Raw genomic sequence first — 71,306 nt, 5'->3', positions numbered from 1 at the left:
CTCAAGAAGCAAACACTTGTGTGAACTGTGCATTGATTCCTACATACTTGCATATTGTACTTGTTATATTACTCTATGTTGACAATTATCCATGAGATATACATGTTACAAGTTGAAAGCAACCGCTGAAACTTAATCTTCCTTTGTGTTGCTTCAATACCTTTACTTTGATTTATTGCTTTATGAGTTAACTCTTATGCAAGACTTATTAATACTTGTCTTGAAGTACTATTCATGAAAAGTCTTTGCTTTATGATTCAGTTGTTTACTCATGTCATTACCATTGTTTTGATCGCTGCATTCACTACATATGTTTACAAATAGTATGATCAAGGTTATGATGGCATATCACTTCGTAAATTATCTTTGTTATCGTTTTACCTCGCTCGGGACGAGCAGTAACTAAGCTTGGGGATGCTTGATACGTCTCCGACGTATCGATAATTTGTTATGTTCTATGCCATATTATTGATGATACCTACATGTTTTATGCACACTTTATGTCATATTCGTGCATTTTCTGGAACTAACCTATTAACAAGATGCCGAAGTGCCAGTTCTCGTTTTCTGCTGTTTTTGGTTTCGTAAATCCTAGTAACGAAATATTCTCGGAATCGGACGAAATCAAGACCCGTGTTCCTATTTTCACCGGAAGCATCCGGAACACCCGGAAGGACCGAGAGGGGGCACCGGGCCCCCGCACCATAGGCCGGCGCGGCCCGGGCCCCGGCCGCGCCGCCATATGGTGTGGCCACCCCTTCGACCCTCCCGCGCCGCCTCTTCGCCTATATAAAGCCTCCGTCGCGAAACCCCCGAGACAAAAAACCACGATACGGAAAACCTTCCGGAGCCGCCGCCATCGCGAAGCCAAGATCCGGGGGACAGGAGTCTCCGTTCCGGCACCCGCCGGAGCGGGGAAGTGCCCCCGGAAGGCTTCTCCATCGACACCGCTGCCATCTCCACCGCCATCTTCATCACCGCCGCTGCTCCCATGAGGAGGGAGTAGTTCTCCATCGAGGCTCGGGGCTGTACCGGTAGCTATGTGGTTCATCTCTCTCCTATGTGCTTCAATACAATAATCTCATGAGCTGCCTTACATGATTGAGATTCATATGATGATGCTTGTAATCTAGATGTCATTATGCTAGTCAAGTGAGTTTTACTTATGTGATCTCCGGAGACTCCTTGTCCCACGTGTGTAAAGGTGAAAGTGTGTGCACCGTGTGGGTCTCTTAGGCTATATTTCACAGAATACTTATTCACTGTTGAATGGCATAGTGAGGTGCTTATTTATATCTCTTTATGATTGCAATGTGTTTGTATCACAATTTATCTATGTGCTACTCTAGCAAAGTTATTAAAGTAGTTCTATTCCTCCCGCACGTGTGTAAAGGTGACAGTGTGTGCACCGTGTTAGTACTTGGTTTATGCTATGATCATGATCTCTTGTAGATTGCGAAGTTAACTATTGCTATGATAATATTGATGTGATCTATTCCTCCTACATATGCATGAAGGTGACAAGTGTACATGCTATGCTAGTACTTGGTTTAGTCTTTTGATCTATCTTACACTAAAGGTTACTAAAATATGAGCATTATTGTGGAGCTTGTTAACTCCGGCATTGAGGGTTCGTGTAATCCTACGCAATGTGTTCATCATCCAACAAGAGTGTAGAGTATGCATTTATCTATTCCGTTATGTGATCAATGTTGAGAGTGTCCACTAGTGAAAGTCTAATCCCTAGGCCTTGTTCCTAAATATCGCTATCGCTGCTTGTTTACTCGTTTTACTGCGTTACTACTCGCTGCGTTACTACCGCTTGTTTACCGTCCCGGGCAAAGCACTTTTCCGGTGCCGTTGCTACTACTTATTCATACCACTCGTATTTCACTATCTCTTCGCTCGAACTAGTGCACCTATTAGGTGTGTTGGGGACACAAGAGACTTCTTGCTTTGTGGTTGCAGGATTGCATGAGAGGGATATCTTTGACCTCTTCCTCCCTGAGATCGATAAACCTTGGGTGATCCACTTAAGGGAAACTTGCTGCTGTTCTACAAACCTCTGCTCTTGGAGGCCCAACACTGTCTACAAGAATAGAAGCTCCCGTAGACATCATAAGGCTGACAATTTCATTTGGAGTCTGGTCTCCGTTTATGGGGCATCACAGGACAACTTCAAGGCTGACTTTTTACGTGAGATTGTGAATCTTGCAAAGGACGATCCTTACCCTATTCTCATAGGGGGTGATTTCAATTTGTTGAGATTCCGCCATGAGAAAAGTAAAGGTCCTTTCGCCGGTCATTGGCCTTTCTTGTTTAATGTTGTCATTGATAGCTTAGATTTGAGAGAGGTTAAGATGACTGGCCGTCAGTTTACATGGGCTAACAGTTTACCTGACCCAACATACGAGAAGATAGACCGCGTGCTGATGGATACCAGTTGGGAGGATAAATACCCGATGGTGTCAGTGCGAGCGCTAGAACGTATTGAATAACTGTCGGACCATGCTCCTATACTCTTAACTACCGGGTTACCAAGACCGCTGTCGAAGAAACCATTTAAGTTTGAACTTGGATGGTTACAGCGGGAAGGGTTTCATGACATGGTTAAAAATGTATGGGAAAAACCAGTATATGCCATCCGGTTCTAAGGTGGAATAAAAAGATGCGAGCTCTTCGCAAACACCTTTCTAGATGGGCGAGTCATACTGCTGGTGTTCTTAAAAAGGAGAAGCTTCGCTTATCGAATATCATTGATGAGTTAGAAGCGCTTGCTGAAGTGAGAACGTTAACGAGTATTGAATTGGATTTGAAAATGCAATCCAATACTCAGATAGCGAGCCTTTGTTCGAGAAGAAGAGTTGAAATGGTACCAGCGTTCAAAAGCCCAATTCATCCAGGAAGGAGATTCTAATACGAGATATTTTCATGGGATTGCCAATGACCGTCACAGGAAAAAACGTATTCAATCCCTAGTACAAGATGAGGGTATAATTGAAGGCCATGAACAACTCAAATCCTACACCACTAATTATTACAAGAATCTATTTGGTCCTCCAGATGAGAGTTCCTTTACTCTCGATGAGTCTCAAATAGCAGACATACCCCAAGTATCTCAGGAGGAGAACGCTATCTTAACGGTCCCTTACCTGGAGGAGGAAGTTCATAAAGCGGTTTTCCAAATGGAACATAATAAATCCCCGGGTCCTGATGGTTTCCCTGCTGAATTTTATCAGATTTTCTGGGATACCATTAAAGAGGATCTTCTAGAAATGTTCAGTGTCTTACACGATGGACAACTAGAATTATTCCGTCTAAATTTTGGTGAGGTTATCTTGTTACCCAAAGTTAAAGAGGCAAAAAGGATCCAACAATATAGACCCATTTGCCTCTTAAATTTAAGTTTCAAGATATTCACGAAAGTGGCCACCATTAGACTGAATTCAGTGGCTGATAATGTGGTAAGGCCACCGCAAACCGCTTTCATGCAAGGATGCAATATCCTAGATGGGGTTCTGATTCTACATGAGTCGGTTCATGAATTGCATACCAAAAAAGATGAATGGGGTAATCTTAAAAATCGATTTTGAGAAAGCTTATGATAAAGTCAATTGGTCTTTTCTCCATCAGACACTCCGGATGAAAGGTTTTTCACCGGAGTGGAGAGTGTTGATAAATAATTTTGTGTATGGAGGAAGTGTTGCGATTCGTGTCAATGATGATACGGGACGCTTCTTCCAGACACGAAAAGGTTTACGCCAACGCGATCCTCTATCACCACTTTTATTCAATATTGTGGCGGATATGCTTGCTATTCTGATCGAACGAGCTAAAACTGACGGCCAAATTGAAGGAGTGATTCCGCATCTTGTTGATGGGGGTTTATCAATCCTTTAATATGTCGATGATACAATTTTATTTATGGAACATAATCTTCATAAAGCTCGAAATCTTAAGCTAATTTTGGCTGCTTTTGAGCATCTATCGGGACTCAAAATAAACTTCCATAAAAGTGAATTGTTATGTTTTGGCGATGCTGATGACTCATTCGCCGAATATTCAGAACTGTTTGGCTGTGGGCACGGCCAGTTTCCTATCAACTATCTGGGTATCCCGATTCATCATCGGAGATTAATGATGGCCGAGTGGAAACTAGTCGAAGAAAGACTTTAGAAGAGACTTATTAGTTGGAAAGGTAAATTGCTATCCCTTGGAGAAAGATTGGTTCTCATTAATTCAGTACTCACCAATATGGTGTTGTATATGATTTCCTTCTTCATTCAACCAAAAGGTGTCTTACACAAGCTCGATTATTATAGATCGAGATTCTTTTGCCAAGGGGATAGTGAAAAAAGAAGTATCGACTGGTCAAGTGGTCTGTTGTATGCCGATCTAAAGATATGGGTGGGCTAGGAGTTCATGACCTTGAGGTCAAGAACTCAGCCTTATTGGGTAAGTGGCTATTTAAGCTACTAACCGAGAATGGCGCATGGCAGACCATGGTTAGAAGAAAATACATAGGCGAAAAAACGTTATCCCAGATCCTTTAGAAACCGGGAGATTTGCATTTTTGGGCTGGCCTAATGGCAATGAAGAAATTCTTCTTCAGATATGGTACTTTCATTATTAAAGATGGATCGCATATACGGTTCTGGGAGGATACATGGCTAGGGAATAGGCCTCTCTCTGAACAATATCCAGCGTTATTCAGCATTGTTCGTCGCAAAAGTGATACCATTGCTTCCGTAATGGCAACCTCACCTCCGAATGTGACGTTTAGACGAGATTTAATCGGTCCGAGACTTACTGCATGGAACGCCTTACTGTTGCGTTTGGCATCCGTTCAGTTGTCGGAAGGGCAAGATGAATTTCGCTGGAACTTATAGCCCAATGGAAAATTCTCTGTAAGTTCTTTGTACAATGCCATTCTCCAACCGGACATACCAGTTGATAAGAACAAGAAGATTTGGAAGATGAAGATACCGCTAAAAATTAAGATTTTTTGCTGGTATTTGCGTCGAAGAGTAATCCTAACCAAAGATAATCTTGTGAAACGGAATTAGCATGGGAATACGCAGTGTGTTTTTTGTCAACAAAATGAGACGATTAAGCACTTGTTCTTCCAATGCCGCTTTGCCAGATCCATATGGTCATGCATCCAAATAGCTTCTGATCTGTATCCCCCAACTAGTGTGGCCAACATCTTTGGTAATTGGCTTCATGGTATCGACCATAGATTTATAACGTTTATTAGGGTGGGGGCGTTTGCCATGATATGGTCGCTATGGCTGTGTAGAAATGACAAAAAATTTAATGATAAGGATTGCTCTCTCCTGCAGGTTATATACATATGCACAGCTACTCTCCGTTCATGGTCTGCACTACAGAAGGTGGAGAACCGTGACCTATTTACGAAGGTCTGTACACGGTTGGAGGACACGGCGAGGGATACTTTTTCCCTACATGGGTGGCAGCATAATCTACGGATTGGGCCTCCCCCTTCTTCCTAGGCGTTTTACATTCACTTTGCTTGTTATGTAATTCGTCTCCTTTTATTTTCAAGTCTATTGAGACTCGTTGAACGGCTGTGTGCATCTTAGCTATGCAGAGGTCGGGTGTAATTGCTTTCATGAGTAATAAAGCGCCCATTATCTAAAAAAAATGATTTGTTATATGTTGGCGTCAAACTCGCCCTATCTATTATATAAATGCACCGTGTATAGCTAAATTAGACTTCACCTAAATTGTAAGTTAAACTCAAGATTAGTTTGAGGACAGGTAATGACTGTTGGACCGGCCTGATGTGTCTATTGACCTCGACTGTCTTATCATTGGCGGTACTCCCTCTCTCAGAGCTTATTAGGCGTGCGCGTATCTCTAGGTTGCAAATTTAATCAAGTTAGCATTAATTATATGTTATAAAAATTATATCATTAGAAAGTTTAGATGTTCTATTTTCTAATGGTATAATTTTTGCATTATATAATTTAAATTATAAAGGTTAAATTGACGACATAGGGATACGGTGAAGACTAGTAAACTGAGGCGGAGGGATTGATCGTTGAACGTGCGTTACCAAATATCAGTTTCATGTTGTGATTGATTGTCCTTGTATGATTAATATAGCACATGTAGTCAAACTATGTCAAGTTTGAAAGTTTTCACCAAAAAATGTTAACATGTAAAATATAAAATCAATATTATTAGATAGATAATGAAATATATTTTTATATGGTATCAACAAAATATCATATTTGTTGATAGATTCTTTAAAAAGTTTGGTTAAACTATACTCGATTTGACATTATAAAAACAATATAAGCTTTAAGTTTTGAAATGTAGGTAGTATGGTTTAGCTAGGTTGCTATGTGTAGTATTGGTGGTCGTTGTTGGCCACTTGGCCTTGCACTTGCACGACGACCGACCAATCGATCACTCTCCGGTGCGAGTTTGATATCTCTTTAGCAGGGCGAGGATCTCGTCATTGGAGGCTTGCAGCCTCTTCGTCTCTTCCCGGATGTCCTTGATATCTTTCCGGATGTCATCGATCTTCTCGGTCATGTTACCAGCATCATGCATGGGCGGACGCAGCGGGGGGGCCGAGGGGGCCGTGGCCCACCCAGAAATTCGGCCGGCCCAAATACTACCCCATGAAAAAAGTCCAATTCGTGAAGACAGCGTCTGCGTCGAGGTCACGACTCGAGTACGAGGCTCTAGTCACGGCACTTCCTCCGTTCCCCGCGATTCCCCACGCGCATTCGCGGCCACGCCCCGATCGCCGCCCCTTCCCGCCGGCCCCGCCCGCCCTCGACTCTGCTCGCCGCCCTCCCAGTCTCTGCCCAGTTCGGCTGTCCGCCCGACGCTCGCCCGCCCAGCCCCGCCGCCGCAGTGCTGCACTGATCGCCGGCCGGCGCACTGAACGCCGAGCGCCACCCCTGAGGCCCTGATCTTCTCACCGAGGCCGCGACCAGAACTCCAGAAGACCCCTGCTATTGAGCATTTTCAGCTATTTCTCTGTACTGAACACATGGGATATCTGTCTAGACATGTCTCTATACACTATTGGCTAGATATCTGTCTGTACATGTCTCTCTCTGTATGTCTGGTCTCTGAATGTTAAGTCTTGTAATGATGTAGAACACATAAAATTACTAAATTGCTAATGTTTAAATGTTTCAATTGTGTAGAAATAAAGAGAAATAGCCAAATTGTGCTACTTTTTCAGAAACAACCATCAAACAAGATTGCATCTCCGGTCCAATCTGATATTGTACATGATGTTTCAATTGTGTAGAAATGAAGAGAAATATCCAAATTGCGCTACTTTTTCTATTTATGCTTTATTCTATCATGTTTCATGTTTTGAACTATTTGTATTGCAATCGTGCACATTTAACATATGTATGGAACTTCAATGTTTACAATGAATTTTTCTTGTATATTATTCATTACTTCATTATGCAAAGGTTTTTCACATTTTGGTAGGATGCAAAAAAAAATATTTTAAGGTGTGCCCCCCCTCCAAATCTTTCCTGCGTCCGCCACTGCCAGCTTGGGAGAAGAGTATAAGGAATCCCAACGTTCCCTGCACGCACGCACAAAGTTAAGTTAATTACGGAGTCTACTACCCATCATGCATGCATAGATCAAGAGCAAACATTAATTTATCGTTTGATGCAGAGCTAGCTGTAGAAGTGAACGAACGGTAAAACCAATTCCCGGAGAGGTGTAGAAGGTGGAGGAGGACATGGTGCGACGGCCAGGCATCGTCGTCGTCGCCGTGACTGAGGGCGGCCGCCCGAGTCCTCGTCGAGCAGCTGCGGCGGCGGCACGCAACGGCGACATATTCGATATTTTCGGATCTACTATCAACCTAGCGTGTGAAAATTGGAGGTTGGCTTGTACTAGTTTCGATGCAGCAATCAAGTACTGTTAGGAACCTAACCTACCGATGCATGTACCTGGGCTTGCCTCCTGGGCCACAACATGGGCCAACCCTCAACCTGAGAGCAAACAACGCTCAGACCATCCAATTGGATCAGAACGGAACGGCGGCTGCTTCTTCTCTCCCACCTCGGCTGTAATTCCCCATTACCCTTCTTGCTTATTCATCTTGCAATCAAATTGCCTACCAGATCCATGTATAATTGCTAGATTGGGCTAGTTGAGTTTTTGGCTGTTAACATCTGGTAGCCAGTCACCACCTTCACCAAATTTTCCTCCAATTTTTTTTCCACCACATACATCGCCATGGATTCCGAGCTTAAGGCTGCTTCGACAAGTGGGAAGCTATCCTCGATGCACTTTGCCTTTATCTGCTCCACACCGCCACCAGTGTCACTGGGCCCGTTACGGCAAACTCCTCCACGAACGAGCTCGCCATTACATTGGTAGGTACGGCGCCCGCGTCCTCATCATCGTCTGCATCACCGTCCATTTCCATGAAATGGGAGAACGTGTCACCGGTGGCTCCGACCTCCTTCTAGGAGCTGCCACACGCAACTCCCCTTCTTCTTCTACCTCGGTTGTCACTTCTCTCACAAGAATAAGGTAGACGATAGTTTGGCGTCAGCTGTCTCACACAGTCTCACATAGCCTGACGTTTTCTCTATTCTCCTTATCTCAAAGTAAACATGACTACATGGACTTAGAGCATCTCTAGCAGACCTTCTAAATCGCAAACCCCAAACATGCGTATTCATGCCACCCCAAACGCATTTTTGGGGTCGAAAAACGGTCACGCAATCCAGACGCGCCAAATGTGGCCCGCATAACATCATATTCCTGAATATGCTGATATGGGGGTCGCGTTTGGCGCGTCTGGGCTACGAGGCCGTTTTTCAGCCCGCAACCAAAAACCGTAAAAAAAGGTTTATGCAAATCTTCCGCTAATTCTCAATGCAACAACATAATCATGCCAAATAGATTGTTCGAAGTACTCAATCATACATGAAACATGGCACCAAAAGAAGATCGAACGTCACATCATCAAGGAGGAAAGTGATCACGCGTCATCGTCGGTTGTCGGCGCATCAACATGGCCGCCACCACTCGCCGTAGCATCTGCACCTCCGGCATTAATCGTGGCAACCATAGCATCGCGTGCAGCTTCCCTCTTTCGTGCAAAGATCTGCATCTTCGTAAGCTTCCACCACTCAAGGCTTGCCTCATCCATGCAAGCCGAGTTCTTCATCATAGTGGTATTATCCGCCGCGATGAGCTCCGCCATGGCCCGGTGCTCCTCGGCACGTCCTCTCCTCTCGTCGATGTCAGCCTTGCGATTTGCATCCTCCCGGAGGGTGATCCATTTTGCCTCCTTCTCCATCATCTCTTTCTTTGCCTCCAAAGTTCTCATCACCAACAACTCTTTGGATTTGACCATAACATCGATCTTGAGAGATAATGATACGGCCTCTCCTTGTTTCCTGATCTTGTCATTGGTTGTCTTTGCTCCATCTGGCCTCTTCTTGTTCTTCTTGATCTCAAGCACATCATCCTCCTCCACATCCTCCAACTCGACAAGCTTATGCCTCGGCGGTGGCGCCTCTTGCTCCCTCAACTTTCATTTCGGATGGTGCTCAAGAAGGGTATAGCAATGAGGGCACTTGAACCCCGGCATTTCCCAATACCTTATTTGCGCGATAGCGTCCCAATCGACGGCGTTGGTGCCGCTCGGTGGCGCGTTCCTCACACCCTCAATGCAACCGGTCCACCGGTTGCACGTCGTCTTGATGGTATCCCATCGGCCTTGGAGTGAGTGGTAGAAGTGGGTCAGAGTAGAAAAGAGAGGCGGCATCAATTGGAAGAACTTGTCCTCGAAGCGTTGCCAATACCTCTTGCCAGTTTGATCGGTGCCGGTCACGGCATCCATCGAAACCACCTCCCAAGCCCGTATCAAGATCACATCTTCGAATCCAGTGTAGTTGCCGGACCGGATCGCTCCCCTTCGCCTTGGCCACCGCCCCATCGAACACCCCCTCTTCCACCTCTTCCAACTCATCTTCGTCCTCGCTGTTGGCATCTTCTTCTTCCTCAAACTCCTCGCCCTCGAATTCCTCCTCCAAACCGTCGTTGTAGTCACCGTAATCCACAAGCGACAGCGAGTCAATATCGACGAAAGCCTCGTTGAGCATGTGAATCCCCGCACTATCGACACTAACTCCACGCACGCACTAACCTATAGCACTACACCGGCCACTACCTCCAACACATGACTTGTTCAATACATGCACACACGCACACCAAGCTAGCTAACTAACTATGACCATGTCTTCCTCCTAGAATCACTCCAACATAACCACACAATCATTCAGGCCATCAACTCGACACGTTTGCGCATCAATTAGATTTCACACGACCTCGCTGCATCGCATAGCACCATTGCATCACACCTCGCCGACCGCATCGCACGGCAGCTTGGCATCTTGCCATTTTCGCCCTCAGCTGAAGCTCCACCGGCCAACAGCTCACTAGCTAGATGAATTACATGCAAAGGAAAATAGAAATGCATATACAAATCAAGGTTAGAGCTAACACTCCTGCGTCAATCCATGTTCGACGGAGTGCGTGACCAAGCCATGTCCGCGACCAGCGACTTCCTCTCCACCGATAACCGCGTCACCGCGACCTAGACGTCGAGCTCTGACACGGCCGACCTCGCACCTGCAGGGATGGCTGAGCCTGCATCGGGGAGCCACTAGCGATCGCTACTGCTGCATAGATCCACACCATCGCTGGGTTGCCCGCGTCCTGTTCGACGGCTTACACGGCCCAAACCATCACCATGTGGTCCTCGACCCTCCAGCCGTGGGCAGCCAGGTCATCTTCTGCACCTGCGTCCAAAACCAACGGCGTGGTCTTACCGAGTCCGTCCCTGACAATGACGCTGGTGAGCATGGCACTTTGTTCAACGACGGCATCCTCAACATCATATATGTGCTCGCTGCAGCTACAACAGGCGGCGTAACCCTAGGTGACGCGGTGGCAGTGCACGCTTTCTGTGCGGTGGATTGCACAGCCCAAGTCGTCACCGCGCCATCGACCACGCCCACAACCACGATTTCACCCCTTCCGTGGGCATCTGTGATCTCCACCAAACTCTACCCCGGAAATTATGATGTCGAGCATGGCCCTTTGCTGAAAGTGGCACCGGCGCACAATTTTGAGTTAGATCATCTCTAGCAGATCCTCCATCCGACCCCCATCCGCATAATAACAGCGGATTTCCAGTTGGGAGGCGAAAAAAGGGACCGTTCAGATTCCGCATCGGACCCCTATTTCTAAAAAAAATTCCAGGCCGGCCCGATTCGCGTCGCGCAAACTCCAAATACCCAGTTCACTGCAGGGACGGCGGGCGGAGCGGCTACTTGGCGCGGGCGGCCGCGGGGTGTTGGCGGGCGAGCCGCTGGCGGGCGCGGGCAGCCGCGGGGCGTGGCGGCCGAGCAGCCGGCGGGCACGAGCGAGCGGGCCCGAAGCGGGGCGCAGGCGGCCGTGGCCGGGGGCGTGTGGGGCCGTGGCCGGGCGGGGTCCTGGTGTGGCCGGCGGCCGTGCGCGGGGCCTGGGCGGCATTGTCCGGGAGCAGGGGAGGTGGCCGGAGCGGGCGCGAGCGGGCGTAGCCGGGGGCGGGCGGGGGCGGTGCGTGGCCGGGCAGGGACTGGGGCGGCCGCGGCGCGGGCGTGGCCGGGCGGGAGGAAGAAGAAAGCAAAAAAAACTGGTTGTGAGAATATAAAGGAATATGCTATTTTGGGATTCTTTTTACGGTGTCGGGATACTGAGAGTTGTTTTTTGAGCCTCCAAAATAGACATAGGCTTGAGGGTTCAACTACCAACACTCCTAACAAATTACCAGACAAGCAGAGAGCACACAGAGCATTCCCTATTTATTCATATACCCTATCTCACTGGAAGTAAAAGAAAAGGTGTTTGTTTAGTTGTCCGGGATGAGCAATATGGAACCGGAGGTCTTCCTGGCCTCGAGGTCGGCGTGGGCGTGGGCCGCTTCAGACAGCGGGTAGGTGTGGTTTACACGGATGCGCAGCACCCCACTGAGCACGTTGGCAAACACCTCGCCGGCCACCTGGAGCAGCTCGTCGCGGGTGCCAACATAGTCCAGCATGTTAGGCCTCGTCAAAAACAGTGACTTGGGAACCAGGTCGGTCATCGAGATGGGGTCAAGCAATCCCGAAGACTGCCCGAACGACACCAGATGACCATGGGGAGCCAAGGATTCCAGAGAGGCCTGCATATATAGACAAACAGATTGGGTTTCAGCCATTCATCATAGCAGGATCACACAGAAACAAACATACTAAAGCAACGTTACCTTGTATGTATCCTTTCCAACAGAATCATAGACCACATTTACACCTTTTCCATCTGTGATCTCCTTGATTCTTGTCACGACATCTTGCTTGGTGTAGATGATCACATGGTGACATCCATCTTCAGTTGCTTGTGAAGCTTTCTCTTCATTTGAAACAGTTCCAATGACAGTGGTACCAAGGGCATTCGCCCATTGGCAAAGAAGTGAACCAACCCCACCAGCTGCAGCGTGGACCAGAACAGTATGGCCAGCCTCAACCTGCGTGGTAACCAAAATGTAATCAAGCTCCCTGTCAGGTAAATCATCAAGTAGTGTTAAGACCTGAGCATATCTAGTATATTATATATACATATGTTAAGATGGGGATGAAATTGCATGTACAGATATACTCCCTCCGTTCCTTGATATATCAAGGTGCATAATTTTTGGCACGGAAATTAAAAAACGCATGTGGAGAGAAAATTACACAAGGTTTTGGCATGATTGATCATGGACAATTGACATGATAAAATAGAGGTGTTTTCAAAAGATATGGAAACACAAGAAAATTCTAAAAATATATACACACAAGTTGTCGAACGCAATATACCTTATATTTTGGAGATTTTTCTCAAAAAACTATACACCTTATCAGTGGCGGAGCTGCACCTGGTGCTACCAGAGCTGTAGCACCGGCCGATCAGCTACACTACAACAAGTTATTCCTCCGTTTCAAGGTTGCAAACATGAAATGCTAGGTAATTAGCACCGCTAAGCCTGTATTAGCACTACACTTGGATTGTTTATGGCTCCGCCCCTCCACCTTATATCTAGGAACGGAAAAAGTACTATATATAAGCTGCACATGGCATATGTGCCAAAACTACCAAGCACCGACGGAAGCATGGAAGTTGAGCATACAGAGAGGCTATGGAGTGCCAGGCACCAGGCAGCAGCCAATCATGAATGGGCGACTTACTCACATAATCAAGGAAAAACCTGTGAACCAACCTCTGTTTTAAATAGCCGGCTATAGTCAGGCTATAGCCCGGCTATAGCCTTTCCCGCATGATGCGGCTAACTGCTATAGCCCGGCTAAAGGTGCTAAAGTCCTTAAATAGCCGGCTATAGCCAGGCTATAGCCCGGCTATAGCTGTTTTGGGAGGCCGCGGCTATAGCCTGTAGCCCGCTATTTAAAACCATGGAACCAACAGGAAACTTGACCTTAAAGGCCAATGCAAGAATACTGAATTTTACCTTAAATACTCGGCGAAGTAAAACTTGAACAGTCATCCCCTTGAGCAAGGTAGCAGCCGCTGTCTTATGATCTATCGAAGGTGGAACAGGAACAGCGACATTGGCTGGAAGAATCTGCTCTTCGGCATAAGAACCTATAGGATAGCCAGCGTACGCCACGACATCCCCGACTTTCCTGCCCGTGAGTCCGGGCCCCACCGCGGTCACCACGCCGACAGCTTCCATACCTTGAGGTGGATAGAACACGGATCAGAAAGCCCATCGATACAAAGCAATAATACTCTCATGGTCTGTATTATATGCCACAGGATTACAGAAGAGAGTGATCAGGCCAATCTCGAGGAACAAACTGAACTGAACTGAACTATATTTGGCCTTAATTTGGATCATAATATCGAGTAGTGCTTTCGAAACAACCGATCGCTGATCAAAGTCGTGGTGTATTTACTGAAGTGTGCAAGTAATCGAGGCAAGGTCGATTTGACTGGCAGCTGGCTCCACTAGGGAGGAGATTCTAGTCGAAATCTCTCTTAATCGGCGCGGCTTTGGTTTCAATGAAATGATTAGATTGGGCAAGGAAGACAACGATTAAATTGGTAAGTTCAGATTTCAGACTGGGTCAAAGGGAAATCTCTCTAAGTGAGTTCAGTTTATGAGCAAAAAATAGCATATCAAACTGGATGAACAAATAATCTGATTAATCAAGCAGGCACACAACAGACCGGGTGTGAAGGGGAGGGGAGCAGAGTAGAACCCCGTGCGGTAGTAGACGTCGATGAAGTTGACGCCGATGGCGGTGTTCTTGATCCTGATCTCGCCTTCCTTGGGCATCCCAACCTCCACCTCCTCCCACCGCATCGCCTCAGGGCCGCCCAGCTCGTGGATCCTGATGGCTTTCACCATCTCCGGCCTATGACCGGTGTAGCAGCAGCAGTAGCAGAGGCCGAGACGACGAAGAGGGCGCGAGTTGGAGGAGAGGTGGTTGAGGTGAGCGGAACGGCATTATAAGAAGTAATATATAGGGACATGCCCATGTGGCAGGTACCAATCATGGATGATCAATCCGTCCTGATCATTCTATAGTTTGATTTGATAAATGCGACAGTATAGGCATTCGTCCTGGTTGTCACAAATATTTTTCATCCTATGGCATCCTTGATATGAGAAAATTAAACACTTGTTCTTTCAATATCGCTTTATCAGGTCTATATGGTCATACATCCAAGTAGCTTCTGATTTGTATCTTCCGATTAGTGTAGTTAATATCTTTGGTAATTAGCTTCATGGTATTGATCACAGTTTTAGAACGCTTATTAGGGTGGGGGCGTTTGCCATTATATGGTCGCTATGGCTGTGTAGAAATGACAAAGTTTTTAATGATAAGAATTGTTATCTCTTGCAGGTTATCTACAGATGTACTGCTACGCTCCGTTCGTGGTTTGCGCTGCAGAAGATGGAGAATCACGACCTCTTTACGGAGATCTGTACACGGTTGGAAGACACGGCGAGGGATACTTTTTCCCTACATGAATGGCAGCATAATTTACGGATTTGACCTCCATCTTCTTCTTAGGCGTTTTACATTTGCTCATGTCTTGATATGTAATCCGTATTTTTAGTTCCTGCTTCAGACTTTCGAGACTATTTAACCGACTGTGTGCATCTTAGCTATGCAGAGGTCAGATGTAATTACTTCTATAAGTAATAAAGCGCTTATTATCTAAAAAAAATGGCATCGTTGATATTTCTATGTTTAGCTGGGAGATGTTGGTTAACACGTGAGTTTGAGATAAATGGATGTAGTTGAAAGGGAAATTTTACGGTACCTCCTACTACACATTTTAGTGTGTATAGTATATATAGAAAGGGGCTTGCTGACAATCCTCCGCGAGAACCACCGATACACGCCGATCTGTCGCAGCAGCCTCCACCCCTCTTCTCCCCAACCACACCTCCGGTGAGAGTGCCTCACCGCCACGAAATCACGAAGCATGGTACCACCGCCGCCGCCGCAAGATTGAAACAAAGCTACTAGGGAGATTCACCACTGACATCTCTTTGTCCCTCTCTCCCTCTCTCTCTCTATGAGTGTGTGGTGAGGTCATCCGATGAGGCTCACCCTCTGCCGTAGTCGGTTCGTGTTGTTGTCGATCATCATCGCCATAGCCTCACGAGGCCGGCACGGGAGATGCAAAGGATGAACTTCAGAGCTGCAAAAGCGAACCGCCTTTGCTGCAAAGCAATGTGGCTGGAGCTGCACGAGGCAGTCTCTGCGGGAGCTGCAAAGGGCCTACATCGGAGCTTCAATCCCGTACTTGCGTTGCATCAATCCATGTTATTTCGTGCTGCAAAGAGGATCTTCGTCGCCTCCCTTGTGTGATAAACTGACACACAGTATTATAGAAGGCCAACGCAGATGCTTCCAGCCTCCCTTGTAGATGCTTCCAGCCGCCGTCGCTGGTTCTTCCAGCCACTCTAGCGCACTAAGGAGACTAGTAAGCGTGCACGTGTAACACACGTCTTCAAACAATTGCACTTGTTTTTTGAATCTCATTTCTATGATAGCGAGCTTATTTTTATTATCATTTCTGCACGTAGCCTGTGGCACCCCCGGATCAGGGTTAGACAAATACCAGATCTTCCTCTGACATAAGCCTAACCTAGAGCTCGAGAGACTACAGTGAGAGAATCGGTAACACAACAGTGACTCTACGACTCAAGAAGTAGTACAAACTCATAACTGAGTGAAGAACCAAAGCATTACAAGAAGAGGTCACTGACTTGACATTACATTAATCAACGGAAGCGAAGTTACGCTATTAGACATAGCAAGATAGCAAAAGTCCTAAGAGGCCAGGAGCATAACGGCGACGTCCCAGCCCATAGATTCCAGGCTGCCACCTGGGAACCCCAGGCTATTCGTCGATATCGACTAGAAACCACCATTTGTTGGAGCGACTTCGTTTGAAACAAAAGCATGCAAAGCTGAGTACAGGGACTCAGCAAGACTTAGTACAACCTTTTAGCAAAGCGGATATGCGGGCTTTCTCTGGAGCTTCTTTTTCGTAAAGCCAGTTTTTCTTTGATAAACATGAGGGAGAAGAAGCTCGACTACTCAGAACCTTCAAAAAGGGATAAGAGAGCGACATCCCTAGCTCTATTGATCATCATATTGTATCCACCAATCTTCATCATCTCGAACCACTATCCTCGGATCACCCCCTCAACACCCGGAGAAGGTATCCGTAAACACACATTGGTTGCCAAGTTTTACGATTAGGTTCATGTTCTCTATGATCTCCACGTCCGTTCCCAAGTCGTCCGTAACCGTGGACACGGCTTTTCGAAAAGATTCATAACCCTGCAGGGGTGCACAACTTTACCCACACGTACCAGCCGACTCTTAATGCCAGATCATAAGCTCTCTTCCTTGGAAAGCCGGCAGAGGGTGGCTGACCACGACCTTTACCTTGCTGTCGCCGAGACCATGAGTCACGCGCTAAGGATTGTTCCGCCGTATCAGGTCAAGTCCCGAAGTCGGTCCTTAACGATATGAGGTGAGGTGGGTTTCCCCAGAGGCCGCAACCCCCAGCCACCACGGCCACGCTTACCTACCTGTTATGTACCTTTTCCCCCAAAGTAGAATGCAATGCATATGTCCAGATAACGCGCAAACTATGTGACTCATGGAATCTACTAGGCAAGTTAGTGAGTCGAGAGGGTACCATAATAGGGCCTCGTGTGGTTGTACGCTCGGTCTTGGTTCAAGAGGCGAGAACTCGGTTCCTAGGGTCGGCAGAAACGAAACAACCCACCACATCCCAATGTGGCCTCTCGTCTGAGCCTTTAATCATATTTAACAACATCTCTACACTTACCACGTCAACCTGTCGTGCTAGATTCATTTTATTGTATGGCTCCAGTCCGAAGACCGGAGTAGTAGCGTAACAAACTAAGCATGGCTAAGCATAAAGATATAAAGGCTCTAGCGATGCACACATGCCAAACCTAGTTATGCTAGGAGCAGTGGATCGGGGTATTTGAGGCTACAAGGGTGGAACATGCAATAGATAGGGTAACTCTACCTATCGATAAAAGACAGTTGAATCGTATGAGATATGTAGGAACCACAGATAAAAGCATTTCGAAATCATAGATGAACCAGGTTAGGGCTTGCCTTTGTCCCTGACAAACCGAAGTGGAGCTTCAATAAACTTGTACTTGACTTGTTTGTCGGTGGACAATATTGATCTTTGGTGCTGTCAATCTTCATCAGCTCGGACTCGTGCTCTATCGATCGCGAAGAAGCAAACACCGTAAAAGGGTAAAACAACAATCAACACATGGCATCGATGCAATGCGCATACAATAATGATGATATGACATGTTAATTAGGTATTGAACTAAGACCTAGGACATGATCATCAATTTAACTGAGGTTCGTCGGAATTAGGGTTAGCAGTTCCGGAACCTCAGAGGGGTACAATTAGTTCTTCTAAAACAACTAGGGTTCAAAGTTGTTTAACAATGCATGATTTTGTAACCAAGTTGTAGATCTCCTTTTTCTGAAGATTTTGATATATTATACACCTTTTTCTGAATTAAAATGAAATAGTTATGAATTAAACAAGTTTTATCCATTTTCTTCAATTTTAGTTGTACGGACTTAATTTTAACTTTATCTCGTGACATAGAATGTTCAAGTTTATACTACCTCCGTTTCAAGGAATAAGGCGTCCTCGTTTTACGAGTTTTTTGTTTGACCAAAAATTATTTCAAATAGATAAAAATTATTTGTATAAAATATGCATCATTAAAAAGTGCTTTCCAATACGAATCCAACGATACTATATACATATAATATAATTAAGATTTTGTTGCTCAATTTTTATGGTCAAAATTCATCTTGAAATACGCGTGCGCCTTATTCTTTGAAACGGAGGTAGTAACTCTAAAGCTGAAGCGACAACCTACTCTGAAGGAGTAAACAACTCAGCGAGAACTAGCTCAGCACCGACATAACCGTTTTCTTTGAGCTGATGGGGAAAGAAGCAGTGCTGTAGTGGAGGTGGGCGGGACTATATACTAGCAGGCCAGTAGGGCAGCCAAACCTTTGTTTGTTCAGTTGGCACGTGCACCGGCACTTGTGAGGTGGCCGCCAGTCGTCCAAGCGGGTTTGTGTGGCATACGAGGGTTGGGAATAGAGAAGTGGACAATATGAAATCAGGTGACGTCCGCCAAATTGACTGCTTACTCACGTGGTAGTACTGTATTTCATTTCCCCTTTTGTGAGCGGTGGCGCTGTTGGCCTATAAAGCCTCCATACTACTAATACACTTCCATTATAACTTTATAAGCACCAATTTTAGCTTCACGCGGTTAACAGACACCCAAATTAGTTGTACTAGAGGCTGGAGCGCCCCATGGGGAGCTTCTAGCCGGTCCTCTGCGTCCTAATCATGACACAAACCCATAACCAAGAATGCACTGTTAGGTGTTAACGATCAACAGAATAACCGATTGGATTTATAAAGTTGGTGTAATGCAAAACACTGAGCATGCGAACTCAACCATAGATCCTATATTTGATTAACTCCAACAACATATATTGGAGTAAAGAAAAAAATTAGCATAAAATTATTATTTTTTGCGGGTGCATAAAATTATTTGATGTAAGTGTACATTTCTTCTAGATAAGTCGAAACCTGAAAAACATGTGTATCCAGTAGAACCTCAGGTATAAAGAATATTTCATAAGACAAATTAACATGCCCATTCTCCAGAGGAAAGCCACATATGCAGCCAAAAGCTACACAGGTCTTCACGCAATCTTGTCTAAAGTTCCAAATGTCAGCAGCGAGCTCATGAAATGTGAAAATCTGTGCACAACCTTCTGGCCTTTCTCGCTCCGATAAATGCGGAAATTTAATTCGGCTCCCGGGTGTGTATGCTCCCTCTACTAAAAAATTATATTTCGAAATATCGAAAAATTTGGATAAAAAATTCTACATGTACATCTTCATAATATACGTGTGTTCGTTAAGTTTCACGAAAAACCAATATTTTGTGTGGTCTATATAAAAAAGAGAAAGTTTATCTTGTGAAAAGCATTATTTTTAGCAATGAATTTTGTCTTTTTTACACACGTCACGTGATAAGTCAATCTTTTATGAAACGACTTTGTGAGCACGTAGCACGTGAATTTGTACGTGCGAACTAGTTTCAATTTTTAAAAAATTTAAAATGTATGTAAGATGCATTTCGAAATATAGAGAGCATATGGACCCATGTTCCAAAACACCGCTACCCGATAAATGATCCTTCTTAGAGCCCGATGCAACCCATGGTCTCAGATTGTATAAAAGCAAAATGGCACTGAGCTGGCTGTCAAGTTTTCAGTAGCAATCCATTATTGAATAATGGGATAGAAAATGGGTTCTACTGTTAGCTCTAAAATAATATTTCGGTTGTAAAACAGGAAGTATACTTTGCTTACTTTGGTACTCTAGAAGGTATATAACTTGCAAGGCAAATCTTACCTTACAATGCCTTACCAGTACAACTAAACATGGAAAAATCTAAGACATGCATTTTCTATACATGCATAGTATAAAAGTAAAAGCTATAATTTGCTCGATTCTTGCACTCTAATGGATTCTATCAAAAGTTAGAGCAGAAGTTGGCATATACACTTCTGAATCCGCTGAATGCATTGAAACAATATACTTGGTCAGACAAATATCACTTAGTACTCGACCTTGTCTTGGATTAGACAAATCAGGTCAAACCTGCATACATATAAAATAAAAAACATCGTCAAAAGGAGTAACTGTGCCGAGTCCTGCCACAAAGATACACATTACGAATTATGTTTCAGTATTGTTGTACCAAAATCTCAAGTTTGGTGATAGATTAGTAAGTTATGGTCATCTTAAAAATTAATTCAGGTTGCAAAAGATAACCATTCATATTGTTTTAACAATCTCCAGTTGCAAGTCAGAAGCAAAAATGCAGAGATAAAAACTCCATATCCCGCACACTAAAAACACAGACAGCATCCATTTTATGTATGAGATGGTTGACCAACAGCTTACCAGTTCAGCCTAAAGCTCCAGATTCTTGGCACACAGCCAAATACACATTTGTATTTCATGAAATTTCTTTGGTTCTGCAGAAGGGTACAAAGACTTTGAATAGAGAATAGCATAGTAGACAATAAGATGCGGACCGATACAGGTCGATTCTTTTTTGCAGACATGAGTATTATTGACAGCTTGAGTAATGCAAGACAGAACTAGCAAGCTTCTTTCAATCCCAATTGTAAGCAATAATTTCTAATTAGTAGGCAAGTCAAAACAAACAAGATAAAATAGAAATCCTCAGGAGGACTTCGCCCATTTACCTTAGTGATTGGCTAACATATAATATTACGCTCATTTACCTGCAGAAATATCAATAGATTTGAAGGGACATATGTGCACATAATCGTTTCGTCGTTTGACTCATATACCATTGAAAAAGAAAACAGTAAAAAAATTTGTGAGGCGGAGGATGCAAAACTGCTAGAAAGTAGCAATCATGACACATGAATCATAGTGATTGAACTTGTAGTTTAATGCTACTTACAAAAATGGAACTTGCAGATCAGATATCCGAAAAACACATGGATGTTCAGTTAACTATCCTACAATGTCGTCAATAGCAGTTGTATCGCCTGGTAGAGACAGTAGGATTTGTGGTTTAGATAATAGAACTATAATTTCACGAGTTTATAAGATCTCACTCTTAACTAACCTTTATGTGTGCTCGATTGATGTGATTTGCAGGTACTTTGTTATAATTGATGATTTATGGGATACGTTGGCATGGGATATTATTAAATGTGCTTTTCCAGAAAATAATCATGGCAGTAGAGTTCTGACAACTACAAGGATTTATTCTGTTGCTGCTGCTTGTTGCTCTAAAAGCAAAGGATGTGTTTACAAGATGAAATGTCTGAATGACCATGATTCAAGAAGAATGTTTTTTAGCAGAATATTTGGTTCAGAAGATTTCTGCCCTACTGAATTAGCAGATCTTTCAATAGATATTCTGAAAAAATGTGGTGGTCTGCCACTTGCTATTATCAGTATATCAAGCCTTCTAGCTGATCAACCAAAGCAAACATTTGAGTATGTAAGGAAGTCTCTCGGATGCATGTTTGATGGAAATCCTACTCTTGATCAGATGAGGCAAATTTTGGAGCTTAGTTTCAGAAATCTTCCTAACCATCTTAAGACATGTTTGCTCTATCTTGGTATGTATCCAGAGGACCACGAGATATACAAGGTTGATTTGTTGAGGCAATGGATAGCGGAGGGTTTTATATGTGCAATCCCTAGGCTAGATGCAGAGGATGTTGCAATAAGCTACTTCAATGAGCTTATTAATAGGAGCATGATCCAGCCTGTGAAATATTTTGACCGTAATGGAGAGGTGTTGAGCTGCAGAGTACATGATATAATGCTAGATGTCATCAGATCCAAAATTGAGGAAGATAATTTTATTTCTGTTCTAAATGACCCGGAAGTTGTGTTAGGTATGCACAGAAATGTCCGGAGAGCTTCACTCCAATGCAATGGTGATGAGTGCATAGTGACACCGGCAATGGTCAATGGGTCATTATCAAAAATCCGGTCAGTGTATGTTTTTGGAAGTTTTTCTTGCCAATCTCTGATGTTGCTGAAATATGTCCGAGTTCTACATCTAGATATCGGCAAAAAGGATGTGCTAGATCTCACTGGTATATCTAGGTTGTTTCTATTGAGATACTTAAAGGTGGTTGGGGGTATGGCGTTTGAGCTACCTAGCCAAATTGGTAAGGTACAGCAATTGCAGACAGTTGATTTATGTGAGTCCGTCTGCAAGCTCCCATCTGATATAGCTAGTTTGCCTCTGCTGTTGCATCTCATTGTTCGCAAAGAAACAGTTTTTCCTGGTGGCATTGGCAGATTGAGACTACTGAGAACTGTAAGGGTTTTTGATCTTGGAAATAACTCTGTGGAGAATATCGAAGGACTAGGCGAGATGACTAGCCTAAGAGAGTTTGCATGCACGTGGTCGGGAAATGACTTGGTGGAAGGGGCGAGACGTATGGATGTCTTGCACTCTTCTCTAGAAAGGATCAGCAGGAACCTCACGATCCTTCAGATGCAATCTTATTATTTGAATAGTGTGCTTTTGGATGGCTGGAGCACATTTTCCCCTCCACCTATCCATCTTCGAGATATGTGGATGCGGAGCTGCGTGTTTTCGACGATCCCCAAGTGGTTTGGCCATCTCTGTGACCTGCAAAGCTTAATGTTCAATGTCAAGGGGGGAGGGTTGAAGGATGATGGTGTTGCTATACTTGCAGGGTTGCCATCACTTCTATTTCTCAAATTGTCCGTAAAAGAACCTGTAGAAGAAAGGATGCACATTCCTGGCAGCAGCATGGCATTCCGAGCCCTCAAAGAGTTCCAGTTCTTTTGTCCTGACCCGTTGCTGACCTTCGAAGCAGGTGCTATGCCAGTGTTCAAGAACCTCGAGCTATGCTTAGAACAGAGAGGTTGGGAGAGTGGTGGGTCCGTGGAGGGCCCAGTAGATGGCATTGAGCACTTGCCAGCTGGCCTCAGTGAAGTAAGATTAATTATCTACGGTGATAGAGGCAAGGCTCTAAAGTCCTTGTTGAAGATCGCTTTTGAGGAGCATCATCTAGGCGTTGCCTTGTCTGGCTGCTGATTCTCCTGTCCATTTTGCCACTTCATACGGCACATGCACTCTAATCTGTTAGTTTGAACCATTTAACTTGTTCAACTATTTTTTTTGTTGATTCAGTAAACCTTTTCAACTTTGTATTCAATTGAACCGTGGTGGTTGTCCACTTATCTGCTATCTATTGTAACCATGCACGGTCTTGTAAACACTTAATCAAGCGAGATGTTGTGTTTGTATGCAGATTTTGTTTCCCGCTGTTACACCTGCTTGTGAGTAGTGCAAACTATATATGTACTCCTAGTTCAAAGATGAGACTAACGACGGGGGTCACAATGTAACAAAAATATATCATGCTATCAGCGTGTGCAGCAATGTTTCCCTTGGTACTTTGATAATTGGATTTAAATGCATATATGTGCAGTCTGTCCGGTGCACGTCTTGTCTGCTGTCGTGGGTGTTCTGCCGGAGTATTGAAATTCCTCTGCCAGTGAGTAGGTCGCCGTCAAGCGGCTTGCGACGTCGATTGTGGATACTATTGATTATGTTAACATCATGTCTACGCTCATCATCGTTGTTCATTGTTTTTTTCTTGAGGCTGAATCAGTGGGTTTCCCCACTGAGTTTATTTTTTTATTAATTTTCATAAAAGAGTATATACAAAAGAAAAAGGAGTTGCTAGAGATTAGCAAACAACCTCTGGCTCCAAGCCTAAAATAAAAGAAAGCAAAAAGGGTGGATGTTACCGAAATCTCTCAACCCAATTTATGAATCCACCATAGGACTTCCTGGTGGCTTCATGCAAAAGAAGAGACAACTCATCCTTCAGCTTCTTCCTGTATTTGTATAGGCTTGGAGGAATACCCTTGAAATGTAGTCATTGCGCGTAGTCCAAATCGACCAAGCCATGAGTATGATAATCTCCATGAAGAAAGGTTCCTTAATCAGACTCTTCAGACTCTGTATGAAGCTCTGAATATCATGATGCTGAGGTGGAACCCAGGTAGGGCATAAGTACTGCCAATAAATATGTGCAAAGGGGCAGAGAAAGAAGAGATGATTCCTTGTTTCCAGATCCCCATCAGCACACATTATGCAAGAATAGTCATCCATGAAGTAATTCTTTCGCTGCAGCATTGCTTTAGTGTTTAGTTTATTGTGCAAGAGAAGCCAGAAAAACACTTTATGTTTCTGTTGACAGCAGCTTTGCTACAACCATTTGAAAGCTGGCAGTGTACCTCCTGAGTTCATATGTGATTTATGGCAGATGGAATAGGTCTGCAGCATCTGGTGAAGTGAGGGCTTGCTTAAGAGAGATTGTTTCACTTCTGCAGTAAGAATATAAATGTGTTACTCGTTGTTCATTGTCAGATCGTGCTGGCCTGCTTGCCTTTGTTACTCGTAGCTAGTGCCCATTCCAGCGTCCACGCGAGAAAACAGAACGAGACAGAGGCGGGCATGGCTATGCTATGCAACCAAAAAGAAGTTGCTTGGACCAAACTTGACATGGATCAGGTACCTTCCCGCATTCAAACCACACCATGCAAACACATTATATAAAAGCTCGAATTTTTTTGGTTCAAGTCATCAAAAGATACAAAACAAAGAACTCATCACTGAACCTCTCTTGAGCCTCCACGCCGGCGTCGGCGCCTCGAGTAAGAACTCCAGCTAGCCGCCATCAAATCAACTCACTTCTCCTTTGGGTCGCCGCCGCCGACTCCAGCGGCGGTCTCCACCGGCGGAAGCGTCTGCAAGATCAAAATAATGAAAAAATGGTGAGCAGGCAGGCAGGCATTACGTCGAACAGGGTGCGTGCGCGCGCGCGCGCGCAAGGTGGGGGTCAAGAGAGGCGAATCTGGGCTGACCATGTCGGGCTTGTAGATGTTGTGGACGATGGAGGCCCCGGCGAGGAGGGAGACGACCACCACCACCGAGGACCACGCCAGCGACGGGGTCCCCGTCGGCACCCGCCCGCCGCCGAACTTCTTGCCGCCGCCGCCGTTCATGCTCCTCGCAGCGAAGACGCCAACCAACACTCGTACGCCTCCAATTTCTCCTGGGCCGCGTTTGTTCGTTTGATGGAATGGAATCCAACTGTGTGGGCTCGCTTCTGAACATGTATAAGCACTGCAGCATGCTACTAATGGGCTTGGGCCTAACGAATGGGCCCGTAACGAAGGTTATTCCTCTCGATATTTCTTACTTTGTTCAATCGTGCACAAAATATCTTTGGCTGGGCTAAGCAACTACAGTGGCATGGCACGTCACTAGTGGGAGGAGAATCATATCACAGTTCACACATATGCCATGTCATTTTCGGATGATATCACCCTTTTTATCCGACTTGAATTATTGTGCTGGTAGAATATAATCAAGTATCTACATACATGTCGACTGCTGATATGACGTGTTGCAACTCATGGGACGGCGACGGTGAAAGCTCAGCTACCAACAACTAATCAAGCGTATATACAACGGGGACAATTGGCTAGTCCACGTCTTGCAACTTGCTCCATTGATCCAATTATAGTGCACCTTAGTAAGAACATGAAGAAGACGCCCCGTACGTATATGGTTCTATTACCTCCGGGGCCTGCAGGCTGCCGCAACCGTACCGGTGGCACGGCAAGACCATGATATTTTCTTGACTACAAATCTCACTATTTTTATATGGGCAATTCATTTTCAATCAAGTACCACGGACAATTCGCTAGTCCACGTCTTGCAACTTGCTCGATTGATCGATTTGAATAGAAACAAGACGAAGACGTTGAGTGTGTTGTGTTGGGTATGTTGTCGCGTTGCCTATCACCGCTGCAAACACTACCCGGTGGCATGGCACGTGTGTACACACGCGCCAAAACAAGCACCAAATATACCGTGCGTCGTATAATTTCTTTGACACTATACATATCTTACTGTTTTAGTATACATCTGGGGCACTTCATTTCCAATTTGTACACGGTGCCAAAAGAACGATTGTAGTATGCTAATGTGGCGTGTTCATTGATTAGCAGGTTAACTGTAGGTTAGAAGATCTTGGACGATGCAGCTGCTGCTCCGCCTCTGTACCTGCCTGGAGTAGGTGTCAGGGAAATAGATCTTTCTCCAGCACGTTTCGTGCCACCAACACAATTAAGCTGCTGCTGTCATTGGTTGCCAGGTCTAGCTGAATTGATATACGACTTCAGGGTGTACAGTACAGTAGGTAGGTGTTAACAATGGCAAATTAAATAATCATCGTGCTGCATGACCAGGTAGCTAACGCTAAACTGGCCATCTTAGCTACCTGATATATCCACGATGAACATGATGTGGTATATAGTTCCCTAAGAACCTGATTTGGTTGGTAAGATTCAGATGTTAATAATGTAAGAAAGGAAGGGGTCTAAATCTAGCCGAACGGGTACATATGGGCTCACTGATTCTGCTTGTTTGCACAACAGACGATGGCCTGGCTCGTGGGCCGGCCCAACAGTGCAGGATAGCCTTTTTCATTTTCTGTTTTTCTTTACCTTTTATCCTTTTTCCCATAAGCGCATAAACTTGTATTTATTTTCTTGTTCCGTCACTAGTGTAGAACACGTCTTCACACACAGCTGAAATAACCTATCACATAGATCTTACTGTCGCTATGCAGAGGTGCGCGGTGAGCATCTACACGTCTATTTAACCTTGGAGAAATAATACTTTGAAGAAACAATAGTCGAGTTAAGTAACTAACCACCTTGTTTATATCATGTTGGGGCTCGGCCCATAGGGCGGGGCAAAGGGGCGCTCGCCCTAGGCCCTAGGAGGTAGGGGCCCCGACATAAAATTTATTTGCATTCTATATTAGTCATCTGCTAATGAGAATTAATTGTATAAAATAATTCTATAAAACCTGGATGGCTCAAGATGCAATCCTATCATGCCTCTATTCCAGCTCCTTTTACCCTATACAACTCAAATAGTTCTAAGTAATTTTTATGCTACGTTTTTTCTCTGGCCTTGTCCAAATATGCAAAACGGGACCGACACTTATGTGCCTTTCTAAGGTTGTAAGTATTCATTAGTGGAAAATAACGACGCAACCACATAACTATATCATTCCGCAAGCAGCTATCCTTCTATTTCTGACGGTTCTACTTGTCTCCATATCATACATGTTTGATAGAGATAGTATATTTCATCCTCTTATTAGTTCAATGAGAAATATGTACTCTTCTACTCATTGTTTTTCCGTATATATGAGTCACTTACTTCCATAATTTTGTTATGCTAGAAATAAATATCATAATATATAATTCGCTCGATCAATAGGAAAAAGTAGTTATGAATGTCTTCATCGAGATTGCAAAGACTATGGATCTATAGATTATTTACTTTGTTATTACATTATAGAAATATTTTTCTTGCGGAATACTAATAATATTTTAAGTCTTTCGTAGTGGCGGATTTTGACACACATTGTTGAGGGGCCCAAGAACAGTAGCGATGCTTAAACTTTGATTAATATTTATAATTTTAGCATAAACATTAGACATATCGTTAAGAAATTTCCTTGAGTGGGGGGGGGGGGCATTGGCCCCCTTGACCCTAGTCATACATGCGCGACAGTGCCTTGGGACGAAAGCAGGACATGAGAGCAAATTAAGCGTACTACTCACCCGAGGGTGTAGATGAGAGCAAATTAAGCGTACTACTCACCCGAGGGTGTAGATGAGAGCAAATTAAGCGTACTACTCACCCGGGGGTGTAGATCCACATGTAGATGGCGGAGTCAATCCCAAGTGTGTTACGTTGAGCTCCCTCTAGATCATGTGTAGCGCGCCGGGGACCCAGCTATAGTATGTTGTCAAGAGCTTTAGGTTATCGGTGCATGAGCGGCGGCGGTGCATTTGTTGGCGATGTACATCTTGAGAAGTACACTCTATCGTTGGAGAGCTTGGTGTGGTGCACGACAAAGAGCCCGAGGAGCACTAAGACCGTCACGGTGTTCATGAAGACCAACAAGCCGAGAGCCATCCATAGGGCTGAGCAAAGGGGTGCTCTCCCTCGGCCCCTAGGAGTTAGGGGCCTCGCACAAGATTTATTTGTGTTCCCAACTTAGTCATCTACTATTTAGGATCAAGATTATATAATTATTCTAGTAGACATGGATGGCTCAAGCTGCAATGCTATCATGCCTCTAATCTAGCTCCTCTTACCCTAAAAAAACTCCAATATTTCTAAATAATGTTTCTAGATGCCATGATTTATCTTGGGCCTTCTCAAATGTGACTTACGTGCATTTCTAAGGTTGTAAGTATCCACAACTATGTCAATCCGCAAGCAACTCTTCTTTGATTCCCAACTGTTCTACTTTGCCCCATCATACATGTTCGACAGAGATAGTATATTACATCCTCTTATTAGTTCAATTCACAATATGTCTACTCCTCTACTCATTTTTTTGCATATGAATCACTTACTCCCGTAAATATTTCTAAGCTAATAGATATCATAGAATATAATTCGCTCGATCAATAAGTGGTTTTGAATGTCTTCATCGAGATTCCAAAGACTATGAATCTATTTGTATAGATTATTTAATTTACCATTACATTATAGTAATATTTGTCCTTCGGAATACTAATATTATTTTAAGCCTTTTGTAGTGGCGGATCTTGACACACATTAATTGTGAGGGCCCCGAGAATACTAGTCATGGTTAAACTTTGATTAACCTTTAAAACTTTAGAATAAACCTTAGAATATCGTTTGAAAAAGTCTTGAGTATGTCATTGTGAACGAGGGTTCCTTGGTGTTCTGTAGCTCTAGAACCCCCAAAATCAGTGGACCGGGCCTGTATCATGTTGCACCATACTATATACCGCATGTCATCTTCAGATGATTCATCGCTTGATCCAACTTGAGTTATTGACTTATTGTTCTGGTGGAATATATACCACACCCACGCATAATCGACCAGTATATAGGTGATTTGACGTGGCGCAACCCATGGGACTGCCTACCACAGCGACATCTCGTCTCGATAATTATGCAGGCCATTGCTACTCCACGTCGACTTGTAACCTGTCGACAATCGATCGATGCGGTCAGAGTTAGAATACGAACAAGAAGAAGAGGTTAATTAAACTGTCGCGTGTGCCTGCTTATAGCATGGCATGTGTACACACACGTAGATACGCCAGCTAGATATTTTCATTGACCTTATGATCCTACTTCAATAAGCAAATATTAATAGGGTATATCGTCTTGTCGATCGATCGAGTCATCATATATAAGGCCAAGAAAATAAATAATAGACTAATGTGGGCCGATTACACGTCTTAGTTTGCAGGCTGATTAGTTAGAATAGCACATCTTGGATGCACCTGCTGCGCTCCTGCCTGGTGTGGTGGGCAGGTGTCAGGGAGCTAGATCTTTCTCCAAGACGTTTCTTGATCGTCTTGTAACCAAACCAATCAAGCTGCTGTCACTAGGTGCCACGTCGACTGCAAGAATTGTATCAGGTCCTCAGGGTGTGCGTGACTATGTATATCTGTTGTGCGATGAGCATGAGTTGGTAGTTGCGTAAGAAACTGGAATTTGGTTGGTACGTGTACTTGATGAGATTGACAGAGATACAAATATGAAAAAATGAAACATTTGTCATGCCCATTCGTCGTCGAAGCTGCCGTGGAGTGCTTAATCAGTAATTCAGTGTTGTCGTGGGAGTTACCTGAGACACTAATATGTGGCAGGACAATTGATCGGCTCACTCGATCTAAAGGCACTAGAACCATAACAATGGAATAAAAGCCTGAAAACTTCACGTATGAAATTGTGCGCAGCCCACCACGAGGCAGCATGGGCACCGGAGCTAGCTATCTAGTGCCTAGTGGGGAAATAATTCCATAAGGAATACTTATATATGCTTTGTTTCTTTGATAGGGATTTTGATCTTGACCCGCGCTAATTTTTCCATCGTGCCACCTACCTAGTTAGCTGGAGTTAGGCATGTCATACTCCCAAGAATCCTTCATACTCGTATTCATTCGGAATATATGCCATGATTCTGACGTATATGTGACGTGTTATCAATGTTTTTTGAAATAATATAATAAAAAAATTATGTGCATCATTTTAATATAGAGGCCGGTAGTTTTCAACCTCCCTTTTGAGGAAAAGAGATACATTATTGAGTTTGCAAAGACCTTAACATCGACAGCCAAGCAAATCTGGTTTAATCTTCATTTTTTTCAATAAAGAGGTTTAATCTTCATGCTCAATAGGTACTCACATGATATTACAAAAGGAAATACTTCATAATGGGAGTCAGTTAACGTAGCATTCTCAAGGGATCTCTTGTGTGTCCTGTGACCTGGAAATCCTTTGATACAAATGAAATTCACATGATTCTTGGAGGATTAGAGTCAAAAGGGTGAACGCATATGATCCTTTAGGCGACGTCGGTGTTTCTGAACGTTGCTTCCCCCAGAGGGCATCATCTTGACATTCGTACTTCTGGTCATAAGTCGGCGTCTTGTCGAGTGAAAGCAACAAGCTATCAAATGCAACTATGAGAGTTAATTAACCTGTGTATATGCTCTCCATTGGTAGTTCCATCTACACAAAACGAAGAGTTTAAAAGGACTATGACTAAGTCCCTAAACCAATTTCTTCTCTCAAGAAGATGTTGCCTGTCCAGCGTTCCACTCTAGCCGCCACCACCTGCTCCCTCTTTACCATCCCCGACCGGGATTTGACGGGTCCCCACATTCTCTGTTTTCCGCTCCAGATCGGGAGAAGGTGGTGACCTGCGCTTCACGTTGTAGTAAGGTCCATAAAGTTAGAGCATCGTCAACCTGCAACAACATTCTGATGTCTAGGTTGGCGTTGTGCACGATAAGAATAAGGTATACCCACCTCGGTGGCATCGTTCTAGGTAGTGGTGTCGTCTGGTCGCTGCTTCCATACGGAGTGGTGGATCCCATTCAATCTACATGTGTTACATGTTTGTGTTAGAAGATTCAGATCAATTGCAGTGTTCAATGGCGATGAGTTCATCTAGGACGCTGATCCATAGGAGTACATGCACAAAAACTTTCCGATTGCCACCAAAAACGTCATCCCCGCTTCTGTAGAAGTGCGGCGAAAACAACATGCTGACGGCTTCCTCTAGTGGCGATAATGGTCGTCGAGTGGTACGTCCGTCCAAGTGTGTATATGTAAAAAAACAGCGTTTGGATTGATTCGCAGATCCTTTTCGCAAAAAAAGAAGTGTTTAAAAGGGACTGCCTTTGTGTTTTTGGATATAAGCTGATGAATAGATCGATGGTGAAGTTCATTTAGCACACGATGGATGGAATTATTTAGCAGAGGAACCGCGTGCACCGTCGACGTACGTGCGGTTGGTAGTACTGGTACACCTTCTGTTGGGTTTCCTGAACTAACTTGCGCGCGCGGCGCATAATTAAGTCCGTCACACTACATCCACATGCACCGACGCCGACGAGATGGATACTTAATTAGTGGAGTATACTCTGCTATATTTTGGTCACAAGGCATGAAGACCCATAGTCACAGCTATCATGGTCAAACGAGAGAAGAAAATGAAAAATGATAAGATTTATATGTATCTAGACAATATGTATCTATACATAAAATATGTGTAAGTATATTTAAATTAACAATAACTAATATGGAACAGAATAAGTAGTAGGAAAATAGATTGAGTCAGTCTCTCTAACATGGCTCAAACTCGAATTAACAAAAAAAATCCGCATAACAAACTAGAACTAATATATGTAGCTAATACTGAAGATGCCATCCATGAAGATGTAATCGACCTTAATTTATTCTTACTAGCGACGACGTGATTAGAGATAGGGTTGCGATCCCCTCAGCCTCGTACCATGTATAGGCCGTAGCAATTCACATCAAAAGTGCAGTCTGCCGGTCAGTCGGCCTATCAAATCAAAAATGCAAGATAAGACAGCAAAGTTCATTTCAGGGGTCAAACCCACTGTCTTGTAGTATTTGTTCGACCGTTCAGCACCTTCTTCATTCCCTACGCCGCGCGCGTGCAGCTAGCTGGACTTGTTGCACACACAGGCTCAAGACTTCCACAAAAACAAAAACAAAGGGCATTTGGAATTTGACCGAGTTTCGACTGACGATCCGGTCGCCGGTGCACATGGATATGCAGGATGCAGCCTGGCGCCATGTTGACTCTCAAAACGAATGTGGATGTTGGCTGAAGTTGCTGGCTCAGTTTTGCTCCATGGCGCACTAATAATTATTTAGAGCATGTACTACTTAGGCGTTTTGTTAGGGCATGCACAATGAAACGCTGCTTAGAGAAGTTTTAGAAAAATGAATCGTTTTTTGTCTAAGCGCTGGTTCTTATTTGTACTAAAACAAATGCTTCTCTTGTATAAGTAAAAACTAGTGCTTAAAAAAATATTGTTTTCATTTTTGTAAGCACTACTTTACGCGCCTCTTATTGTACATAGCTTTAAAAGTTTAAATATTTTTAAAAGGTATGGAAAAGAGAAAAACCAACCGGGCGCGACATCATCCAATGCGAGCCACAAAGCTAGGCACTAAACTCGATTTGTTTTCCACGCGGCTACATCATATAGAGAACCGTGATGCATCAAAAAATGGGAGTGTGCGACGCGTCATTAGGTGTCAACGCAAGATTAATTTCCGGGATTGGCCGGGAATCGAGCCCAAGGGCTAGGAATATGATCCCGGCGCCCATGCTTAGTGCACATGTTGCCCAGTCCTTAGATTTATAGTAGTAATTAATGATTTTGAAGTAGGCTCAAATCACGATTGGAACAAATAATTTTTGTTTGTTCTAAGAGCTTGTGTTGTCCCTCAAAACAAGAGTTTAAGTGTTGAATTGTTTCATGTAAAAAAATATGTTCGGAAGGAACTCGGGAGAATAATTCTTGCAGTAGCAGTGATCATCCATTTTTGGTCATCTGCCCTTGAAAAGGAAGGAAATTTCTTATTCAATTTGCAGCCAAGCAAAACCTAAATAACACAACAGATGTGTAGAAGTAAACATGCCCAAGTTAAAGAAAAAGTAACATCCAGATCGAGTTTGCAATTTCTTGTCGTGTCCACAAAGGATATCTTTTTTTTTTTGCCATTGAAAGGGGGTTTTAGGTTGTAGAAAGGAGAGATGCATGGGTTCCCATCCCAGCCCTACGGTACGGTATGGTCTCTCTTTCCTGGGCATATTTCCTTGTCCCAAACCCAACAGTGCTGCCTTAACTAAAAAACACCAATAATTCAGCCTCCCTTAACACATGTGAGACCACCAACTAGAAATCATCAAAGGAAAATAAAAGAAACATGAAGCGCCAACTACAGGATACGAAACCATCAAAGCAAAATAGGGATGCATTCACGGGTTGGTCTGAAAAGGGCGCCGACATGTGGTCAACATCATGCTGCGCCAATTCACAAATCCCATCATCATCAATTAGCGCGGGGTGCATATTTTATTATCTCCTGGTAACAAGCTTTGGTAAAGTAGGTAAAAGATGTTGAAATTTTGGTGGCATTCTCGGCTGTACGCTAGAATTCCTAACCTTTCGTGTCACCAATTTACCAAGCTTCTTTAGTTTTTCTCAAGAATAGGTCATCATCCATGGTTACCTTTTTCTAGCACCAATTTGTGTGAAAAGGGCGCCAAGATATGGTCAGCATCGTGCTGGGCCAATTCACAAACCCATAAATCATGGTTAATATTTGAGTAATTCATGTTGAATAATTTTGAGGTTTTGCTTTATCTTAGTCGATTAAACTTTCCAATTGAATTGGCCGGCTTCTTTTTAAAAAAAATGAAAATTGTCTTCATTTTTTTAATTTAATACATACCAGTCAGACATCCCATAAATATACAACTACAGTTTTGTATATCTCCCACCATATTCAAATGATTCTTTTACTTGAAGATTTGTTTTTTATTTGTAAAAGCACTTAGTTTTTTTGCACGTTTAATCTACACTAGGTTGAACTTTTAGAATGTGCGACCACAGTATTTTGTAATGTGCATGTGTACATATTTTTAGAACCAAATGGTTTTATTTGAGGTTTACTAAGTTTGCTAGTTTCTCTTTAAGAATAATAGTGCACGACCTTAATTCTTGGAGTATCGACGCTAAATTACACGGTGAGGGTTTATTTACAGGGAAAAAGAGTGGGAGAGACTCTCACTGCAAAATTTATCGATGAAGTACAAGTAAATTACAAATTGAAATTTAAAAATAAAACTACACATTGAGTTGTCTGAAAAAAAGAGTGATAACACGAACTTGAAGAAATCCGTAGAACTTGCAAGTGGAAGAAAAGAGACAAACATGAGTAGCTGAGAATCTACATGGTGGAATAAAAGTTGAACAATGGAATAACAATCAGTTATGTCATTAACAAAAACAAAACCGTAGAAAAAGTGGAGAAGAAAATATCAAGAGAGTGGGAGATTAAACTAGGAGAGAGAGATAACGCCAAGTGGGATGTGGAAGTCAAGGTAGAAAGATCCAAGCACCAGGGCTAGCTCGTGCTACGATAAAGAGGCACCACCACTCTGAATTCCCAAGCTAAACTAGAGCGACTAGCTCGTCCGTCTTCTTCCTACCGCCACCCACCTCTGACCACGCCGTCGCCGGTGGTGGCCGGAGCCGGGAACCGGAGGCGATGGGGCACGGCCTGAGCTGCAGCCGCGACGGCGACGAGCACGACTTCTTCCGGGCGGCGCAGGCAGGCGATCTTGACGCCCTGGAGGGCCTCCTCGCCGCCGACCCGGCGCTCGCCCGCCGCGCCACCATCTACGATCGCCTCACCGCGCTCCACGTCGCAGCCGCCAACGGCTCCCTCCCTGTCGTGTCCATGTTCCTCGCCCGCGGGGTGCGGCCGGACGTGCTGAGCCGTAGCAAGCAGACGCCGCTCATGCTCGCCGCCATGCACGGCAACATCGACTGCGCGCTCGCCCTCCTCGCCGCCGGCGCCAATGTGAGAACCGAGCGCTCAAAGCAGCAACCTTTTTCATCTGACCGATCCGCCCGCCGTCGTCTGACTTTGGTTAATCTTTGCTGGACCAGATTTTGATGTTCGACTCGGTGCAAGCGAGGACCTGCCTCCACCACGCGGCCTACTACGGCCACGCCGACTGCCTGCGCGCCATCCTCGCCGCCGCGCGCACCGCGCAGGTGGCCGCCTCCTGGGGCTTCGCGCGGTTCGTGAACGTGAGGGATGAGCACGGCGCCACGCCGCTGCACCTCGCGGCGAGGCAGGGCCGGCCCGAGTGCGTGCACCTGCTGCTGGAGAGCGGCGCCATCGTGTCGGCCCCCACGGGGTCCTACGGCTTCCCCGGGAGCACGGCGCTGCACCTGGCGGCGCGCGGCGGGAACATGGGGTGCGTCCGGGAGCTGCTGGCCTGGGGCGCCGACCGCGTGCAGCGGGACTCAGCGGGGCGGATCGCGTACGCGGTGGCGCTGAAGCGGGGCCACGGCGCGTGCGCCGCGCTGCTCAACCCGGCGGCGGCTGAGCCCATGGTGTGGCCGTCCCCGCTCAAGTTCATCGGCGAGCTGGAGGCCGACGCGAGGGCGCTGCTCGAGGCCGCGCTCGCGGAGGCCAACAGGGAGCGCGAGAAGAAGATCTTCCTCAAGGGCGCGCCGCCGTCACCGTCCGAATCCTCCGACGTCGACGACGACGACGAGGACGACGGCGCTGTCTGCAGCATCTGCTTCGAGCAGGCGTGCAGCATCGAGGTGCAGGACTGCGGGCACCAGATGTGCGCGGCGTGCACGCTGGCGCTCTGCTGCCACAGCAAGCCCAACCCGACCACGCTCACGCTGCTGCCGCCGGCGTGCCCCTTCTGCCGCAGCTGCATCTCCCGGCTTGTCGTGGCCGACACCAAGGCCAAGGGACCGGCCGCGGCGGTCGTCGGCGACGAGAAGGCGGTGTCGTCCCCAAGGCTGAGCCGGAGGCGGTCGAGGAGGTCCCGCGAGGGGAGCAGCAGCTTCAAAGGGCTGTCATCCGCCATGGGGTCTCTGTCCAGCAAGATTGGCCGTGGCTCCGGCAGGCTGGCCGGCGACAGCGCCTTCCTCGACAAGCTTGAGCATGATCTCCCGTGACAACAGAACAGGGCAGAGCAGTAGACTGAAGCAGAGCTGCCGCCAAAAAGTTTTGAACATCTATGGTGATCCATCAAATCAAGGTTAAAATAAGTTATATTGCTGGGAGAGTATAATTTACACTAGTTGGGTTAGGAAATTGAATTGTCATTCTTGCAGAATTGCACTACGGATATATTTTTTGGTTTGCCATGTTTCCATTCCATTGTATAATCATTCATTTTGTTATAGAGCCCATTGGCAAACCTTCAAAATGCCAAGTGGGTTGCGCTGTTTTTGTGGCTTGTTCATCATGATGAATGTATCATGTACAGTATGGTTTAGATGTCACATTGGGTATGATGTGTATGTAGAGAGCGAGAGAGCAGAGTTATTCTAACAAGTGTAGAGTACCATTTGTTTTAAGAAAAAAAGTTATCATGTTTGCTAGAGGCATGGCAATGGCATGTGAGATGAGAATTTGTCTTATGTTTATGGCCGATGGGCACACCAGACTTGACTGATGCATGCGACGGTGTCGGCGACTGTCACTGCACCCAACATCAACATGTGTGCATAGTTGCCTAGTAGTTCTCCGTATCTCGTCTGGTGTACCATACTGCAAATGATATATATACCGAAGTAGTAGTTCCCAATGGCATGGATTCAATTGTACCCTGACAAGCTCAGCTACTGCTACTAGTAGTCTGTTTTTCTTGGTGAGCAGACTGAAGCTCATAAGATGGCTGGGTGGTCCTGACATGAGAGATCCAAATTGGGGGCCAAATGCATTCCAAGCTCAACAACCGAATTATTCCCAGCAAGTATTCGACCAAGGAAGAAGAAGAAACTACAAAGAGAAGCAGAAGCCTGAAGCTGAAGAGAACGGTGATAACTGGCTGCACAGGGGCACATCTGAGATGCTTGCTTTCTTTCTATCCCAAATCGCACTGAATCTGAACTTCAAATTTGAGATGCTTGACCATCTACCGAAGCAAGTTTCTAGAACCACAAATATCTGAGCCATACGTATGCTCGTTGCCACTACGTGACAGTGAGCAGAGAAAGTCAAGTGGTGGACACTCAAGTTGTTGCATATGTTTGACATTTATGCATTCAAAGAAACTTTGTACATATTCCCACATCACATATGGTGATGGCATCAGCAGAAGATATCTCTTCATAGACGAGAGCATCTACTAGATATTTACAACCCCTATCATTGAGCTATAAGTATGGTCATAAACATGATAAATGAGTCCATGATAAAAGACTGACTTTTAGCTTTTTTTTTAAGGAAAAGACTGACTTTTAACTTAGTGCGTTCCCCACCTGCATATACATACTGGAGTACTAATTAGCACTATGTACGACCGGCTTGGCTTCTCTACCTAGCTGGGAGAGATGAGTAGCCGCTAGGACCAGACTTTTTCAGACAATATTGAAATGTTACCAGAATTTTACAGTTTTATTTCAGCATCATTTAGAGAGGAAAAAATAGTCTCGTGGTCTAGAAGAAAAGGTCATATGATATCTCACTGTCATCATATGCAGTTTTATTATGAATTAACCACATCATCCAAGACAGCAACTGCTACTAATGGTAGTTGGGGCAATAGAGTTTGATTATTCAAGGGGACCGAACATGGTGGTTAATGGCCGTGCCTAGACCGGAGAAGAGCTTACCGTGTTCCAAGGAGAAATATCAGGCTTTGGCTGCAGAAAAGTGGACACTGGACGACATCAACCAATACTTCCATAGGTGTAGTACAGGTATTGCCTCGTCAGCCTCTTCCCCTGTTTCAAGGACAAGACTGAGTCGCTGTCAGGTCAAACATAGATACCAGTATATCAGTTGTAAAGCACAAATAAGTCTATAGATACCGATATCTGTTGTTTCTCTCATGCAAATGCGCGTTCGTATGTTTCAACAGCGGTCAAGTACATGTGTGAATCAGCTCCAAGCTCACTGTGTTCCCTCAGGAAAAAAAAAAATCAACTATCGCCTATTGGTAACTACACGAGGTGCAAAGTGTGCTGGAAGTCACCAAAATGATACAGCGAAAACGTCGTCACGCTTCCTTGTACGGTCGACTGAGAACCGTGTTGTGGCATGTCGGGTTGCAGGGATATTCACAGTCGATTTCCTTCACCTCTCGCCGGTTGAAGAACCAGTCTCCCACCGATTCAGCAATGGTCTGTTTTGATAAGAAATTGAACTGAGTTAGTATGCCAGTGATCGCAAAATAAAGGATATTGTTCCCTGTCAGGCTGTTATGTAATTCTCCTTGCATGAAATATATGCCCGGCCTGCCATGATACTATGTAGCTCACTTACGGAAGAACCTTTCACGTTATTACAGTAACATTGTGACATTAAACTCCAAATCTCCTCTCGACAAATAATACTAACTTCTTAGACAATAGATCTTCAAAGTTCAGGATTATATTCGAAATGCCAGTTGCCACAGGACAATCTATATTACGAACTGATGAAAACTAAAACACCCCTTTCCACTGGAGAGGCAGGTCTACCTTGTTATTGATTCTAGGGGCAGATGGAGAGTGCCAAGTCAAGGGGTTCATTGACTGACAGTGTATATAGCATGAGTCAATGAACATGCCCCAGTCCTTTTTCTTCTTAAAATCACTTATAGCATCAAGCAATTCTCTCCTGAAGCCTGCAAATTATATACTTATTAAGCTAGTGAAGTGCATATATGACATGGCAGTGACTTGTTAGCGAGAAAACAGGGAGGAGCACATAAATGAGTTTGTTCTATCAATAACCTTGGAGAGTTTCAAGCTGTTTTGCATCACATTTAGTAATATCCAGTCTGCAATTTTCCCACAAACGTTCAGGGTCGGACCCTTCTGGAGACAAGACATGTTCAACCTTGAAAATAGAAGAGCAGGAAGTTTATCATGTTAATAATAACGTTGAAACAGAACATTGAAAAGTCTGCAACAGATAAGGATAGTCATACCTGCCAAACATCATATGCTGGATTGAGAATAAACATTGGGGTGCTGATGCCTTTTGCAACTTCCCGTGGAAAAAAGCACTGGCAGGCACATGATTAAGGAGTACTTAGCACATAGCAGCTTGATAGTATTGATTACTAGTGCCATAACTGCAACATGAAATAAACTTAAGGATAACCTGCCCTGGCTCCATATCTGAACTGCAATGAATAAGGTTTTTCCGCACATCCTGCAGCGAATCATTCGGAAAAAAAAAGATGAATCTTGCAACTATGAGTAAGAGTTAATACAAAAAATGGTCCCTTGGAGGGGTAATAGCACTACTTAAGTAGAGAGAGGGAGAGACCTGGAGACGAGCAACGTCATTATAGAAGCTGCGCATATACCTTCTCCCAGATATGTCTTTTCTGTAATCAACCAAAGGGAAGAACCAGTCAAACAGAGCCAGCAGTACACATGATTCGTTTATCGGGGATTCCTCAGAAGAACTAATATGTTAGAATGTGCATATAACAGTAGGTTCCTGTAGATCATGTGTTAAGAAATGACAAGCATCTTCAGTGAATTGATTGGACTAGTGCTGATTCAGATGATTATCTCTTTTGGCTTGTTTTTAGAAGTGGTTCAAAATATAATCATTTTAGGCTGTCAAAACTAGCACTGAATAAAATCATCTCATCACCAAGCATTGGTAAATTTACATATAGATGAACTTCTTAAAATGCTGGATGTGTGACAATTGATAGTGTTGCCTACTTATACTACACTGCAGCATGTACAAGTATAAAAAATTAGCCTGTGAATAAGCTAGAGCAAATGGTAAGGGAGGGGCATCAACAGAAAATCAAATCAAGCACATACACGTCTAGAAAAAAACCACCATCGGCTAGACACTTAACAGTGGACGCCTTTGGTACAAGTGCACGGAAGTCATCACAGTGAATGTAAGTGGATAGACCACCAGCCGAGCAGCCCGTAAGAAAAGCCTGAAATTGTAGAAAATGATCAGCAATAAAGTATCACAACAAAAAAAAAGGATTAATGACAATACAGAGACAACATAACTAATGAAATCAAAAGGTCAGAAGCTAAAATCATAAAAGCTAGTGACTATCAACTGATCTCAATCTGGCCACAAATCTAAAATTTTACCAAAAAAGTAGTGAGACTGTCATGTCACCACCTATGAGACCAACATCTAGTTCCGAGCTTATTTTCTTTCTTGGACTGAACAAAAAGAGTCCAAGAACAGTACCCACTGCTTTTGTTCAAAGACATTGCAGCAAACATGACGAAATAATATAAGCAAATGACTGGGTGACAGAGTACGGATCAAATTTCAGACTCAAATAGTATCACATGGACTATCAGTTTATTACTGTATCCACAATTCACATCATAGATTGACTTGAGATTATAAACAAAACAGGGCAAAATAACCTTTTATGAACTTACAGAGAAGTGATATGAATACAAAAGATGAAGGAAAATGCACCAAAATGCCATGCTATCTAGAATGCAAATCTAACATTTCCCCCCAAATCGGCTACGATCCAGGTTCTTCCACTATCAACTGATCTCGAATCGGCTACAAATCTAACATTTTCTGCCAAGCAGTAGTGAGACTGTCATGCCACCGACGATTAGACCAATGTCTAGTTCCAAACTTATTTTCTTTCATGGACTGAACATAAAGAGTCCAAGAACATTACGCACTGCTTTTGTTCAGAGACATTGCAGCAAACAAGAACTAATATAAGCAAATGACTGGGTGACAAGAGTATGAATAAAATTTCAGAACCAAATAGTATGGCATGGACTATAAGTCTATTACTGTATCCAAAAAGCATATCATATAGTGACTCGAAATTTTAAACAAAACAAGAAAAAATAACCTTTGCTGAATTTATAGAGAAGTGATATGAATATTACGATGAAGGAAAACACACCTAAATGCCATGCTATCCATTGCTTAAATATTATGATGAAGGAAAACACACCTAAAATATTAAAACTAATAATCAACTTCATCTTTTCTTTGAGGGGTGGGGCCAGTTGTAGGTGTGAACAGTATGCCGATCTGTTAACAGGAGTACAGCAAGAAATCTAGAAAACCCTGCTTCTGTGTAATCAAGATATCAACAATCAAACCTATTTTGTAGGAAGGTTACCTCTTTAGCACGGGATAGACCCTTGGATAACAGTTCACGCATGACTGCTTCCCAGATACGCTGTCCTCTGAAGTAGAAACTGGTCCCGTCCTGCAAAGATCGCAGAGGATTATTCAGGATATCTGCTGAGCAATTGAACTGCATGAGTTAGAAACTAACAAGTAAACTCCAGAAGGTTCTGCTAACCTGAAATTCATCTTCGACGTTTCCAGAAAATGACGCGCCATCACAATACCTTACCTTAACTTTATTCCAATTGTAAAAATCTGCAGGTTAAAATGAAATATTTCTCAGCGGGTATACAAGTGTAGTGCCTACATGATACCACTGCATGAAATATTTCAGAAAGATCGCTTCAAACATAATTACTGAAGAAAAGATTCCGCATATTCAAACAGACTTTTTTTTTGACAACTCAACGGTGGGAGGCAAAAGCCCCCACCTGAAGTCCCTTTCTCACTTTTTATTCCAACATGGAAGCAGCCAGGCCGCTAGGAGGTACAGGAGGAAGTACAAAGGGGTGAGAAGAGAAGTCCAACTCGAGACACAAAACACACACTCAACACATGGCATTCTCCCGCAGCTGTAGCAGCCACGCATCTACTGAGTGTCGCGAGGCGCGACGAGGCAGACGGTGAAGCCAGAGCTCGCAGTGATCCACCAGCATAGCAACCATGCACCGAGTGCGCATCCGGACACCATCAAAGACCATACGATTCCTGCTCTTCCAAATGATCCAGAGCAGCAGGAGCACCACCGAATTTCGGACAAGGGGGGCATGGGCTTGGAACGGGTTGGCAAGTGCAGCGCAGACACCCTCCAGGTCGTGCGCCACGGCTGCGGCAGGGGCTCCTACGGCGGCGAACAACGGCGTCAGACGTGCGCATCGGGAGAAGAGGTGGAGCTGGTCTTCGACTTCCTCGCAGAAGGGGCAGCGTGGGGAGGGAAGGCACCCATGCCGATGTAGGAGCGCGCGCGTCCTGGTGTTCCCGTGCCGAGCAATCCAGAAGAACACTCGGACTTTTAGCGGCGCGAAGTTAACCCAGTTCGTGTCTGTCAAGGGCATGGCCACGCCCGAGGAGTGCATGATGCGGTACGCACCCGCAGCGGTGAACTTGGCTCCTCCAGGGAGAAAGCGCGAGTCTTGCTCCCCAGCCAAGGAAGCATGCCGGAGGGACGCCTCTAGGGCGTCTAGCTGTCCTTGCGCCGTGACCGTGAGCCGATCCTGCAGCGGGAGATCAAGGCGAGCGTGACGGAGGGCATCGGCGACGGTGAGCGCGGGGGCCGTGCAGTGAGTCAACAGAGCAGGAAGGCATGAGAACAGAGGCCCCGCGGCGTGCCAATTGTCGAACCAGAACGAGGTTGCCGCCCCGTCGCCCACCCTGACGTTGGTGAGCCCGCGGTAAGTGGCGAACAGCCGCTTGAACCCACGCCAGCCCGGAGTGTCTGTCGGCAGGGGAGGGCTAGAGATGCCACCCACTCCATACCAGCGACGGACCCACCGCGTCCAAGGTGTGTCGTCGCCACGAACCAGTTTGTGGATGAACTTCAGGAGGAGGCTGACATTGTGACTGTGGAGGTCACGGACTCCCAAGCCACCCTCGGCGCGAGAGCGGCAAACGTCGTGCCAGGCCACTTGACAGTCACCGCCCGAGCACGTAGATTTCCCCTTCCACAGCATCCCATGTCGCGGCCTGTCCATGTGGTCAATAGTCGTCACCGGCATCGGGATAACGCTCATGGCAAAGGTGGGCAGAGCCGAGAGCACGGCGTCGGTGAGTGTCAAGCGCGAGCCAAGGTTGAGGAGGGAGCTCTTCCAGCCGGGCGCCCGCTTCTCAACCTTAACAACCAGATGTTGTAGATCCTGGACCCAAAGCTTGCGCGCTGTGAGAGGTAAACCAAGGTAGGTTTGAGGGAAGGCCGCAGGAGAGCATCCAATCAGGGACGCGAGCATCGTAGCGCGGCCATCGGGGACGTGGATAGGCACAAAGGCAGACTTCTGAAAGTTTATCTGCAAACCGGTAGCACGCGAGAAGGAGTCGAGGAGCTCCTTCGCGCGGATAATTTGGTCATCGTCCGCGCGCAGGAGCAGGAGGGTGTCGTCCGCGTATTGGATCACAGGACAAGACAGGTCGTCCACGAGCGGGTGGAGCAGCCGGCGGGGGGAGGCGTCCCCCGCGATGAGCTGCTGGAGGACGTCAGCCACAATGATGAACAGGTACGGCGACAGAGGGTCGCCCTGGCGCAGCCCACGCTTGCAATCAAACCACCTCCCCGGAACGCCATTCAGTAGGACAGCGGTGCGGCCCGACTCCAAAATCGCACGAATCCAGCCGCACCATAACTCGCCAAAACCTCGCGCCCTAAGAATGCGATCAAGGGCTTCCCAGTCCACAGAATCAAATGCCTTCCGGAAATCCAGCTTTAGGATCCAATCAGGGACGCGAGCATCGTAGCGCGGCCATCGGGGACGTGGATAGGCACAAAGGCAGACTTCTGAAAGTTTATCTGCAAACCGGTAGCACGCGAGAAGGAGTCGAGGAGCTCCTTCGCGCGGATAATTTGGTCATCGTCCGCGCGCAGGAGCGAGGAGGGTGTCGTCCGCGTATTGGATCACGAGGACAAGACAGGTCGTCCACGAGCGGGTGGAGCAGCCGGGCGGGGAGGCGTCCCCGCGATGAGCTGCCGGAGGACGTCGGCCACAATGATGAACAGTGCACGGCGACGAGGGTCGCCCCGGCGCAGCCCACGCTTGCAATCAAACCACCTCCCGGAACGCCATTCGCAGGGACAGCGGTGCGGCCCGACTCCAAAATCGCACGAATCCAGCCGCACCATAACTCGCCAAAACCTCGCGCCCTAAGAATGCGATCAAGGGCTTCCCAGTCCACAGAATCAAATGCCTTCCGGAAATCCAGCTTTAGGACAATCGTGGGGGCACGGCGCTTGTGGCAGCATTGAACCAGTTCCGCAGCGTACGCGAAGTTGTCAGTAATGTTTCTGCCGCGGATAAAGCCGGACTGGTCAATGGACACCAGCGACGGAATTAGGGGCTGGATTCTTCGAGTGAGCAGCTTACAGAGAATTTTCACGGCTGTTCCTTGCAGGGAGATCGGCCTAAACCCATCGGCAGTAACCACATCGTCACGTTTGGGTAGCAGAGCCATGTATGCTTGGTTGAGAGGCTGCAAGTTGGTGGCTCTAGAGTGGAACGATGCAAGCAGATCAGACATGTCCTCTTTGATAACCGGCCAGAAGTGCTTGAAAAAACCAGGGCTGAAGCCGTCCGGACCGGGGGAAGCATCCGTCCGCATCCGCGCGAGGGCTGCATGCGCTTCCTCAATGGAGAAAGGCAGCTCCAGCGCTGCCAATGCGGGCATGGGCGTGTACATGGACTCGACGTTGAAGTCGAAGGATGTCTGGACGCGCGAGCCCATGAGCGAGGAGTAGTACCCAGTGAGGACGGCTTCTTTTTGTTGATGGGTGTAGACAGGCGCACCGCGGTCGTGGAGGACGCGGATGGAGTTTTTGCGGAGGCGAGCGGAGGCACACGCATGGAAAAAACGAGTGTTTTCATCCCCCAGCCGGCAGTACCGGATGGAGTATCGCTGGCGCCAGTAGAGGGACTTGGACTTCAAATGACGCGAGAGCTGTTCCTTGATCAGAGAACGCAACAGCGCTTCTGCTGCCGATAGCCAGCGGCACTCCTCGAGCCGATCCAGGAGTTGGATGGCCGCACGACAAGCAGCGATGACTTCATCGGGTTTCTTCCGCGAACGCGCCCATTTCTTTGATTCTGCCCGAACCCACTTGAGTTTCTTGGCCAGACGAGCAGCAGGGTCAGTGAGCTGGTTGCAGCGGCGGCCCCAAACATGGCCAACCAGGGAGCAAAACCCAGCATCGAGTGCCCAGCCTTTCTCGTAACGAAAGACAGCTGGAGTAGGGATTTTCGACGTCGCTGACACGACGAGCGGGACGTGGTCAGAGGTTGCGCGCACCGCAGAGCCGAGGGTGGTGTTGCATAACACCGCGGACCACTCCAGGTTGATGAAGGCTCGGTCCAGGCGCACGAGGGTGGGGCTGTCGCGCATGTTAGACCAAGTGTACCTGCGGTCCAGGAGCGGAAGCTCCTGCAACAGCAGCTCATCGACCACGGAATTGAAAGCGGAAGCGAGAGTAGCGTCGAAGGCCGTGTTGTTGCGGTCGTCAGGCCACCGCGCGACGTTGAAGTCGCCCGCAATCATCCAGGGGCCACGGCAGACGGCCGCAAGGCCGCGGAGCTCGTCGAAGAAGTCATCGCGCAAGGCGCCGTCGCAAGGGCCGTAGACATTGGTGATGAAGAACTGAAGATCGTCAGCCGTGGACCGAAGTTCTGTGGTGAGGCAGAACTGGCCAGCGTGGCACGAAACAAGGGACCAGCGGGAGGCATCCCAGGCGGTGAGGATGCCGCCCGAGGCGCCAACGGCGTCAAGGAGCTCGTGGGCAGAGAGAGAGCGCGGCAGGAACGAGCCGAGCTTGAAGCGTGAAGGCGCCGTCAGTTTAGTTTCTTGCAGACATAGCACTGAAGGAGACATATCTAGGATAGAGGACTGAACTACCGTGCACTTATCATCATCACCTAAGCCACGTACATTCCAGATCGAAACGGACAGATTGTACAAACGTGGAGCACTCATGGAGGAAACACACTCACACCTAATTTACAACCTGCCTGGCTAAACAGACTAGACGAACAGAACTCGCATACATATGGGGAAGTCGCAGAGCATGAGACACAAGGGCGGGGTGCGGTAGCGCTCCGGGCACAGGGGGAGCAAAAAGGCCGGCGCGGACGCCAAGCGGGTGCCCGAAGCGGCAGCAGCAGCCGCGCGGGCTGCATCAGTCCACGTCGGCGATCACCGGGGAGGCCGCCGCCAGGCGGCCCATCGCATCCTCAGGCAGGTTGCAGCCACGGGCCAGGCTGCGAAGCAGCTCAGCAGGCAGGAATGGTGTGGACAGAGGTGAGGGCCTAACCTGAGGAAGGAGACTGCAGGGAGGAACTCTCTCTTCTTAGGGTTACAGAGATAGAAGCACCTTATATAGGTCAGGACTGGGCTGGGCCAAATGGGCCACAACAGAGAACAAGAAGACAGCCCAACAGATACACCAACAGCTTGTCTAACACTCCCCTCAAGATGGGTGATAAATGTCAATCATCCCCATCTTGGCACAAGCAAGATTACACTCCTTTGAGCCCGAGTCCCTTTGTTAAACAAGTCTGCCACTTGTTGTCCCGATCTCACATAAGCCAATGAGATAATCCTCGCATCAATCTTTTCTTTAATAAAGAATCTGTCTATCTCCACATGTTTAGTTCGCTCATGCTCGGACAGGGTTATTTGCTATGTTTATGGCGGACATATTATCACACCACACTTTCAAGCTTCCTTGCCTTAAAATTTTCAGCTCTCTTAGAAGGTTTCGTACCCACAACATTTCACCCGGGCCCGTGACATAGCTCGTACTCAGCTTCGGCCGTTGATTTCGAGACAACAGATTGTTTCTTACTTCTCCATGACACCAAATTTCCTCCAACAAAAACACAATACCCCGAGGTGGATCTTCGATCATCTAAGCAGCCTAGCCCAATCCGCATCACAATATCCATCTACATTTAGGTGTCCATTACTTTTAAACAACACTCCTTTTCCCGGAGTGCCCTTCAAGTATCTCAAGATTCTTTGAGTCGCTTCTGGTGTCCATCCCTCGGATCATGCATATAGCGACTCACTACACTTACCGCAAATGATATATCCGGTCTCGTGTGGCATAAGTATATTAGTCTCCCAACAAGTCTTTGATATTTCTCCTTGTTTATGGGTTCTCCGGACTCTGCTCGTGATTTTAGTGTTCCGGTCAATAGGTGTTGAAGCCACTCGGCACCCCAGACATGCCCATATCATCTAAGAGATCCAATGTATACTTTCTTTGAGATAGTGATATCCCTTTTGACGATCTTGCAACTTCTATTCCAAGGAAGTATCTAAGTTTTCCCAAATCTTTCACCTCAAAGGCCCGACTCAAGCATCCTTTCGGCTTTGCGATTTCCACAACATCATCTCCCGTGATGATAATATCATCAACATACACGACAAGGATAGTGATTTTCTCGCTCCGAATGTCCGTAAAATAAGGTATGGTCTCCATTGCATTGACCATAACCCATGCCACACACCACTTGTCCGAACCTCGTCAAACCAGGCCCGTGGAGATTGTTTGAGACCATATAGAGATTTCTTCGATCTACATACCTTTCCTTTAGTTTCGAGTCCGACAAATCCCGGTGGCATCTCCATATACACCTCCTCTTGAAGATCACCATGCAGAAATGCATTTTTGACATCAAGTTGATGCAAGGGCCATCCGAAATTTGTCGCACAAGAGATCAAAATTCCGACAGGTGCTCATTTTTGCCACTGGTGCAAATGTCTCATCATAGTCAATGCCATAAGTCCGACTATATCCTCTTGCCACAAGTCTTGCCTTATATCTCTCCACTTTTCCTTCGCATTTTGTTTTACGAGAATAGATCCACTTACGACCCTCATCGTATTCTTTCCTTTAGGGAGATCTCGTTAACTCCCATGTTTTATTTTTCTTCAAGGCCTCTAACTCTTCCATCATAGCATTGCACCATCTCGGGTCCAACTCGGCTGCCTTCCAATCCTTAGGAACGGATACAGCTTGCGGTGAAGCAACAAAAGCCCGAAAAGAGGGTGACAATGCCTCGTAAGAAATATAATTTCCTATGTCATAGTCATCATAACCAAGTCACTTTGGGGGCCCAACTTTTCTTATCCCTTTCCTTATTGCAATTCGCAAGTCTAGGCTATTATTGGACCCAGTCTAAGGTTGATTCTCCTCAGCAGAATCTACACTTGTACTTCCTTGATTTTCCGGTCCAATGGGTTGCTCCCCCGCCTCTGGTCTTGTTGCTCCTCCGGTGCATCTACTTGTTCCCTTTGTACTTGTCTTCTAGAGTACACAAGTGGATTCTCGTGACCATCTTTGTGGTGGTACAGGTCTAGGTGGTGTAGGTGTACCAGGAATTGCAGGAATCTCCGCAACAATAGGAAATTGTTGATGTTGTTGTTGGTCACCATCTTGTCGCTCTTGATCGGCACCTTGCCGTTGCTCCCCTCTTGAGCATCACCAAGATGGTCAAGCCCCCGGAACAAGCCACTAAGATCACTCTCACCGTCATAAAATGGTTCCGACTCGCGAAACGTAACATCCATGCTTACAAATGTCCTCCCGTCGGTGGGACTCCAACACTTGTAACCCTTACGTCCGGAGGAATAGCCAATAAAGATACATTTGATAGCCCGATGATCTAGCTTGCCAACGGATGGCCTCGTGATCCCTTACAAAACATGTACGACCAAAGAGTTTGGGTGGTACAACAAAGTCATTGTTATTTAGAAGGAGTTGGCAAGGAGATCGCATACCTAGAATCTTTGAGGGCATTCTCGTTGATCAAATATGTAGCGATCATAACTCGCCTCACTCCATAAGAATTTTGGAACATTCATGGTAAACATAAGAGATCGAGCCACTTCAAGAATGTGCCTATTCTTCCGCTCAGACAACTCCATTCTGGGAGGAGTGTCGTGACATGAAGTCTCGGTGCAGTATACCTTGCGAAGATAAGAAAGCAACAAAAGGTTTGTTGATATATTCGATACCATTATCGGTTCCGATCACTTGCACTCGAACATTGAATTGGTTTTTCACATAGGCACAAAAACTCGGAAACAAGTGAACACTTCATCTTTGTGACGCATAAGATAGATCCAAGTCATTCCGGAATAGCAATCAATAAAAGTCACAAAGTACTTCATGCCACTTATCGACACAACAGGACACGTCCATACATCAGAGTGCACTAACACAAATGGGGATACACTTCTGATCCCTCTACTAACATAAGAGGTTCTTGTATGCTTAGCATATTCGCAGGCATCACAATATAATTTGGTTTTGTCCACTCCATTCATTACATCAGGAAAAACTCGAAACATTTTATCAAACGCCATGTGACCCATTCGACAATGATGAACTAGTGCCATACTCTCCTTTTGCCAAAGACCTCTATGCCTGGTTGCAGTCCCAATCTTCTTGCTGCTCTCCCTTTCCTGAATTAAACACATATATCTATCAACTATTATACGGTAGTCCTGCTGATCAATCAAGGCACTTAGAGATAGCAGTTTACTCGGAAAAGCAGGAACATGTAGAACCGATGACAATTTTATGTTGGGTGTACATTGCACCGACCCCTCCCCTTTTATAGATTGTCGTCGTGCCATCTGCTCGTTTGGATAGTGCCTCTATGTGTGGAAGGATACCGAGTATAAGAGTCAAACTCACTAATATTTCCAAGTAACATGTTTGGATGCTTCGGAATCAAGAATCCAATCCGAATTAGCATTATGAGTGGCTATAGAAACTCTATCAATATTACCTTCATCTTTGTAGACATAGTGAGCAAAGTTCCCAAAGGTTGCTTCATTTTGTCCTTCTTCCTTTGATTGTCCCCGAGAGGTACTCGGTAGTTGACTCGAAGGCTGTCGCCATATGTGCCTTGGGTGATATAGTGTGCTCGCTGTCCTCCACCCCCGCCATACCGATATCCATATGGCTGTCCACTACCTCTCGCCATAGTGCTGTCCACCACCTCTTCCATGGTGCTCGTCCAAATGGCTGTCCACTACCTCTCGCCATCACCTCTTCCTCTCGTAGCTTCCTCTCGCCATGTGTGTATCCTCCTCTCCCCCTACCGGATGTAGCAAAGGAGGTACACCGATGCTTCAAGTGTCCCTTCGCCCACAAGTATAGCAGTCTCTCATCTCTTGTCTCTCGTTAGTGTAGAAGGTTGGATGAGGGACGAATCGCTTCCCTTCGTCATATTCGGACGCACTTCCTCTCCGGACATAGCCGCAATGGCTTCTTTGAGAGAAGGGGTAGTGGTTTGATGCAAGTAAAGCAGCCCTTCTCCCCTCAAAATCTTGATTAAGACCCTTCAAGAACTTCATGACTCGCCGACGTTCAATCCAGCCTTGCGAGCCAGGCACTCACACATTCCCCATGGGCAAGTTCCGGAGGATCAACATGATCTAAATCTCCCCAAAGATGCCGCAACTCAGCCACATATGCCATCACAGCTTTTGTTTCCTTGTTGCAAGTCATGCACTTTATCTTCAATCTCAAGCAATCAACATAATGTTCCCCTTTCCGAATAAAGATTTGATAGGGTGTCCCATACCTCCGAAGCTTTTGTGAGTGTCTCTACGAAGCGGCAATGTTAGGAACCAAAGAGTTAAGCAACCATGCCACAATCGGAGAATTTATGGCATTCCACTGTTTCCATTCCGGACCGGTCTTGTCCGTCGGTTCTGCAGCCTTCACCACTCACACGTTCATCCAGCCCTTTCGAGTTCAAAATCAACGGCGCCCTCCTTGACCACCGGAGATAGTTGGCCACTTCTTCCAACTTGATTTCATTCGCCGGCAGCTCAAGTTTCCGACCGATGATGGTATGGGGAACGATTGCTCCCCCTCCGACGAGATCCTCCTCCATCTCCTTTGGTAGTGATAAGTTCCGCCAGCTTCTCCGCAGCCTTGGCCAAATCCCCGTTGTCCCCCATGCTTGACACCAAACTAACCTCTCGTAACCACCAAAGGACTTACCCGCGGGATGCCTCTTCGTCTCCTTACTTGTCACCGCCTTCCCCTCCTTGCCGCCGCAGCGACCTCGCTCCCTTCCTCTTCCTCCCAGCCCACCGCGACCAGCCCTACTCCCTTCCTCTTCCTCTTCCTCCTAGCAGCCACGGCGAGACTAGGCTTCCGGATCGGCGGTCCTTCCCGTCGTTGCCCTCACCGCCCCTTGCTCCGATACCATGTGGACAGAGGTGAGGGCCTAACCTGAGGAAGGAGGCTGCAGGGAGGAACTCTCTCTTCTTAGGGTTACAGAGATAGAAGCACCTTATATAGGTCAGGACTGGGCTGGGCCAAATGGGCCACAACAGAGAACAAGAAGACAGCCCAACAGATACACCAACAGTTGTCTAACAAATGGCATGGTCGCCTCGCCGGACTCCCCGGCAAGGGGAGCTCCTTCAAGCCTATGTGCCTTGAGCGCCACAGCCTTGGTCATAGTGTCCTGGAAACCGCCTTTGGCGCCAGCCCGGATCCTTCTGCTGCGCCTGGGACCAGCTTCGCCATCAGCTTCCTCCACAGGCTCTTGGAGCGGGTCGAAGCGAGCAGCCGCGGCACGACGACCACGGCGGGTGGGGCCGCCCGATAGGCACGCGCGGAGACGGAGGCAGGACCATGGGGCAGCGCTCCTTGAGGTAGGCCGGCAAGTGCTTGGCGAGGACGAGCCCTGGGGACGGCGTGATCACGGCCTCAGCGAAGACGTTGGTGGATAGCGCGGAGGGGCGTCCAGCGATTTTCGTTGCAGTGGCGATCAGCCCCATCGATCCCGTCAGCAGGTTGACATGCATGAGCCCTCGCGGCCCAACATCCATCCCACGTGGCCCATAGTTACGTGGGATGCGAAAGAAGCCTAGCTCGCCCGCCGGGCCCACGACCAGGAGGTGGAAGAAGCCAGGAGAAACAGCGACATGCAGCTTGGCGGGGCGAGCGATGCCTCCTGGCGTGATCATCGCGAATGGCGTCGTGCCGGGCAGGTCCACGAGGTCGCATGGGAGCTCGTCGTCAGCAGCGGCCGGGGCGACGTCGGAGCCGCGAGCAGGCACCAGGGCAGCGAAGGATCCTGGCGCGCGGCGGGCGCCCCGTCGGCGGGCAGACCTGGAGAGGGAGCCCGGCGCGAAGGGAGCGCCACCGCTCGGGCCCGTGGCAGACGAACCTCCACCGCCACCAGAGCTAGACCCATGGCCACCAGGACCACCGCCGGGGCCCCCTCCTCCGCCGCCACCGCCGGCACCCTGTCCCCAGGCGCCACCGCTGTACGGCGGCGAGTGTGGCGGGTCGTCGTCAGAGGCTTCACCAATATCCCAACAGCGAACGCGGAACACGTCCACAAAGGTGATCACACCGTCGTGCCTCTTCACATGGAGCTCGTCCGGGATGGCGTGGTAGTCATCGTACTTGCCCAGGACCACCACCGCGGAGAACTCGGCGCCGGTGAGGCAGAATTCCTCGATGCGAGAAGGATTGGAGGATCCGCTGACAGCGCAATGGATGTGCCCACGGTGCCAGTCCTCCACGGGAAAGCCCACCAGCGACAGCGAGACGAACCCGCGATGCTCGAAGCGTGAGCGGTTCTCTGCGTCCTCGTGGTGCTCAAACCACACCGTATGCTCCTGGAACGGAAACGGCCCTTCCAGGGTAGCGCGGAGGCGGCTCTGGGGTGTGCGGAAGGCGATCAGGTGAGCACCATAGGCCGAGGCGGCCATGCGCGCCTCATGGCCACGGTGGACGTAGGTGAGGAGAGCGCCTCGCACCAGCGCGCCATTGTTCGGGCTTTCCGGATCGACGAAGGCGAACCCGTAGTGCGCGAAGTCCTCCATGTTCACCGGTGGCATGTACACATCCATGAAGTCAGGGTGGGCCGGTGGCGCCAGATCCTCCGCGTCGGGAGGCTCAGAGGGATCACCGTGGGAAGGGGGCGGCGTGACAGGAGAGGAGGGCGGGGCTGGTGGGGCGGGAGGGTCCCCCGGAGGCGGCGGTAGCTGGACGGCATTGGGGTGCGGGGTGACAGGAAAGGCAGCGCCATCGGCGACACGACGAGGAGGCGGGGTGTCGAGCGGAGAGGTGGGGGAATCCCCAAGAGCGGGAGACGGCGTGGCGGATGGGGAGCGCGCAGCGGGGGAAGGGGCGTGGAGGGGCACCCCCGGCATGGCGTTGGGGCAGTGGTCGCGCCGGAGGCCAGAGCGATGGCCGGAGCCGCCACAAACAAGGCAGCAAACAGGGTCCCGACACTCGCGAACAGGGTGTTTGGGTGAGAGACAGCGAAAGCAGAGGCGCTTGCGCTTTATAACCGACGTGAGCGACGAACACGAGGGAGCAGAGGTCGTCGACGAGGCCCCCGAGGCCGGCGAACAGCGGCTACCGGCGCAACGAACAGACGAGAAGGACGCAGTAAAACCAGGCTCTCCCAGCCGTGCGCCGCCCACGACCGTGCGATGACGTTCCTCAGATTCAAACAGACTAACATAATGCAGTGCCTGTAATATCCACACTAGACTGAAAGTTACTCAGAGTAGACTGATGACGTTCCTCAGATTGGATATTTACTGGGGTAATCATAAAGCGATCAAAAGTAGGATCAAGCTAAGATAACCAGTGCAGTAAACTGCTGAGTTCAGTTATACAGCGAACTGCTGAACAGTGAAATACTGGAACCAGTGCTGCAAACTCGGGAGCCACTGCTGATGTTGAAAAGCACAATGTACCTGGATTCTGCAACTCGTCGTCGCTCAGAATGCCGACGAACTCAGCCCGCCTTTCCATGTAGTCAGAGGAACCAAGATTAGTTTTCTTGCGCTGACCACACACGGTCAGATTCCTGCACCAGCTCCCACCCTGCAACACCAAAAGCTTCAGTCGTCACCTCCATTGAGGCGCAACACCAAACACATATCGAGCAGAGATACATGCTCATCACCTCCAAGTGGAGGAGCCATCTGTCGGACCCCTCCCCGAACCCCGGCAGCCAGTGGTACCCAGGCGGAGTCCCGTCGAGGCACACCGCGCCCTGGTCCTTGGCGCCGTCGACGAGGGTGAGGCCGACGAGCGTGGGGAGGCGGTGGCCGTAGGACGGGTATGAGGTGGCCGGAGCGGAAGCGTCGGGCGAGAGGGCCAGGAAGAAGAAGGCGGCGGCGAGGAGCGCGGCGACGAACGCTGCTGCCCCGGCGGTGGCGCCGCGGCGGCCGAGGCGGCGCCACCAGAGGCGCAGGCGGTGCGTCGCCGGCGCGGCGGCGGAGGAGGGCATGAGCGGCAGGTTGGTGTTGGCGAACGGAAGCAGCGAGTGGTGGTTGGTGGAGGGGCCCCGGTTGCTGGATCTGGCCGTGGGCGCACGCATCGGCGGCGACGACTTCCCCTTTGTTTAGCAGCGAAGCAATGGCTTCCGCCGTGTTAACTTTGGATTCTCCGGTGGTGCCGGCGGCGGCATTGCCGCCCGTGGCGAAGCACACCCGCACTAATATTCCAACTTTTTTAAAAAAATTAAAATTCCAACTTTTTTTAATAGAACTGTCATTATTTTTTATTTTTAATCTAATCTTGTGTTGAGACTACATATTTACAAACAAATATATAGTGATTTATGTTTCGCATACGAAGCTGAAAGCAAGGTACTTAATTATGAGACCTATTTGAATAAGCGCATCGCCTATGTTGCCATTTTGCCAAACCACACCATAAGCTGGGACCCACGTAGCAGATTTGTGGCAAAGGAAGTACTCCACAATGTATATACTACTACGTAGTATGTTACAAAAGCTCACCACAAGCTAAGCCCCACGTGCCAGGAAAAAGTAGTCAAAAGTGAACCTTGTGACCAATAGTGGTAGTGGAGTCCAAAAGTACTATTTATTTATTTCTTGTGGTAGACTACAAGCTTAGAGCAAGTATAATAAGTCCTAGTCAGCTGGCTATAAGGATTAAAATAATATATTCATGCTTAGTTGGAGGAGAGAGAGGAGGAGAGAAAAGAGGAGTGGGCTCTCATGCAAGAGCCAGCTCTAGCACATACTCCTAAGCACTTTGTGAGAGTGAAATGTGGGTCATCCATTGATAAAGTAGAACATAATTATAGCTCAATATTATACATGTTGGCTCTATGTTAGCTACAAATGACATGGTACTCCCTCCATACCGGATTATAGGGCAATTACACTTTTCGAGAAAAAACTTTGACTAACAATTTGGTTAATAAAATATATTATATATATTACAAAAATTATACATTGGAAATTTTTTTTGAATATGAATCCAATGATATAATTTTTGTAACATATATCTTATATTTGGATGATCAAATTTATAGTCAAACTTTTTTCTCGAAATGCGTAATTGCCCTGTAAACCGGTATGGAGGTAGTACATGGCTTATAGCCAGCAGCTGACTATACTATTAAATTTGCTCTTATGGGTTGTCCACAAGTTTTTTGAGCTTGTGGAGCGAAAATCTCTTTTTAAAGGCAACTTCACCTACATGAGTGACGTGTTACCCCATGTGGTAACCAATTATTTCACAAAATTATGAACAGTCAACTTTTCTACTTTTGGCATAACTCCTGTGAGAACACGAACCTATGTTAACTCTTCGCTAGCAATATTTGAGGTTTCAATTTGATATATGTAAGTGCGATAGTTTTCTCCATTTCTAAGCATAAGGTGTAATTTTGTTTCCAGATATTTCGTCACAATATGAAGCGCGGGCCTCCTCACGTACAGGAATACAGCTAATCTCTCTGGAATATCATGTCGCTCTTTTTCTCCTCCTCCTCCTCCTCAATCGGCAACAACCAACAGTTAAACCTAGTATCAGTGCTGCTTCGAATTCCAAGTATGTCCTTTAGTGTGCCTTGCACGCCCGGCGTGAGGCTTCACGTGTAGTTCTCGCTACATATATTGCATTCTGTATCGTTTCTGATGAGTTGAACAAAATAATTTGATCTTTTCTGCTGCACTTGCTTTGCGTTGTACTGTACGTAGAGTGATCAGGTCTGCTGAAAGCTAGAACATGTCGCATCCATGGCAAGTTTGATCCAATAAAGATCTTCTTGGTTGCACCCGGCCTGAATATATATAGCCCTGCCTCATTATGTTTTCTCATTATGTGAATTCTAGAATAGAATATGTATGAAAAAGTTTCTGAAACAATCAGGCCAGCACGCCAGCACGGTATGGTGAATAATTGCGATGAAAGAACCCATGTTGAGCTATATATCTTCCTGACCAAGAAATTACGTCGCCAAACATATAGGTTGCGGTTAGCCTAGATCAAGGTGCACTCGTGCAAGGCGTGGACACTGGTAGGAAGGAACATGTTGCGCGCGCGGCCGGTCCTTCTATAAGAGACCCGGCCGGCCAGGCTCCTCTCGCTCAACATCGATCCACGATACACGCCCATATATATGCAGCGTTTGTTCTTCAATCTCTCGCGACGACAGACAGATCGAAACTCATCCAAGACCTAGCTAGCCCCATCGATCTAACACGCACGCGCGTACTCATTAATCGGCTCTACTACCAACGACACACACAGATCGACGATTGGCACCATGGAGGTTTGCTCGCTTCTACTCCTACCAGCAATTCAATTGATACGTAGTAGTACAACGATCGATATTTAATTCCAGTTGCGTGCGTGCATATGCAGGGGAAGTGGGTGATCTGGTGTGGTGTTGGGCTGCTGCTCAATCATGTTCAGGAAACAAGGATGCGGCGCATTGCCGCACAAGCCCACGCGGAGGAGATCAAGAGCATCCGGAGGGAGATGAGGAGCGTCCGGGACGAGATGAAGACGCTGCAAGCCTCCAACGACGAGCTCATCGTCCACGTCCTGCTCAACAAGTCTGGAGACGTCGGACCACAGATTGTTGGTTACCCGTCGCCTTGTACGGTCGAGCACCAGCCTAGACGACGGAAATACTTATTTTCGTTAATTAGTAGCCTGTTCATCTAGTTAATGGCAGGGTTGATTATGTAATCTTCGTAAAGACTAAAGATTTACCATAAAGGAGATTGTGTGCATGGATTTTTTTTTTTCGAAAAGAAAGGTGAGACCCGCGGCATCCAGATCAAAATGATGCATATGGTTTGATAATAAAGAAACAGTCTCTGCAACTTGTAAAGTAAAGGAGAAACCATGAACTTCTCTAAGGCGTGCGCTAGGCATCAGCCTTTTGATGTCCTTGGCGGATCACGATGGATGTGTGAGTGTGGCGTCATTGGAGGTCGAGCTACATGTAGCTCTTTATTTTTAAAGACTCAAAATCCGTATTTCAGAGTTTCAAAAGTATTTGAAACAAAATCATGGAGGTAGCCAATAATATATGCTACAATCGTTCAAAATCTCAATGCAAACTGATTTGTATAATAGGCTACACGAAATTAACAAAATCTGACAAAATTAGTAGTATTAAAATATGTCACTACAGGAATGGCTCGCTGCGCCGACGGCCGTGGCGCCGACGGCCAAATGTCGGGGCCGTCGGCGTACGTCCGGTCCATGGCAGCAGCCCACCGAGCCCCTCGGCGTATGAATACCCTCGAAGTAGAGAGAGCTACGCCGACGGCCACCCTCGGCGTACGCTAGGCCGTCGGCGTAGCACAGGCATGTGCTCCGGTCCCGCTCCGGCCGTGACGGCTCGGTCACGGCGTCAGCGAGGCGCCGAGGGCCACCCTCGGCATAGGGCATCACCCACCTATGCCGACGGCCACCCTCGGCATACATATTTTTTTTTGTTTTTTCTTCTCTCTCATTTGCTTTATATTATGTTTGTTTTATTTATGTACTAGTATGAATTATGTAAAAATAGTTACTTTTTTTAAAGGAAAAAATGGTAGATGGCTTATGTAGATCCCACGAGTGACGCTCTTCGTAGACGGGAGGGAGCTTCTCACTTGGGCGCTCGCCAAGGCTGCTGTTTGCCGCGACTACGTTGTCACACTTCACGTCACCACCATGGCGGTTGGGGACGGATGAAAGGGGCAGAGCCGCCGCCGTTTCGCTCGCCCCATGGCGGGAATGGAACTGCTCACTTCGGCGCATCACCGGTGGACTCGAACCGTTCGTCTGTGTTCATCCTCTTTTGTTTTTGTTCTGCATTCAAATAGTGTTCAGATCCAATTTGTTCATGTTTGAACTTTGTCAAAATGCCATGGCTGAATTTCAGAATTTCTTCAACGTTTCGATCTTATATTGAGAATATGCAGCATGTCGATGGTCCTTTGCAAAACAGATTGGTAGTGCTATGTTCTGCGTCCATTCACTTAAATGCATAATGAAGCCGAACAAAGACGCAAAGGTATGCCATCATTTACAAAAAGCCAGTTTAACACCACCATAAATATGCACTGTGTTGAGGTATTGTTTCTGTAATGCTTCAACAATGCTATTTAATTGTGTAAGGTTCAATGTCGAAGGCTTACTTACACAGATCCCTGCAGGCTATTTTCTTTAAAAAAAATGTTCACGTACGGTATATTATTGATCGGTTGATTTCAGAGAGAATGTACCCACATTCTCCTCGTTTTAACAAACATTCCTAATAACATTTTTTCGCTGGTTTTAACAACAGAATATCTTCTCTGTTTCCTGGGAAGTGCTAATTTTGAAGCAGCGATATTGTGTACTAAGAGAGTACATGCTTGTACAATCTATTTATCTGATTAGCATTTAGCAAAATATAAACACATGCTCTACTGACAGTTCGCCGTAAACGGTTGTTCTTTACTTTCAGTTCATGAAATCATTTCTCATTATCTTGCAGAGGAACATGTAGAACAAAGTGTAAGATGTTTTCCCAGAACTCATAGCCATGCTGATGTGGTACAACTTCCTGGTTGGACTTCTCGATTCTCTAACTATAGTCAATTATATAGGTTTGTCTTCCTTCTACTCCAATTAGTTTAATGAACTCGAGAATACTATTTTTAATCATTAGTCCCTGATCATAACTTATTTAAATTCTGAAGAGGTTAACTCTATGTATTCTCTGTAGCATCTTCAGCATCTTCAGGTACTTGCTATTAACAATGTGTACAAGATTATATACAAATCTCAGTCTTCGCGTGTGATCTGGAGGGTGTTGTAAGACCTCTTGATAAATTAGTTCACGGATTTCGTGTTTATCTACCTTTTCTTGTATTCCGCAATCGTGGATGTTTTGTATTGCAATCCAACCTGGGGTATCATAGATAATACTTTGACTTCTTTTTTCTCTCAAATGCCCTTGGCTATATATAAACCGAGCCACACTCTCATGAAAGCATCATGTACAAAGAATAAATAAACTGGCATCTTAATTTGAGTTTCAAATGAAGCTGAGCTATTATCATCCGATGATTTTAATAGAGTTTTCTAATGTTTGTTGTTGCTTTCTTGGAGAAGGAGAACACTAAAGGATATTCTGAAGTAACTATATGTATATTGTTTCAACCCTTAATATATTTCATCTTGACACTTCTCCCGCAATCCTCACAATACTAAATTCCATTTGATGTAAGTTCGACATTGCTCTTTCAGTCCTGAAAAGATGAACCTTTTTTTTTGTAGGAATGAAGACATCAAAGCTTTTCTATAAAAAAATGAAGCACTGGAACAACTATTTACTTTGTAGAATAGAGACATATGATGTTAGTTAGTGGTACCTTTTTTTAGAGGTATGGAGTAGCTTCTTTTTGAAACAATTGGAGGTTACGATTCATGCTTCTATATACTACTTGGCTTGTTTTTTTTCTTCTTCATAAATGTGCAAGGCTTCTTATAGTAATCCAAGATGGTGTTTAGGTGGAAGTCATGGCCAAAATGGTTGCCCGCCAAAAAGCACCTTCTGCTCACAACTATTCATTAACAGACTATTATCTGTGCAATTTAGGATATTGTTACTGATTAATTAACACTTCTAATTAGAACGCTATTCATTACTTTTGGCTTACATCCCATTTAGATGATTTGCTTATTTCTGTTTTCCGTTTTGTTTTCTTGGTAGAGGAGAGATGGGTACAACATGCCCCTTTCAGTTTGCCACAAAAGCATCCTTATCCATTGACTCTGCTCCCTCCTAAAATAATGCTTTTTGTAAGTTTACCGAGCGGAGCAGATATCAATATCTTGGTATTTTCTCTCCATAATAGGAGCTTGCAGGACACTGCGGAGGACTGCCAGGCACGAGGAGGACTGTCGGGTATGTTGAATTGAGCATATTGCATCCATGGTTGTATGTCCTTAGTCCCACTTACACTGGTATTCGTACTTTGCATCCATGCCATGTTTCTAATGATACGAGTATATCTGGGGCCTTCTGCGCATCGTGCAAGCATTTGGATCCTCGCGATACACTATGTGATAGTGATGAATCTTTTGAAAATAGTGTGTTTTTTGGTTGGAAAGAAAATGTGCATCTTCAAGCAATTTTTTGGTATCTACCAATCTGGAATTCAGTTGTGGAAAAATGTCTGATCTAAAAGACATGGATGGAGAATTTGTACAACTACAATATGTTTCTTGTTTGAGCTGCAAAAAATGGATGTATGCCAAATTCAGTTTTGTGGTACAACCATTGTAAAATTGGATTATCACTAGCTAAATCTTTTATTTTTGTCCGATGCCGAATCACAAACTATAGTCATATTGTTTGTGCCTCTGAACTATGCAGAGCGCGGGCGATCTATATATTTCTCGTACTATTTGACAAAAAAATCGTTGTGAAGTTATGTATCGAATGATATGCAACAAGACAAGTATGTTGTTCGGTGATCCAAGTCGTGTACACGTTTCAGTAAGTGAATGATCTTGAAATATCACTTCAATATGAATGGTAGAAATCACCAAGTAGTCAGCATTTGCTTTCTATACAACTTTGAATTAGCTTTTACCCAATAAAAACTGAAGGGAGTAAAATATTAATGTTTACAGTGTATTATGCAAAAAAAACTATACTCATAATTTTTCACATTTAGTAGCATACTTAATATACACCCAAGAGGAGCCGTGGCAACGCACGGGCACTCAACTAGTTAAAATAAGTGTCCAATAGTTAATTGTCCTACTCCTACAGTGAAACTTGTGAGATGTGCTCAAGGGCTACAAACACAGAGGGGGGCGAGCAGGGGCTAGACATCCCACAATGGGTTGCCCCCCTCAACGTTTTGGAGTAGCTTCTGGTAAGTTTGGGCAGCTCTAAGAATCGGCTCCCGATAAGTGACTTTCATCGGACCAGCGTATCACCGTACGATTGAAACCATGGTAGACGTCAGATGCATGCAAGCCTGCTGATTGGAAGATTAATACGTCTGCTGATTGGAGTTTCCAAATGAAAACCAGTTAACCTACGTGGCTTTGACTTTTTCCGCCAACCACTCCTAATTCACGATTATTAGGAAACAAACTGCTGGATATTAGGAAACGAGTTATTTATTTTTGGGAAAGTAATTATGTACTTTATCTCGGTTACCTTATAACAGAAGTTCCGGTCAAAATATTTTTTTTCCGATTCTAGTTTAACATGAATATTTAAACTTTCCTTCCTATGCAACCAAAGTTAACTTCAATCACATGAAAGTACTGTTTCCATGCACTGGTAGGCGGAAGGAGCTCGCCGGCGGACGACCGGACACGCATAGGTAAGCGATCCGGCAGCATGGTGGCCTCCCCTCGCCGGCGGACGACCGGACACACATAGGCATTGATTTGCTGCTTCTATTATTGTTTCATAGTTAACTTTATTTTGTAAATGTTAATCTGGTGTATGCTGAAACTTGTATATTTCAAAGCAAGTTCATGCCTTCTTTCCTTGTACAGTGACATCTTAGTTATTTTCACCATATGTTCAGTGTGTACCATTTTAATGAGTAGTGTTCTCTTCATTTGTCACCACAAAACTTATTGTGTGTACCAGTGGAGTGCAGTGGTGGTTTGCGGCGGTGAGCTGTAGCGCAATGTCTCGCCTAGCTCTGAAAGGCAATCGTGGCTCTGGGTTTGGCGAACTCCGGGTGGAAACCCCGCATTGACCTTGGTTGTTGTTGGCGATGGCAGAAAGAACATTTAATCAAAGTGCGCAAGGAGATTCTATTTTTATAGTAGTGGCTCCGGGTTTGATGAATCTAGCCGAGAGCCAAGGCAAGCCCTTTTAGCAAGTTATGACATTTTATCAAAGAATGTTTATCAAAGAATGGAAGAAGATTATATTATGCACTCCTTCCGTTCCTTTGATTATGGCGGTCATATTGTTTTTGCAATTGTCATGGAAGAATCAGGTGCAGGTTTATGATAATTGTTGTGATTTTGCCCAACCTACCCCTCCCTGATTTACTCATCATGCATTTGAAGAGAAAACGGAGTGCATGCATGGACAGGCCCGCCCAGAATTAATAGGAGCCAACATTGAGGGATTGTTCCATGGAGAAAGTGGGTAGTAATTCCCTAGTTTGGTGCGGCTACGAGTGAAAGGGAGGAAAATGAGGGAGAGTATTTAGCTACTTATGAGGTGTAACCATGGAAACTAGTAATTTAGTTGCATGGAGCTCCTTAATCACCGTGTGCCAAAACTATTAGTAGACCTTGTTCAGGGGAAAGTATAAACTGGAGAAAGAACATTGAAATAAGTGTCCAATATGGTCAATTGTCCTACTCCTGCAGTGGAAGAAACTCTGAATCGGTTGGATCGAAAGAAACCTAGTAACTTTCGACACATACTAGTACGTAGTAGTGCTTGAGGGTATTTAAATACTAGTACTAGCTAGTGGCTCAAGTGAAAGTACAGTAGTACATAGCTTTTCAAAAGCGGTGTCCATGGTGTTGGGAGAGGGAATGGGTTTGGTAAGGATAAAGAAGAGGATTGGAAAAAGAGTAGAACTGAATTGCAGCAGTGCTTTGGCGAGGCGGATCGGGGGAGAAAGAGTAGAGGGGGAGAGTTGTGAATGGAATGGACGGATCACGGAAGGACGGATTCCTCCCACGGGCTGGTATAGGCGGAAGGAGCTCGCCGGCGGCACGGTGGCCTCCCGTCCCGTCTCCGTCGCTAAAGTCCAAAGTCATAAGTCACGGCACGCGCTGCCGCCCGCGGCGGCAACCATGTCCTCTTTTTATAGAGGTAGGAGGGTGTGCGTTTCGGAGGGAGGAACAGATGCAGCGCCGTGATGCATGGAGGGCAGAGATGGTTTGACGCGCACGTACGGATCGGTGACGTGGAGGGTGGAGCGGAGATCTCGCGCGCGCCGGGATTAAAGGAAAGGAGGGGTCGTGGGATTAACTGGATATGGCATGTGAGAATAATGGAGTGTGCGACGCGACGGATGATTGCGGTTTCCCGTTGATCTCGGGCGCGCGGCATGTGATTTGGTTGCTTGATTTCCGTCCCGGGCCGCGTGGGGGGTGATTTGTACGTGATTTTTGGTCGCGAGGGAGGCTTGGCGACCGGACCTGATCGATGCGGCGCGTGATTGATCTGATACTACGCGAGGAGGAGGCGCGCAGAGGCCAGGCTGACCGAGTGCGCGCGTACGTGAGGAGGAGAGCGCGCGGGATCACGACCACGGCCTGATCGATCGATTGGGGCGCGCGCGTGAGAGGCCAGGCTGGCGCATGCATGCCTTGATCCGCCACGACTGATCGGATTTCCGCTGATCGATCGATTGGGGCGTTTTGTTGCGGGCCGGGGTTTTCCTTTCCGTTTGCGCGGAAGGAATGAAGGACGGCGTTGACCAAGTGCGCGCGTGCACGAGCACCGGACGGCCGCGATGTGAGCGTTTGGAAAGCAAGCATCGGAGACCTGCCTTCACACGCGCGCGCGCGCGGCCGGTCCGGCCTTCTATAAGAGACTCGATCGGCCAGGCTAGTAGTACTCTCGCTCAACATCGATCGACGATACACGCCGGCCTATACAGTACGTGTTTGTTTTTCAATCTCACAACGAAATTGATCGGCTCTACTACCAACGACACACAGATCGACGATTGACACCATAATGGAGGTTTGCTCGCTTCTACTCCTTCTTCCTCCGTTCTATGAAAACTGTCTGGAATTTGTCTAGATTTGGATCTATCTAGACACTAAATATCATCTAGATACATGTAAATAATTTTAACAAACTTCGGACAAGTTTTATGGGATGCATGGAGGGAGTAGTATAGTAGCACTCCAACGATATTTAATTTCAGTTGCGTGTGTGTGCGTCCATATGCAGGGGAAGTGGGTGATCTGGTGTGGCGTTGGGCTGCTGCTCAATCATGTTCAGGAAACGAGGATGCGGCGCATTGCCGCACAAGCCCACGCGGAGGAGATCAAGAGCATCCGGAGGGAGATGAGGAACGTCCGGGACGAGATGAAGACGCTGCAAGCCTCCAACGACGAGCTCATCGTCCTGCTCAACAAGTCTGGAGACGTCGGACCAGAGACTGTTGGTTACCCGTCGCCATGTACGGTCGAGCGTCAGCCTAGACGGCGGAAATACTTATTTTCGTTAATTAGTGGTCTGTTTATCTAGTTAATGGCAGGGCGTTGATTATGTAATCTTCGTAAGGACGACTAAAGTTTTACCATATATAAAGGAAGTTGTGTGCATAGATTGATTTTTATTTTGTTGAAAAGGAGGGTGAGACCCGCGGCTTCCAGATCAAAATGATGCATATGGATATAGTAGAGAAACAGTGATACTTCCATCTCTGCAACTTGTAAAGTAAAGGAGAAACCATGAACTTCTCGAAGGCGTGCGCTAGGCATCAGCCTTTTGATGTCCTTGGCGGATCACGATGGATGTGTGAGTGCGGCGTCATTGGAGGTCGAGCTACATGTAGCTCTTTATTTTTAAAGACTCAAAGTTCGTATTTCAGAGTTTCAAAAATATTTGAAACAAAATCGTGGAGGTAGCCAATAATATATGCTACAATCGTTCAAAATCTCAATGCAAACTGATTTGTATAATAGGCTACACGAAATTAACAAAATCTGACAAAATTAGTAGTATTAAAATATGTACTATTTACTATAAAATTTATCAGAATTTGTTATTTTTGGGTAGCCTAGAATATAAAGTAGCTTCTATTGAGATTTTAAACCATTGTACTATATCTAGAATTTTGATTCATATTTTTTAAAATTTTAAAATACGAATTCTAAATATTTGAAAATAAAGGCGTAGCTTGACATCCGTTCCAACTTTTTCCTGAATGTGCTTGTGTTCGTGGTATCTTGATCTTTATGCGTGAGAGGTCGCTTTCTCAGCTGTCGCTTTTAATGCTACTACATGTGCCTGGTCAAATTAGCCTACTAAAGGCATCTCCAGCGGGTCCCACGTGAGCTGATGCAAGTTGACCGTTTGCGGCTGTGTGGTTTGAAAATGGGTCTACATCTCAGCCCAGCGGTCCGATGCAAAATGACCAGGCTATCCGCACGGATGCAAATGTGACTTAAATTTCCGCTGCGAATGCATCTAGGCGAACGCTTCGACGAGTCACATTTTAATACTATTATGGAGTCTACTAACACGCCAATTTAATATAAATATACTGAGATGTAAGTGAAAATGCTTACATGAAATCGGACCTGGGATGCCCAGTTGAAATAATAGTTGATCATAGGAAGAGTGAGTAATTGTTATCACCATATTTTAGACAAATCCAGAGGTGGGCCGGGCTTGGAAGATTACATGTGGAGGAATCCTGAAGCGGCCTGACACGAAGGGATTGGGCTGAATTGCCCGTGTATCTTTATGGTAGATTGTATGTTAGATTAAAAGTTAGAGTTTGTCTTGTGCACGGTTTAGTGCACGCCCACATTAGAAAGTCCCCTGGACTATAAATATGTACCTAGGGTTTATGGAATAAACAACAACTCACGTTCAACCCCAAAAACAAACCAATCTCGGCGCATCGCCAACTCCTTCGTCTCGAGGGTTTCTATCGGGTAAGCGACATGCTGCCTAGATCGCATCTTGCGATCTAGGCAGCACAAGCCCCACGTTGTTCATGCGTTGCTCGTATCGAAGCGCTTTTGATGGCGAGCAACGTAGTTATCATTAGATGTGTTAGGGTTAGCATTGTTCTTCGTTTAAGCATGCTTACGTAGTGCAACCCTTGCATATCTAGCCGCCCTCACGCCTATCTCGGGTGTGGGGCGGCACCCGCTTGATCATTATTTAGTAGATCTGATCCGTTACGATTGCTCCTTGTTCTACAAGGATTAGTTTAATATCTTCAATAGTTTGGCCTTACAATGGGGGGAGGATCCGGTGGCACGTAGGGTGGCGTTCGCAAGTCCTAAACGGGATGTTCCTAGGATCAACTTCATGTTGGTTTTTTGGCCTTGTTTAGGATCGGCTTACGAGCACCGTGCGTGGCCGCAAGGCCCAACTCTGGAGTAGGATGATCCGGTTATGCGGTGAAAACCCTAAATCGTCGTAGGTCTCATTAGCTTCATCTTGATCAAGCGAGGACCACCAAGTATTCGTGCACCCCGTACGGATCATGGGTGGATCGGCTCTTTGAGCCGATTCACGGGATAACCCGAGAGCCGATCGAGGCTCGTATTTAACGTTTACATGTATGCCCCGCGAGAAACTAAGCGAGGCATTCTCATCACCTTCCCGACCGGGTATAGGTCGGGTGGCACGCCCTGCACCTCGCAACGCCGCGTGTGACCGAAGAGCATTGCGGGCCGTCGCTCGGAGGGGTCTCGGCCAGCCGCAGCTCTAGGCTCCCCCGGCTCTACGGTGTTGACAAGGCCGCTGCCCGCCGGTGGGTTTTGGCAGTCAACACATTCGGCACGCTCGGTGGGACGATCGTCTACATCAACCACATCGCCATCTACATCCGAGATGGCGGACGGCACGCCGATCACCTACGAGGACCCGCTCGACGACCTCAAGAAGCAATACAACGAGATCAAGGCTACCCTCGAAGCCGACCTCATCGGCTCTTTTCAGAGAACCCGTTCCGGTGGCATCAGATGGAAGGGGTTCTCACCAGAAGGTGCACTCGATGGGATAGACCTCTCTACCTCGTCGGAGGAACGCACCAGGGGTCTGCGGCAGGAGATCAACTACCTGGTGGCTCACTCGCTACACCGCCACTGTGAGAACTTGGTCAACGTGCTCGGAGCGTGTCGCTCCGCGCGTGATCCAGGAGATCATGAGCCACCGGTACTCGCCGTCGGGACCAGCTCTCGGGACTCATCAAGGAGAGTTGCCATTCCGGTCCCGTCCACCGCTGCCATTTGCGTTGGCGGCACTCGCTGAAGTGCCGACTACACCGGCATTCCTCGTCTACGGAATTGGTGGCGACCCCGGTGACTACCGAGTTCTTAATGGAGGCGCCTAAGGAGATCCCTCATGGATACGCGTGCATGTATGTGCCGGATTGTGGTGACCGGGCACTCACAAACCAGGCCACAACATCGGGGACTCCGGCGAAGACAGGAGGAACGTCGGCGACGGAGCGGACGTGGCTAACTAAATACGCCACACCGACGAAACTCCCGAGCCCGGCCTCCTGCAGCCGGCTCGGAGCTGGAAAAGCAAACATGGCAGGCCAAGTACGCCACCCCGGCGAATCTTCGCAGTGCAACTCCTATGGCCAGACACGGCGGATCGGATCGGTACCATACCGAGAGACCGGTTCGGCATGATGCCGAAAAGAAGGGCGATCGGCTATTCCAAGCCGTACCCCGACGATTACGAGATGATCCCGCTGCCACCTAAATATCGGCTCCCCGACTTCTCCAAATTCGGTGGATCGGATGGCTCCGGCTCCATCGAGCACGTCGGCCGATATTTGGCTCAACTAGGACCGGCTTCGGTGTCGGATCAGCTACGCGTGAGGCTCTTTTCACGAGTCCCTCACGGGATCGGCTTTTGGATGGTACACCTCTTTGCCGGCAAACTCCATCCGATCTTGGAAGCAATTGGAAGAACAATTCCATATGCAATACCATTCGAAGCTTCCGAGTCCGGCATTGCCGATCTAGCACAACTACGTCGAAGCGCGGGGAAACGGTGACAGAGTACATCCGGCGCTTCAGGAATCTTAGGAACCGATGTTATTCGGTTCGTATAACTGAAAAGGAAGCGATCGAGTTGGCGGTAGCGAGGCCTTGCAACACGGCTCAAGGACATGGCCTCCCAAGCAGATTATCCCTCGCTGGCGCACATGGTTCAGAAACTATCAGCATATGAACAGCGCCACCCCGACCTGTACCAAGACAAGTTCAAGCGTGCGGTAGTTATGGTCGATACGGAAGAGGATGAAGTGCCTGCGGGAGGCCAAGAGATAGCAGTGGCTGAGTGGACTCAGGGGGGAACCCCGTGGCCTGCAAATGGGTAAAGCCACCAGGGCCGCCCAGGGGATTTGATTTTGACATAACCAAGACCGAACAAATCTTCGACCTCCTGCTCAAGGAGAAACGAGTTGACGGTTCTCGAAGGTCTCAAGTTCCCCACGGCGAAAGAGCTAAACGGAAAGCCGTACCGCAAGTTCCACAACTCGCTTTCCCACGCCACCAACGACTGCCGGGTGTGGCGTCGGCACATCCAAGCGGCGATAGAGAAGGGGCGGCTAATTTTTAACCGATACGCCATGAAGGTCGACACCCAACCCTTCCCCGCCGTTAACATGGTAGAAATCATCTACCCCGAAGGTTGCCAGCCGGGTCCCTCGTTCAGCATCAACATGGTAGGACTCGGAAACCACTACGGCAAAGATGGAGATGAGGGCAGTCTGCTCTCATAGCAAGGACACAGAGGAGGCCGCTCCACGCGATCGGCTCCATCATGATGGCAAGCGCTATGTCACGAGAGGGAGAGGTGAAGAATATAAGATATCGGCGACCCCTCTCTGATCACCTCCTCAACAAATATGTTAGTCAGTATGACCAACGCCGGCGACCCAATTACGATGATAGAGAAGATCGTTTGGCTAGAGAAGCCAGAAGGCATCGTCGGCAGAATCGCGATGAGGAGGAGCACGAGCGCTATGCCATGGAAGCATCAAGGGAGCAAGACGACAACGCCAGGCATTGGGACTGCCCCTTCTTCGGACTACTGCTCGGGATTCGAGAATGAGCCGATTGCCCACAATCGGCAATTGCCCGAATGTAATCGAGAAAAGAAGGAGGCAGCCAACGTGTCCGTGTTCGAGCGCCTAGGGCCTCTCCCGCCACAAAGCAAACGCGCTGAGTCACCTCGTTGGGCAGATCTCGAAGATTCGAGAAGACGAGGGAGAAGTGGAAGAAGATAGGTACCACCGGCCAAGGTGGTGCCCCGACGGACTCAGCCGTTCCCAAAAGCGCGGGGTTCGGCGATTGCGCGGCCCGGAGGAAGCCGAAAGGTTGTACCGCATACGCTAAGGAAGGCACGGCCTGATCCGGCTGCAAAGGTTCAGCGAACCCTGGATGAAGAGGGTCGTCCACGGAAAATGGAGTGGCGCCCCAAACAGAGGAAAGCCGATGATGAGACATCGGCTGGCACAAACATGGTACTCGTCTTGCCGACGGAGCTTAGCGCTCCACGACTCTACGGAGCACTCAAGGTGGACGACGGCAAGCGCATCAAGTCGAGAGGTTGGGTTGGTTTTATCCAGCTCGACCAAGTAGCAAGATCAAACCAATGAGCAAACCGGAGAGAGGCTGATCCTTGTGATCGGCCCCAAAAAAAATTTACGAAGGGAACTTACAAAACCTTCAACGAGCAAGCAACGTGGAGGCCGATTCCAGCAATCGGCCAAAATTATCCTCACCCGCCATTCTGCCTGGGTTCAACATGTTATCCAACAGAGCCGATACCATCAATTCTCTTGACAGAATCGGCTCGGGGGCACCCAGGTAGATAAGAAGCATCTCATCTTCTGGTGATGGGTATTGGAATATGGGGGCCGATGCACAGATCGGCCGTAATAAAAGTGAAAATTCGAAATTTTTCGAGCACAGCCGATGCAGCAGGCATCGACTTAAGGGCATGAAAGCCGATGCATGGCCATCGACTCAAGGGAAATTTCTTCAAGAACAATATCAGAAGCAGCATGGGCGGACGGATCAGGTCAAGGATGGATGACATTAGATCCATCAAAGGAAAGAAGCCGATCTAGCCAGCAAGAACTAAAGAAGCTCGGGGGGCAGCTCACCTTAAGGCTTTCCGCTCGGAGAAGCCGATTTGTGTTCAAATCGGCTGGTGCTGCATAAGGAACTTCCCCATACACGATCAAGCCTAGGTCTATGCAGCTCTTTTGTGTATCCTCGTCTCGTTTTACCTTGGCTGAGACTCGGGGGGCAACAGGCCTGGTAGGTGCTCCATTAAAAGGCCGATTGAAGTACCATCGGCTGATCCTCGTTGCAACCTTCTTCACAAAGCGATGAACGCTCACTAAGGAGTTGAAGAATGGAAGGATGAATGTCGAAGGACCGATGCGTTGTTATCGGCTCATTACACATTGGCGAAGAGGGCAAATCGGCAAGGTCAGTAGGAGAGGCAAATCGGCTCAATCAAACTCAGAAGAAATCGGCAAACTCGAATTGGGGAACAGTTCTTCATTGATAGGCGAGATTTCTTACATAAAGAGCTAATTGCCCTCAAAAGGAAATACTAGGGGATACATTGCCCAAATCTGCTACTACTGACCCTATGTTAGGGGTCCTATCTACGGGCCGTCATCGCCCTCGTCGTCATCCTCGGAGCTCTCATCGGCACTGCTGCCGATGGGCTCCTCGTCGCTACTCCCGTAGCCCTCCACGGGGGCTTCATCCCCGTCTTCATCATCGCTGCTGTCGTCGTCCCACCACATGCGAAGGCGCTTTGCTGGTGGGTAGCCCTCGAGGGAGTCGTCGTCATCGTCCTCCTCCTCCTCTTCTTCCTCCACCACCCCCTCGGAGGAGGTGAAGTCGTCCCGGGAGAAGCGATCATCGTCGCTCTCCTCCTCCGATTCCCCGCCGGCGAGGAAACGGAGGTCGCTCTCCCCGTCCGTCGAGGACTGGTCGTCCTCGGACCAGATGGAGAAGTCATGGTCTAACTCCTCCCCGGCTTCAATGGCACGG

At 46.9% G+C, this 71,306-nt stretch overlaps 4 protein-coding genes across 4 annotated transcripts; 1 reads left to right on the top strand and 3 right to left on the bottom strand.

The window, feature by feature from the left end:
• Positions 1–11,365: 11,365 nt before the first annotated feature.
• On the bottom strand, positions 11,366–14,528 carry LOC124662167 (quinone oxidoreductase-like). Its single transcript, XM_047200044.1, has 6 exons — positions 14,284–14,528; positions 13,562–13,788; positions 12,326–12,583; positions 11,959–12,241; positions 11,829–11,836; positions 11,366–11,713 (listed from the first exon to the last, which is right to left on the bottom strand). The coding sequence occupies exons 1-6, from the start codon at positions 14,462–14,464 to the stop codon at positions 11,366–11,368; spliced, it is 1,305 nt and encodes a 434-aa protein (XP_047056000.1). The 5' UTR covers positions 14,465–14,528.
• A 10,023-nt stretch (positions 14,529–24,551) lies between these two features.
• LOC124662166 lies at positions 24,552–25,302 on the bottom strand. Its single transcript, XM_047200042.1, has 3 exons — positions 25,162–25,302; positions 24,989–25,044; positions 24,552–24,621 (listed from the first exon to the last, which is right to left on the bottom strand). The coding sequence occupies exons 1-3, from the start codon at positions 25,300–25,302 to the stop codon at positions 24,552–24,554; spliced, it is 267 nt and encodes an 88-aa protein (XP_047055998.1).
• A 9,518-nt stretch (positions 25,303–34,820) lies between these two features.
• On the top strand, positions 34,821–36,846 carry LOC124662600 (E3 ubiquitin-protein ligase XB3-like). Its single transcript, XM_047200417.1, has 2 exons — positions 34,821–35,293; positions 35,383–36,846. The coding sequence occupies exons 1-2, from the start codon at positions 34,979–34,981 to the stop codon at positions 36,415–36,417; spliced, it is 1,350 nt and encodes a 449-aa protein (XP_047056373.1). The 5' UTR covers positions 34,821–34,978; the 3' UTR covers positions 36,418–36,846.
• A 1,452-nt stretch (positions 36,847–38,298) lies between these two features.
• On the bottom strand, positions 38,299–54,549 carry LOC124662860 (pectin acetylesterase 5-like). The gene is made up of 11 exons (XM_047200646.1): positions 54,223–54,549; positions 54,011–54,140; positions 41,739–41,818; positions 41,553–41,642; positions 40,243–40,367; positions 39,728–39,788; positions 39,560–39,610; positions 39,384–39,461; positions 39,187–39,292; positions 38,932–39,077; positions 38,299–38,594 (listed from the first exon to the last, which is right to left on the bottom strand). Exons 1-11 carry the CDS (start codon positions 54,547–54,549, stop codon positions 38,469–38,471), a joined length of 1,320 nt encoding a protein of 439 aa, XP_047056602.1. The 3' UTR covers positions 38,299–38,468.
• Between the last annotated feature and the right edge of the window lie 16,757 nt (positions 54,550–71,306).

This window comes from Lolium rigidum, chromosome 6 (genome assembly GCF_022539505.1).
Source record: "Lolium rigidum isolate FL_2022 chromosome 6, APGP_CSIRO_Lrig_0.1, whole genome shotgun sequence".
In the NCBI taxonomy this organism is placed as follows: domain Eukaryota; kingdom Viridiplantae; phylum Streptophyta; class Magnoliopsida; order Poales; family Poaceae; genus Lolium; species Lolium rigidum.
The sequence above is the reverse complement of the archived record's forward strand: the minus strand, read 5'-3'. Positions and strand labels throughout refer to the sequence as shown.

What these genes read in the sequence shown, in the direction of transcription:
- LOC124662860 (XM_047200646.1), bottom strand. Translation starts at nt 54,549, where the DNA reads ATGCCCTCCTCCGCCGCCGCGCCGGCGACGCACCGCCTGCGCCTCTGG. An exon ending in CGACGAGTTGCAGAATCCAG is followed by an intron (nt 41,819 to 54,010) that starts GTACATTGTGCT and finishes TTTAACCTGCAG; the next exon opens with ATTTTTACAATTGGAATAAA. An exon ending in CAGATATGGAGCCAGGGCAG is followed by an intron (nt 39,462 to 39,559) that starts GTTATCCTTAAG and finishes TGTGCCTGCCAG; the next exon opens with TGCTTTTTTCCACGGGAAGT.
- LOC124662166 (XM_047200042.1), bottom strand. Translation starts at nt 25,302, where the DNA reads ATGAACGGCGGCGGCGGCAAGAAGTTCGGCGGCGGGCGGGTGCCGACG. An exon ending in ACATCTACAAGCCCGACATG is followed by an intron (nt 25,045 to 25,161) that starts GTCAGCCCAGAT and finishes TTGATCTTGCAG; the next exon opens with ACGCTTCCGCCGGTGGAGAC. An exon ending in GGCGGCGACCCAAAGGAGAA is followed by an intron (nt 24,622 to 24,988) that starts GTGAGTTGATTT and finishes TTCTTACTGCAG; the next exon opens with AAGTGAAACAATCTCTCTTA.
- LOC124662600 (XM_047200417.1), top strand. Translation starts at nt 34,979, where the DNA reads ATGGGGCACGGCCTGAGCTGCAGCCGCGACGGCGACGAGCACGACTTC. An exon ending in TCCTCGCCGCCGGCGCCAAT is followed by an intron (nt 35,294 to 35,382) that starts GTGAGAACCGAG and finishes TTGCTGGACCAG; the next exon opens with ATTTTGATGTTCGACTCGGT.
- LOC124662167 (XM_047200044.1), bottom strand. Translation starts at nt 14,464, where the DNA reads ATGGTGAAAGCCATCAGGATCCACGAGCTGGGCGGCCCTGAGGCGATG. An exon ending in TCCCCTCCCCTTCACACCCG is followed by an intron (nt 13,789 to 14,283) that starts GTCTGTTGTGTG and finishes ATCCACCTCAAG; the next exon opens with GTATGGAAGCTGTCGGCGTG. An exon ending in TTGGAAAGGATACATACAAG is followed by an intron (nt 12,242 to 12,325) that starts GTAACGTTGCTT and finishes CTATATATGCAG; the next exon opens with GCCTCTCTGGAATCCTTGGC.